Here is a 72,089-nt window from a genome sequence, read left to right as displayed (position 1 = left end):
GATGGTACCGCCCCCATACTGGTTAATTACAACAGCCTTAGGAACCAGAGTAGGCCAACAGGCCCAAACATTACAGAAATAGGCCAGCCTAACAGCAAGCAACCATTTTAATCACAAATGAAAGCATAAACCACAGCACATACTGTACTCCTTGAGGTGGCTACAGCAAGCATCAGGTGCATTATTCTTGCAGAGCAGGCCAGCCTGGAGGCGGGGCTTATACGAGCTTCCTGAGACCAGACTTCCCACTGCCTCATTGCAGGAAAGACTCAGGGCCTGGTTGGGAAGCAAGATGGGAAGCTTCCAGGCACCAATGCAGGCAGCAAGCAGGAACAGCAATTCCACACATTTTTGAGAAAACACTGCTTAGTCACTTAAATATTTACTTTTAAAAATGAAACTTTTGCAACTCCCCCAAAAACTAAGATTCCTAGGAAAGAGTCTGCTTTGGGAACCTCAAGCATTCCCAAGCTCTCACACTATCATTTCCAAAGCCTCTAGAAGATAACACCAAAATGAACAACAGTTCATACATACATGTGTATACACAAACACACACATACACACACCAGCAATAAGAACATATTCCCTGAACACTACATGTGACCAATACTTTTAGTTCCTTGAAGAACCAGCCAAACCTCCATGGGCATGAGCAGACCGTTTCTATCAGTTTTCATTTACAGGTTTATTCTAATGAACCAACCCCCTTCAGGTTGCCCAAAGTGAGCCAAGCCTGTCCTAGAAAAGTATAAGAGCCGCCCACCACTTCAAGTCCTAATGGTGAATCTCCCTTATTTTGGCTCCTTGACACTAGGAAGTCTAACTGGCTAAGATATATATAATACACGGCAGCTAAATCCAGTCCCCAAACAGCAAGAAAGCACTTTGCTGTCCAGCCAGGACAAGCCCAGTATGAGGCCGCCCAGAATCGCTGTTTGACTTGGGCCCTGCCTTTCTATCCTCTCTTCACGTTTCAGGTGGTTGACGACTGCAGCTCATTGTTTTTGCTGTTCTCAGAGTCAGCAAGTTCCTTGTCAATCAAAGCAGTTTTTAGATGTGGAGAACAGCGTTCCATCCCATAGAAAGTACACCTATTGGGTAGGGGTGAAGAGAGAGGCAAGTGACCCACGCCATAAAGACAGAAGGTCTTCAAGGCACTTAATTTCTTGCCATTCCAAAAGAACTGCTTTCAAAGTGTACAAGGGCTTGCTGCTGCCACCGACCCCATGTTGTTAAATAACACTTGTGTAATTAAATAAAAGACCCAGTGTGACCCCCAGCCTGTTCTGAGAGCCACTTTACATGTCTTCTGAAAGCCATACTGGAAATCAAATGCAGACAATCTCTTTTGTCCTGTGACTTAGGAAAGAAAAGGGGGGAAAGTTGCTTCTGGCTTTCAAGGCTGCACACTCTCCCTTTGGGAAGGAGACCTTCGGGAACCCCTCGAAACTAGATGAACACAAATACAGGTGTGCAAACATCCAGGTCTTCACCCCTCTCCAAAGACCCCCTTTTTGAAATCCTTAAATGACTTAGACTCTTGATCTCCAGACCCCTCACGGCCCACCTCTGTTCCCCCGTGCTCTATGTCTGCAATTTCGAATCTCCACCTCCCAGTCCTCTACTGCTGCCTGTTACTAGGAAGGTCTGTGCTTTCCTATGGAGTGCTGTCTGGGCCACAGCACTCCAGCCTACTGGAACTTGTGATTTTTAGGGTTTCCCTTGAAACCTATCCAGAAACCACAGCCATTAAAAGAACATGAAGGTTTGACACCTCCTGAATTTAGGAATGAGGGGACTCCAGGGGCCAACTCTACAAACTTGCACCTGCTGCTTGATGGTAAAGAAACAGTTACCCCCAGCTGGGGTGAGCTTCAAATTATATACTCTATTTACTTAGTGACTCGTCTCCAAGGATCTCAAAGCATGAAATGAAGTAAGAAGGTGACGTGTAACTTTCTCACTATCTCTCTCTGAGACTTAAGTCTGTTTGCCTTGCTGGGCCTTGATGCCTTCCGCCAAGCAGGCCCTGCTTGGCCAGAGCCTGAAAAAGAGGCCTTCCCTGAGTTCCAGATGGGAAAGCTATACTCTCTGTAGTTATATGTCAGTGGCTTCACGAGAGTTGTCCAAGGCTCATAAATGACATAAACGCAGAGTGGAGGCGCCCTCATGGATTCACCTGCTTGCCGGTTGCCTTTAAAACAGTTTAGCATAGAGGTACCACTATGTGAGGCTGTTGCAACTCCTTTTGAGTGGGCCATGTACGGGCTGCTGTGGGCTTTCCCCTGAGGGCAAGATTCCCTATCATCATGACATAGATCTGTACAAGACAGAAAGGGCTGTTTTCATAAAAGCTTGTTTTCTCTCTAAGCCTACAAAAATGACTTTTGGGTTGCCATTTTTTTTTCTTGTTGCTACCCTAACTTGGACATCTATCCTCTTTAACTGGATAAAAGTCTTACCTCTTCCTTCCTTCATACCCCACCACCACCACCACCAAATAAATGCTGCACGGGCTCTGGCAGAAGAACAAACCGAAATTAGAGGGCAGCCAAGATGATCCCCATAGGTCCCTCCAGCTCTATACTGATTCTCTCCTTAATTACTCCCCAAACGGGCGCATTCTTCACATTGCTGCAAACTGACCAGCGATTTCTAAGTCTCAGAGTCAGTCAGTCTCTCTCTCTCTCTCTCTCTCTCTCTCTCTCTCTCTCTCTCCCTCTCTCCCTCTCTCCCTCTCTCCCTCTCTCCCTCTCTCCCTGTCTCTGGCTGAAGAGGATGTGTTTTAGACGAAAGAACCCAAAGTTCTCAGTGGCACCAGTACCCCAAGTATTAGGAAGGTAGGAAGGAACTAACCCAAAAGCAGATTGAGGAGGAGGAGCAGGAGGTCGGAGAGGAAAGCGAGAGGGAATACAAGAAGGAACGCACTCCCGTGCCCAGCAGACTCTGGCCACTCTCTCCCCAGGTAGGTTCCCACTGGAGTCTAGGAGTTCAAGTGCATCCAGCCTGCCCTTCCCCCACATGCCCCAAGAGAATGGGAAGTTCAGCCAAGACTCGCAGCACCTGCCTCCAGCGCTAGGCCGGCTGCGAGCCGCGCGGCGGGGGAGGGAGGCTGCACTCACCTGGCACACAAAGCCTCCGTACACCTCGGGAGGAAGGAGGCACTCGGAGGTCCGGGGGCCACCACTCCGGCCTGCGCGACAACGGGAGATTCCAGCGGCAGCGGAGCCCCGAACTTACCCACCCCAGGCGGCATTCTCCCCACCTCCCGCTGCCCCCCGGGCTCGGCGGTGGCGCAGGCTAGGAGCGAGGGGCCTGGCGGCAGGGGCGGGGCGCGCATGGTGGCGGCCCGGGCTGGCGATCTTCTGGCTGCCTGGGGAGGGAGGTCCCCCAGGCGCGGCGGGGATTCACCCACGGGGCGCGGCGCTGCGTCCCCGGTCCCCGTCCCGGCCTGCCCGCCTCTCTCCTCCTCCTCCTCCTCCTGCGCCGCCCGCCCGCCCGGAATCGCTTTATGTAAATGAAGCTCAACTCGCAGTTTGCAGCGCGCACCGCCCGAGGAAGGGGGGCGGGCGGGGCGGGGGGCCTTCGGGGATCCACATTACACAGCAACAAAGCGGAAGGTTAATTTGAAACTCACAGCCCCGCAGCCTCTCGGCTCCCCGGGCAAAGCCTGACATCTACAGTCGCGCTGGGCGCAGGCCGGACTGCTCACGGTGGCCGCGCCCGCGTGCCTGCGGGGACCTGGGGACATAACACACGGGAGCAGGGCCGGGGCTGCTGGGCCCTGGCTCCCAGCACCGGCCTTGGAGGCAGGCTGGGCCGCACTCGCCTGGGGACAGGAGCCTTGGCTGCCCCGGCCTACACCAACCCAAGAACCGGCCCGGCAGGAACAAAGCCGCGTCCCCGCGAGGCACTGACCGCACCGCTCATCAAAAGTCAAAGGCCGGGCCTGGAAGAAACGGATGCTCCCTCAGCCACCAAAAAAAAAAAAGAAAAAAAGAAACGCAGCAGCAGAAGCAGTTGGGGCCTCCGAACCCTGATCCATCAGTTTCTGGGCCCTGTCCACGTCAGAACCAGGCCACTCTAACAGGGGACGTTAGCCAATGTGGACAAGAATTTATTTGAAACACACACCCATCCTATTAACTGCTTCACAGAGAACTTCTGTTTTTCAGCTGCAGAAACTTGTGAAAACATCCCCTACTCTCCACTGAGAGTTTAAGGACAGTTTTGGAGGAGAGGAGAAGGGAAAGGAGAAGGGGGGAGGGAGAAATGGCTAGAAAAAGGACAAGCAGTTTGCAGCCACCCGATTTTAAGCAAGGACACTACCCTTAAAAGCCACACCGCATTTCAGAGAGGGCAAGAAAGGTGCCGGTCTCAGGGAGGTTCTACTACCAAGATCAACACCAAACAGGGCCACCTCAGCTGGTCAAAGCAACTGCTGGGCACTTCTGGGTTCCCCTCAGTTCACCTTTTCCACGCTGTTATGTAAAGGCAGGCCCCCTTGAAATCTCACCGGAAGTCTCCAATCCTCCCAGACAGAATTCCACCCTCCTCCTAAATCTAGTCTTCATCCTCAGCACGGAAAGAAAGACACCTGCTTTTTCTCTTTCTGAAAACCAGCCACCCAGGCTGCCCCTGCAGCCGCGACTCTTCCTACTACACAATAATGAACCATGCGAGTGTTAGAAATATAATAAGCTCACCAGGAGGAAGAGCAGAATGTATGGAATCGTATTTGCATTAAGCACGCGTTAACAGGGAGGAAAGGGGGGTGCTTGGTTGGTGAAAACTACCATGTCCCTGTGTAGAAAGAATTTCTGGTACAATAGAATTTGGGTTCAAATCGATGTAAATACCTAACCTGTTGGGTGCAGACTAAGCCCGTCTATATTTTAGTACAAAAAAAAAAAAAAAAATTGCAATTTTCCCCCCAAGCTAGGGTCTTGGAAAAAAAGAACTACCTGTAGGGAATCAAGTCGATTAGGGACAAAGAAGGGCAGAGGCCAAATTTTGTCAAACTTGGGGGGGGGGGGGAGCAGTGGGGGGGGGAAAGCAGAAAGGAGGGGGGGGGATGGTTCTGTAAACCAGAGTACGGCCACTGTAGAGCTGTTCCAGACTGCCTGACCTCAGGCTCAAGAACAGGTGGTGTTTTCAAAACACACTGTTATTTATGTTAGCCACATGAGTCAGGAACACCTTAAAGAAAACCAATTAATAATTTAATTGAAAAAGTGACTATGAATAATACATGATGATGATGATGCCAGCAGTGAGGCAAGCAAGGGGGCCCTCCACTCAGAGATGCCCCCTTCCCTCCCACCCCGCCCCCGGAAATCTCTTTGGGAAAATGGAGATTCCAGACCCTCCCTCCTCACCTGGAAGCCACCCCACGGGCCTAGCTGACAGAGGTAAAGACAACAGGAAAATGTTTCTACTCCTGGACAATTGAATTTTGCAGCTTTCTCTTGAGCTTTATTCACGGGACAACCTAACAGAATCTCATACTATGGTGAGTATGGGTGGGGGGGGGGGGTGCGGAGGATACACATAAATACCTTCGACAAAATGAAAGCTGGAAAAACCACAAGACAAGAGCTAGAGTAACCGGAGAGGCTGAGGAGGGGCTGGCAGAGGGGCTCTGCCTTGATTCCGCCTGTGTCCCAGGCCCTGGTGACAGGCCCTCCACACCTCAGAAGCCTGACAAGCAGAAAAGAGACTGACCCTGATCCCTCCTTTTCTTTATCTTAATCCTGCAATAGCTACACGCATGGTGAGGCCTACTCAAGCCTGTCTTTGTTCCAGACAAAAATTTCACAGGTAGGCCATGGGCAGGTAGCCTACAGCCTGTAGACCCTAATGAATATGATGGACTGCATAAAAGCTGGGGCACTACCTCAGGGACAACTCATTTTCATCCTTAACCAAAACAAGACCTCTTCAGAGGGAATTTGCAAAGCACACGCTGACATATGGAACCATTAGTTTCTCTGAACTCCATGTTGCAGATCCTATCCCCAAGCTCAGGACAGGGCAGCTGCCTGATGTTAAACCCATGCCTGCCCAGCGCTGACAGCCTGATGCTCTCGGGCTGCATCCTGAACACAATGACAAATAAAGCCACCATTAGAAGAGGCATTCAGAACAGTTCTCCCAGTTGTCCATCCCCAGGCTTGTCTCATCTAAAAAGCCTGATTGGCAACAGCCAAAGGATAAATATTTAAAAATAAAGCAGGGCACGCTAGCCCCTTCTCTTCACCTCCCCTTCCCCATTCTCCAGGCCAGAGGTCTGCCCACTAATGCTTAGCTGGCTGATAACTTACAGTTCTCCAACCCAGGCAAACCTGCTCCCTGCCACCCCCACATCCACTCTCTAATGCTCCATCCTTCCACTTGGGCAAAGCTAAATATGATCCCTGACTGAAGAGACAGTGGATGTCAGCATTCCAGCCCCTCTTCCGAGCCCAACTAGGTTTACGTAGATGTGTGTGATTCTTCCAGATCATTCTATTTTTATTAAATTATATACCCACATTGATTTCGAAACTTGTGCTTAAATGATCTGGAGGCTTTAACCTGGGACAGAGGACAGAGACACACACACAGACCTGTCCCCCAAATAAATACAAATACATCTGGAGCTGCATTTTGCTCCGTGGTCTGAGCTCACCCCACCAATAAGAGGTAGTTTTATTTAGGTGCCAGGTACCTGCTGGGTGCCCCGGGCCTCCTGGGTATGATCCAGAATACAGGCCAACCTCCAGCAGCAGCAGGTGAAGGATGGCATGCAAGGAGGGCCTATGTACATGCTTTGTTTCACATTTCTCCGACAGGAACCTGGAGGCCTTCATGTATGATGGCAGTGCTAATTCCATAGATTAATTTTTACCACACCGTAAATGGAATGTTATCTGGTTTATTTACCTGCTCTTCCCAACCCACCTCCTAAACCTTTCAATCATATGCACGATACAGACACAAATGAGTCATCTGCCTTTAAATCTGTGATTCAAAAGAGTTTTCCCAAAATAATTTTAAGTGGCAAAGCCCAAGTCTCAAGGAAGCAAAAATACAGAAGTTGTCTTAAAACCACCTTAAATGTTGGGCAAATAGGTCACCACGGTCTCTTTTTTTCCTTTCTTTTTTGGAAACAAAAATATTTTTTCTGAAAGGGCAAAGAGAATTTGCCATGCAAGACTTTTATACCCAGGGGGATTTTTACATTTGCTTTTCTAAACCCTGAAATTGAGAATTTTAATGACAAGGCAGACAGATGCTTACAGTCAGCATCACAGCCAAGGGTCTACATGCTAAGGAGAGAGTGGCGCTTTGTTTGGGCCACGGGGGAAAATAGGAGGTGGACTTTCCACTTTGTTCCTATGCCATCCCCTGTCTGACACATCCCTTCACAGTGGCCAGCAAACCACCCAATTCTTGGAGGGGACGGAGGTCGGGGCAGAAGAAAGGAAACAGGAAACGAGAGAGGAAAAGAAAAAGGACAGGCAGGGGATGTCGTCTGTTTATATAAATCCTACTTTAAAAAAAAAAAATCTCCCCCAGTATCAGTTCCGTAGACCCCGACTAGTTTCCACTGAGTTTAAACAGTGCATTCTGTCAGACTCCCAGCCATCCATCTAGATTTTTTTTTCTTTTTAATGAGTAATTTCACGTAGGTTTCAATTCTTCCCTAGCCAATGATCACTTTTAAGTAGTGGACAGGATACCAGGAGATAAACAAAAGATGACCCTTTCACGCTTTACCCCGGGTAATGCTGAATCCCATTTTTTTCGATTCATCTTTTCACCGCAGTTCATTTTGGTTGGAAGTCTGTGCTAATCTGGCTTCACAGTCATCCCCCCCCACCCCAACCCCCAGCTGAAATTTCACATATCCCCCCAAGTCAGCCAGTGTTTTAGAATTTGGGTTTCTATTGAGGCTGCTCCAGTTGCCAGTGAGGCCTACGGTGAACCCTGCTTCCTGCTGCTCCGTTTGTCTCTCTGCGGACAAATAGAAACTGTGAAATTTAAAGAATGGATAAAAAAAAAAAAAAACTAAAACAAAGAGGTTAAAAAAATAGGACAAATGTTTTTGCTTTTGTGTGTCTCTGCAGCGATTGTTTGGGGAAGCCTGCACTGACAATAACCATGAGCAGGCCATCTAAAGGCGATGTGCTCACAAGGGGACTCCTCGCCTGCTCCCTTTGGTCTGGGAGAAAAAGTACCTTAGCTCCGTTCTCCAGGAACAAAAGGCCGGGGCCATGGGAGGGGGGAGAGGTTACTGGGCTTTCACAGGGAGCAAAGTGTCAAAGCTGGTTCATTTTCACCCTTCTTAGAAAGCTGCTCAGGGAACTTCCAAATGACTCCCTTTCCCTCTCTATTACTGCTCAACCTAAGAGGACAAGACAACAACATATTTTATATACACATGAGTATGTGTATGTGTATACGTATGTGTGTGTGTACACACACACCCTTTAAAAAAAAAAACAAACAAAAAAAAAAAACAAAACCACCATGCCAGTAAAGGAAGGCCTTTGGGGCCTACATGAGCCTACTTCTCACCTCCCTCTCGACACCCTACTTTTTTCTTTTTGGAGAGGGATCCAGTTGTAGATCAGATGAAAAGGGACAGGGACATGTTCAGTAACATCAAACTGGCCTTTATCGTTCCAAAAAGGCAGGGCATTATAGTGTAGTAAGGGACCAGGGCGGGAGGTTTTGGGGGAGAGGGTTGGGGGCAAGGCCTGCAAACAGTTCCTTTCTTCACAGCATGAATTCAGATAATGCCAATTTCACATTCACCACTGAATCTAAATCTCACATCATCACTGAATGGTGGGAGTGGTTTTTTTGTTTATTTATTTGGAGTTTAGATTTGTGTGTGTGTGTGTGTGTGTGTGTGTGTGTGTGTGTGTGTTCTTTTTGGGGGGGGATGTCCTAGAGAACTGGACAGTGAGGATGTATTAACCCAGACAAGGTGTGGCAGGGGCCAGGGGAGGTGGTGCCACCAGGAAAGGAAGCTGGGATGAATCACTGCATGCCATGGAAATACTGGGCCCAGTGGATGTAGGAGTGTTTAACCAGATTAACAGGCTGGAAGTGTCTTCCCAGGCAAGCAAAACCCTAGGTCAAAGCAAAGACATTCGACCCCCAAGTCAGACCTGACTGCTCAGGGAACACCACCCCCACTTTCCCAAAGCAAGCACAGGGCTCTGACCAAAGAGCAAGGTCACAGGCAGGGATGAGAGGGCCCTGCAAAGCACAATAAAAACTCGAATATGAACGGAAATGACATCAGCAAAGTGAAGGACCTGTTTACTGCAGATCAAAACAAAACAAACTTCCAAACCTTTTGTGTACACAAGAGAACTCTATAAAAAGCCTTGCTAATGTCACTAGGGTCTACACATCGGCAACCCAATAAGAAAACGTGACGGTTATTGGAGAGGGGCATTGGGGGCACGGGGGGGGGGGGGGGGGGGTGCTGGAAAGAAGATGGAGAGAGGGAGATCAATCCCAGCTAGGACCAAAAAGCCAGTTGTTGGTTACCCCCTCTGCTGAGTCTTAATATTTATTGGTGTTTATAATCTGAAAGCCATGCTCTATGTTTCACTTAATACAAGGCCAGACAGCGTTGTCTAATGAGGCAGCATTACAATCAGCTTGTAATGCTGAATTTTTAATGCTGCCAAGGATTCTGTTACATAATAATATGAAAAACAGAAGCTGAGAGTGGGGTCACAGTGACAAGACCTCCCTAATGCCACCAGCCTGGCTTCCCTTGCTTCCGCCCACTACGACTTTCTGATTTGAAATCAACTCTTCATCCCTACACAGGAGGTCGATATGGAAACCAAGAGGACTGCTTAGGAAATCCACACTTTTCATTATTTCTGTAGTCTCTTATCCAAAGTTCTATGTCAAGAGTTTGAATTCTAACTTATCTGGGGTGAGAGGTCTAAAATGATAATTATTTCTTCTTGAAGGTGGGGGCAGGGGCTGAAGAGACAAAGAACAGAGGGAAGAGGATGGCTTATTTTTAAGCAGATCGAGTCATTTTTAAAAATAAAAATAAAACCACAGAAGGAGAAAGAACTAGTGGGGGTGGAAAGGTGGAGCTGGCCGCCCATATCCATAGCTGCTGTTCTCAGCTTACACTGGTGTAATTTCAAAGCATACATGCAGGCGCGTTGCTTCTCTCTGTAATACCCCAAGACTGTAAATCTATAACCACTGCAATGATTTAGTGATTAAAAACATGATAACATATTGTGTAACTGCAAACCACAGAACCCTTGCCAACTCTCCTCCAAGATAAAGGAGGGGGGGGAGATACAGAAAATGTGTTGCTTGCAGGGATCTTCCTAAACTCCAAAGGTTTTAATGAAAGGACCCATATAGTAGACAATCTCAAAAGGGTGAGTGGATTTGTGTGAGACCAGAAAAGAGAGGGTAAAGGGGGGGGGGGTAGCTTTACGTGGGATTCTTTTCCTTGTACTAACAAATTACAACCTAAACATGCCTTTTCCTTTCTCTCCTCCTTCCCTTTTTTAATGGTTTGTTGTAACTGGAATGACTGGTCTTGTGCACTGTCGTGCATATTCAAAGCTGCTTTGTAATAGCATCTGGAGACCCCACCTTATTTGCCTGAACTCAATGGGTTATTGTTGGTTTTTTTTTTTTCCTCCCCCTCCTCCCTGGTTTTGTTTTGGATTCGGTATTGTAGGTTTTCTGGTGTCACTGGGAGCCCCTGTCTACGCAGTCAAAGGCAGGCCCTGATGCCTTTAAGCTACTGAGCTAACACCTGAGAGGGAAGTACAATTTGTAATGTGTCAGGAGGAGCCTAAGCTACACACACACACACACACACACACACACACACACACACACACACTAAAATCAAAGCAGCTGTAGGGGTTTTGGCCTCTGAGCAGCTGACCTGACCCCATTCTGTATATTCTTTTATTTCCCCATTGCAGGAATCCTGCACCTTGGGTCAGATTAGTACTCCGTGACCCTGAGGAGGAAGGCAAGCCCTAGAAAACTGTTCCATATTTAATGGGGGGGGGGGGATGAGTGCAAATACATTCAGAACCCCCCCACACACACATACACACACACACACAATCTGTCAGGGCTACCAGGACATAAGACCAGCTCGGCCCAGCTTTCTCAGTCCACACCACTAAGAGCCTAAAGTCTCCTTGTGCTACCACCACCAAACCTTCATGCCTACAGCTCTAACCACCAACATCCACATACACAAACACTCCTTCGGGGAGTTCATGTTTAAAAAGTCCACAGATCTAAATCGCCTCCTCTCTGGACCAGAGCAGGGCAGTTTATTCAGAGAAATCAATAGGAAAGAGCATTTGCAAATATTTATATAAGCCCAGTGTGTTTCAGCATTAAGTAATTAAAAACTAGAACCCAGGGAGGGGGGAAGGGAGGAGACAGGGACAAGAGGAAGGCTGAGGGCCTCCACTGCTTTCCTGCCCACACCTCATCTCCCCAAACCACGATCCTTTCAAAAATGATTTCGTGTACACTTTTTGCGAAATCCTGTTCCGAACCATTTTCAAAATAATCTCCAAATATGGATTCACCTACTACCATTCAGGACTCACTGTGAGATAACTGTCTTCTGTATTCTCTCTCTCTCTCTCTCTCTCTCTCTCTCTCTCTCTCTCTCTCTCTCTCTCACACACACACACACACACACACACACACTCGAGCGTGCCACTCTGGCTTTTGATATTGCTTCAATCTCTAAGACGTTACTGTTCTATCCCTACCTCTAACTTGTACTAGTTTAAAAAATCGAAGAGAACATCCAGAGGAGAGGCAGGCTGCAGCATTGATTCCATAACCCAATACCCACACGAGAAGTCCTAGGCTGGTGCCGACTTCCCTCCAACTCACGATACACTTTGGGGGTTCAGCATTTGAAATCTCATGTGTAAACACACACACACACACACACACACACACACACACACACACTTCAGTAAAATAAAGGGGTTATAACACGGGCCACTATGGAGTGAACTTCTATATTGTTCTGGAAAGCTGAGCAGTAAATTCTGGTTATTCTGCTTCTAAATCTGCTGAAAGAAACCGACCAAGGCACTGGAGCACCTACACTGCAGGTATTGTAGAAATTTACAGTAAATGTAGGTACAAGATTGCAGCACATTGCCCTATTGATTATTCAGATTGATCAATCTCTCCTCTACCATTTCCCAAGCTTCTTTCCCAGGACCTCTGAAAAAGTTAGCCAGTAACTAGCCATACACCCAAAGCAGGTAGAAAAAGAAATATATATATAAAGAAAAACATAATAAATCCTCAATGCCCCCCAAAGGGTTTGAGCCTTCCTTAAAATTCCAAAGTGAATTAATGTTCTGTAATTTGCATTGTCCACCTTATGTCAATCTTCAAAGGTACTTAACAAGCCCCTTTTAAAAGTCACCAACAGAAGGCCAGAAAATGGCAATCAGTTTCCTTCTTCCATATAGTCCTTAGATCAAGTTTCAATAATTGAAACAATAAAAATTGACATATTTCCCCTACTTCAAAGTAATAAGGGGAAAAAGTTAAGAGTGGGTGATTTTTGAAGTACTCATTACCAAAGAATTTGCCACAGTCGAAGGAATTGCACATTTCACAAAAGTCAGGTTCTGAGCAACAGATTCATTCACAAAGTAAAAAATATTATTTCAATAGCTCCAAATGCAATTCAAGTGCACTGTATAAAACACTTAGACCTACCCGGCAACTGACATGCAAAAGATTCTATACAATAAAATGTATATCGTAAAATTAGGAACGTGCTTTTTTACATCTAGTGGAGTGGGGCGAGGGGTGAGAGTGGGGAACCGAACGTAAACAATCCCAGTTTCGCAGGAGCAAAAGAGAGGAGGGAGAGAGAGAGAGAGAGAGAGAGAGAGAGAGAGAGAGAAGAGAAGAGGAGAAAGAGGAGAGAGAGGAGAGAGAGGAGAAGAAAAAAAAAAAAAAAAAAGTCCTCCGATGCGATGTTTGCCTCTCAACTCAGCTGGCCGAGGAGGCCGGCAAGGCTGGCTCCGGCCCTGGCCGGCAGCGCGGCCCCGACCCCCGAGAACCCCTAGTGTCCAGGGCGCAGCCCCCTTTGCGCGTTCCTGGCGCTGCTCACCCGGCCGGGCAGGGAGCGCCCAGGTAGAGCTCGGCGCAGCCGCCTCGCCCCCTCCCGGACCCGGGACTACCCCCGAGCTCCGCGGCCCCCGGAGCGGCCCCGCGAGGAAGGCAGGCGCCCGGCCGGCGGGGCAGCTCCAGGCCGGGCGAGCGCTCCGCCCAGGGCTCCGGCACCGCTCGGGGTGGGGCGCAGTCGGAGGGGGGGGCACGCTGCACCGGGACCCCCACCCCCGCCTGTCGCCGCCTTTGTCTGGCCGCGGGGACCCGGGGCCGCGCGCGCCTCCTCCTCCCGGGCCCCGCACCCCGGCCGGCCCTGCCCTGCCCTGCCCGGCGGCGCCTCCAAAGTCCCCGCGCGGGCCTCGCCCCGGGCGCCTCCACCCTCTCGGGGGTCGCCGGCGGCTGCGCGGGGGCTGCGGAGGAGGGGGCGGCCCGGGTTTGGCGGCGGCGGGAGGAGGAGGAGGAGGAGGAAGAAAAGAGAAAGAGAAAGTTTGGCGCAGGGGGCAGGCGAGCGGGACGCGGCGAGCGAGCAGGGCACGGGCGCGGGGAGCGCGGGCGGCGGCGGCCGGGCGCGGGAGCCGGGAGGGGGCAGGACGAGCCCCATGCAAAGCAGCCCGGGCGCCCCGAGGAGCCCCGCGTCCGGGCGACGGCGGGAGGAGGAGGAGCAGGCGGCGGCGGCGGCGGCGGCGGGAAGAGGAGGAAAAAAAAAAAAAAAAAGAGGGAAAAGTTGCCACTTACGCGGTTGCTCCTCCGGCGGCGGCGGCTGCAGCGGCGCTGCTGGCGGCGGCGGCGGCGGCGGGAGCTGGCGGCGCTTTTAATCCCGAAAAGAGGCGCTCGGGCCGCGGAGCCCATCAAGGCAGCAGCGGCGGCTGGCGGGGGGCGGCGGCGGAGGACGCGCTGCTGGCGGCGGCGGCGGCGGAGCTGGAGCGCGCTCGGCGGAGCCCGGGGCGGGAGGCGGCCGCAGCCGGGGAGCCGGAGCCGCCGCCGCCGCTGCCGCCGAGCAGCATGGTTGGCGGGGAGTTTACAGCCCCCGGAGCGGGCAGGGGCCACGGAGGAGAAGCGGCGGCGGCGGCGGCAGCGGCTCTAGGCTGTAATTGGGATGCAAAGCAGGCGGCGGCGGCGGCGGCGGCTGCGGCCGGGAGGAGGAGGAGGAGGAGGCGGCGGCGGCGGCGGCGGCTGCAGCGGTCGGAGGGGACGCGCTGGAAGTGGGAGCTGATGAGTGAAAAGAAAAAAAAGTCTTTGGATCTTTATTCTGCTAATTAGTTTCCTGCAAAAAATGGCTGTGATTAATTCAGTGCGCATGTGCTTCATTACCCAGGCACGACGGGAAGGGCTAATTAGCCACCTTCTGGATCAATAAGATTCAGCAAAAAAGAAAAGGGGGAGGTGGAGGGAGGCAGAGGGGAGGAAGGGAGGAAAAAAAAAAACCAGGGGAAAGTGATGAGCAGGGCAAGGAGAGCAGGAAGAGAGGATGGGAGAAAAGCCTAGGCAGAGGGAGAGAGGCACCAAAAGTTTATGCATGTATTAAAAACACATACACACACACACACACACACACACACACACAGTCGACACACACACACGCGCGCACACACACACACACACACACACACACTACCGTAAAGTGAAATGCGAAGCAACAATAGAGACCTAGCTAAGATTTTTTAAAGATTGTTTTCTTTCTTGTAATTTCTTTTTCTCATTCTTTTTCTTTTCTCTTTCTAGAAAATGCAACAATGCTTAAATTAAGTAGGAAAAGAGCATCTTCAAGTGGGGGTGTGGGGGGGCAATAGTGGCGTGGGACAGCTTAAAACAGAGGTTTAAGAGAAAGATCAGAGGCTTGGAATGGAGGCCACTTTAAATTGCAAATCCGCGATTTTTTTTTTTTTAAACGGAGGGAAATTAACTCTTCTTAAATCAGAGGATGAAGGAAGAAAATACGGGGAAAACTTTAAAACATACCATAGGCTAGACAAAAATCTGTATGTTCGTTTTATTTCCTGACATCGATGCAGTCAGCATCCTCTGCTTCCTCAGAAGGACAGAGAATGGGGGTGGGTAGGATTAGAAGAAATGAAAGGAGAAAAGTGAGTCAGGACTGGAAGGGGGTCGAGTTTAAGAAAAGGAAAAGTTGCCTTCGAAAAGAAGTCCAACTTTCCACCTTTCTAGACTTAGGAGAAAAGTAAAATCAATTTTCTCGTGTAAAAGCCTGGGAAGCAGATGTTTTTAAAACACAGGAAGCTATTTTGCCATCAAAAGCAGGGATGTAATAAAGGCAGCGAAAAATAATTTCAGACGAAATTCATAAAAAGAAAGAAAAAAAGAAAGCAAGCCTATGTGTTTAAGCATCGAGGAAAGGTCTAGAGTGTAGAAAGGGGAAATAACGCACCCCATCCCTAATGGGAAAAAAAAAAAAATCTTACAGCTACCTCCAAGAGTTTGGAGCAGTCTTGAAGCCAAAGGGCTTGAAATGAGAGGATGGATTTCAGATAAAGACTAGGCACAGCGCATCCCACCAGAGCCCCAAAGGAGATCCCTGGAATCAAAGACAGCAGCCAGGGACCCTGCTACTCTACAGAGTCCCAGTACATCAAAGCTATCACTTAGGCTGGGGTATGGTACCTCCAAAAAGCAAGCAAATAAATGCAGGAAGAACAAGTCTCTCTCTCTCTCTCTCTCTCTCTCTCTCTCTCTCTCTCTCTCTCTCTCCCCCCCCCCCCCCCAGTTTCAGCGCACTGCTGACTACTGAATATATTTTTTAATGACAAGCATGTTATTTATGTAAGTTCTACATGAGAACTAGTGCCATTGAAATTACACTGTGCTGAAATAAATGCAGTCTGCACTTGCAAACAAGCCTTATAATGGCAGGTAGGGAAAGAGCTCTATAAAACTTATTTTTCTTGGGGGTATTTTTTTTTTTTTTGCTCTAGCCCACCAAGATTATTCATCTAAGAAGGAATTTGGGAATTAATCGGAAAATCTGTTTGATTAGAAAGTAATTCTTCATTTTGAGAGATTTTCCAGTGCTCTTAAGACCATGCAGCTTTAGTCAAGACTAGGGGAGAAAACCGGTTTAGGATTTTGCAGTTACCTCATCTAATCCTGCTGAATTCACTCTGGGAATAATGCTGTTTTCTTTAGGCGGGGCATGGGGGGAGAAAAAGAAAATACATTTAGAAAAATCAGGGGTTTCCTCTCTCTGAGCCAAATCTGGGTTACCATTCAAAGTTTTCCTGGTTGCTTTTCCATGCCGGACAGCTGATCAATAAAGCCAAGTCCAGCCTGGCTTGCCACAGGTTTCACCAGTCAGTGCTTGCAAAACCTTTGTCATTTTCTAAAAATAAAAAAGCTAAAAGTTATTGTAGAAGAAGGGGCTTTTTTTGTCCCCTGCACAATGTGTCTTTTGTGAGGTTAATACCATTCTGGGCTCTCGATAGCCCTGGACAATGGGGACTCTCCAGGAGCGTGTGAAGACCCTGGCTTTTTTCTTCCTGGCCTTTTTTTCCCCCTTTTTTTGTGGGAGGGGGGGGAGGAAGGATGAAACATTCCTACAGTCCAAATACAACCTCTGCTTTGATTAAATAAATATTTATCTTTATTGTAGCCATTGTATATTTTTACCTTCAGTTTGTCCGGTTTCTGATTATTATTTTAAATTTTTCATTGGCAACGGTTAATCTTTTTTTTTTCTTTCAGTCCAAAATACAGGTCAGTGTAAAATGTACCAGACTGAAGGAAGACTGGTAAATTCTGAATTTTTCCATAATGCATCAGGTAAGGAAAACTGACCAGCCCTTGAGGAGTGTGTTTGCTTCATATTTCTCTGTCTTCAGGAATCTTCATAAATCTGTTAGTTTGTTTTTTTAGAGATGCAGCAGAATTAAATTTCTCCTTGTAGATGTTGAAAAACCACTTAAATACCTTGTGTTTATTTTCTTTTAAAATGTAAATAGCAGGAGTAGTGAACTTATAGCCTGTTGTTTCTTATATTAAAAAAATATATAAAACAAACGTGTGGAGGGAGTCCCTATTTGGGGAAAAATTCTGGATATAAATCTATTTCATGTTGCAATTATAGGGAAATGTCAGCTTAATCTTGTAAATACTTATGCTAATTTTACTGGGAGAATTCGTTCTAAGGAAAAGTACCAACCTTGTGTGATTCAATAATGCTTTAGATGATAATCCAGCATCTATATGGATTATTTTACATACAAAATGGGGAAAGGGAGCAGAAAATCCAGAATCTAAATCCTTTATTTACTGGAAAGCAGGAAGAAAATTTTAGAGCAGCCTGTTTTTGAAGGCATTTTCCAGTGGGGAGGGGAAGTGGAGTGTGGTCTAAACACTGCATTGCTATCTACGTCTCTTCTGCCTCTCTCAAATGAATGACTCTAGATAACAAAAGTATATGCATAAAAGGGTACATAAATATACATTTGCATGACTTCAGATGCCTTTCCATCTGTGTGTGACTATATGTGTGCACACAAATATACAGGGTGTGCGCGAATGCAGGTACAGAGCTATTCAAGGGCTTTCCCTTGCTAGGAGATTTATGTTTCCAGGTCTGTTTGAAGCCTTTTCTTTGCAAATATAACATAGCAGTGTTGCTTTAATGAAGAGGATGTAGGTGCTGAATTTGAGTATGAATCTGTTCCCCTACAGTTTGCAGAGTATGAGGTTGTAGTAGCTACTGTTTGGACCGATTGCTAAATCTGCAATGGGCCAATGTCAGAAGGACAGAGTGCACTGAGGGTGGGGTGGGGGGCATGCTAGTATATTTCTCTTAGAAAAAGCCTAGCTTTGGGCCCCAAGAATCCCCCACAACAGTCTGACTGGAGACACAGAAACAAAAAAAAAAAAAAGGAGGGGGATTGAAACTCAGTGTGGATTCAGGGGCGGTTGAAAGCGTGCATCTCTGAACATCTCTAGCTCAAGATGGAAGGGAAGGGTTGAAGAGGGAAAAATGTTTGGTCTCTTTTTAAATGTCTATTGTTATTCTACATCTATTGTATGTACATGTTGCTGTCTTTTCATTTGCCACGACAACATATGGATTCCATAAATACAGACATGCCGAAGTGCATCTGTCTGAGTAGTTAACACGATCCAAACATCCCTCCTCATTCCGCTAACTCCGATCTTCCTTGGGCTCCTTGGCAGCGCTGCTTGTGCCCAGGATCCTGGCGTCCCTTAATCTCACCCTTTTGTGAGACTTTCTTTTGTGGTCTCTGCACTGGATTCGAGGTGCAAAGCTGTGGGGGGCAGATTGCTAGCTACGGAGCAGTCAGAGACGCTGCCATCCGCCTAGGGCCTCCGAGCCATCGGGGAGGAAAGGGTTAAGCTGCCAGAGCCCTGGGAAGGGGCTGTGCTCATCCCTGAGCGAGGTGCAGCCACCGGCAGCTGTGACTTAGGGGTCAAGTCCGAGATCACCTTTCCCCTGCCTCTGGAAATGGCAGAAGATGGAAGGGGGGTGCTGGAAACACTGGAGAAAACAGCAAGCACGTGGTGCAGCGCTCCATCCACTCCCTCCCCTCTTCCCAGTCCACCCCTTGACCCCCAGTCAAACTGGACAGATCTCGTTCACTCCTAGGGCTGTGGGGCGTAGTTCTGAGTATCCCAAGTTACTCCTTCAACAGCTCTGCCCCTGCTGTGAAACCCCTGTGTACTAGAGTCTTAAGTACCAAATCTGAAAGTGTGTCCTCAGTGTGCCAGGGAATAAGAAGCCTGTGTAGGTCAAAACTTCCTCCTCCTTTGCAAAAGACTGGACTACCCCTAGCAAGAATAAGTTTGAATGTGGTCCTCACTGCCTCAGATGCAACAGTGCTCCTATAGCCCTGAGTGGGTGCACACGGTGGGGTTTGGAGTGTGTGACTTGCAGCTTCTTGCTTTGTGTCTACATTTTTAGTCATATGTTTTCTTTCTCCCATCTCACACAGCCCCCAGAACACTTTTAATCAAAAATGTTTTTCACACCTAAAAGATGACCAAAAGCCTAATTCACAATTTGTTCCAAAGGTATTTCACTAGAAAAGAACAAAATGGCAAAGTCTTCTGTCTTGGCATAACAGTAGTACTAAGTTGCGGAGTCTCTGCACCCAGGTCCTATGAATTATGTGGGGTGTGCAGGTGTCCACAGCGGGTACAAGGGGGACTTTTAAAAATGTGCTTCCCAAAGACGCCCCCCCACCCCCCGCGGGGCTGGGCATTTAGGAGAATAAGAGAAGGATAGTTCTTTTGGAAAGTTACAATAAGAAGAACAGCTCTGGGTACAGAAAGACCTGCCTCAGACTGACAGACAGCCCCCAATCCCTGGAGGAGAGCAGACAGGTGGGAGATAGAGAAGATAAGGAGATGAATAGGAGCTCCGAACTCAGGGTCTGGTGAAGGCGAATCACTCTGATCCAACTTGTGGTCCCAGGGCGAAGAGCAGCCCAGCCTGTCCAAAGGTAGCTGAGATCTGTCTGTTCCAACCTGCCTGCCCCTAGCCCTGCCAGAACCTCCAAACCTCAAAAATCAAACCGATTGGCCTCTGGAATCTAAAGAGGCTTCATCCCTGGGGCAAGGAGGAGGGGACAAGTTTTGTTTTGTTGTTGTTATTGTTGTTTTGGTTTGGTTTGTTGTTTTTTTCTTCCTTTTGAACTCCCAATTCCTACTCCCACAGCCTACTCTTGAGTGTCATCCCCAGTACATGGATCGTAGGTATGTTTCATTCATTCTTTTCTTTTCTTCCTATTTCTCAGAAGCAAAACCTTGAAAGAATTAGCTCCAAACTTAAGAGGGCCGGATCCTTGAACGAGTTCCTAGCGATAACTCCCAGGAACTGCCTTCATTCCCAGTCCCTAGGGTACTGTGAAAATGCAGGGCAATTGGTCAGCTGCCGGGCTCGAGTTGGATTCCCTAGTTGCCTCCATTCCTTTGCAATGGAAATCTGAAGTCCAATCTTGGTGGTGGGAGGGCAGGAGGAACAGAGTCCTCCCCTCTCTCCTGGGTGCAGCAGCACCACCACCGTGTGCTGGCTTCCCTTCTGGTGCTCTGGTACCAGAAGTCTGCACCACATCTAAAGCCCGAGGTGGGCGAGGAGGAGACAGAACTAACTCCTCACAACTCGACAAAGTGAACAACTGCAGTGCTGAGCCCCTTGGTCTGGCAACGCTCGCTTTAGGGATTCCCAAGAGCGTATAACTTGGGGAATGATGGACGCTTCTTGCTTGCCCGCTACAGGCAGAAGAAAAGGAAGCCCTGAAAAGAGCTGCGGGGGTGGGGGGTCTGGGGAGCAAAGCTGTGAGCGTGCTCCACCAGGGCTGGCCTGGGGAGAGGATGCCCATGGTGGCACGTGCATTGTTGACAGGCAGGCATGCGCTAATGGAGGGATGCGTGGCTGAGCAACCCCCCTATGCTTGCATTTCTTGCAGGCATGGCTTGTTTAATAGCGAGGGAATTGAATGCCTCACACACCCCTCTTTTTTTCCTTTTGCTGAGAAACGTAAAAAGGAACTTATATTGTATACATGTTCAGAAAACTGTGCATTTTTTTCCTTGAGAAATACCTAGTGCCATAATATTTCTGATTTAAGGGGCGAGGGAAATCTTTGAAGTGAGGGAAATCAGTAGGGGATGAACTAGCTTTTCCTGATTTTTTTTTCTTTTCTTTCTTTCTTTCTTTCTTTCTTTCTTTCTTTCTGTGTGTGTGTGTGTGTGTGTGTGTGTGTGTGTGTGTGTGTGTGCTTCTTCTCAAAGCCAGTAATGGGATTTACAATGAGAGTCCCAGTCTGCATCCTCCCTCCCATTCCATTTCGCTGTTTTCGCCCCAGAAAAACCTCTGCGGTAACAGGCTGCATGTCTTAGGGGATGGTTTAAAGAGAAACAAGGTTTAGGGAACACATCAACTTTTTTTTCAAATAAAGTTAAAAAAAAATTCTAAGGACAATTTAAGTAACAAAGGACATTGAACAGATATTTTTTTCCGAAGAGGGGAAAACCCCGATTCGTTTGTTTCTCGTTCTTAAGAACAGAGAAAAAGGTGAATCTGATCTTGGAGTGTGTGTAAGGCACGAAATCTGGGGCCCGAGTTTGGATGGGGATATTGGGCAGAGGTAAGGCACGGTACGGGGTCTCTCAAGAGGTCTAAGTCGCAACAGGCTCGGGGCACCTGGGATCTGGTTCCAGCTAGCCACGTTTTCCTCTGGGGGGTGTGGGGGGCTTCAGGTCCGGCACAGGGCAGGGCACTGGCCCCCTGGGTGCTTTGGACGCGCCCTTGCAACCAGAGCAGCCTGTCAGTTACATTCCAGAGCTCAGTGGGTAGTAGGAACATTCGACGCCAGTTTCCCCAGTTTCCCGTGCCCCGGATAGGACGCACCCTTTTTGTATCTGCGTCTCCATCCCCTACCCGGGGACTGGACGTTGTAAAGACCAGTCACCACTCCAAATCTCTCCACCTTGGTCCCCAAAACCATAACCGCCAGAATCCCGACATTTCCCTAAAATGCAGATCCCGATTCTCCGATCCAACGCACGCATCCCTAATGTCTGGCACGCCTAACCGGATATTTCGGGATCCTTTCCTTCTCTCTGGCTTGGGGTGCCAGGAAGAAGCCAGGGGGCTCTGGCCCCTGAAGACACCAATTGGAGCGCTTAGGCCAGGGAAGAGCCGCAGCCCTGGAACCCAGTCGCCCTTTGCAGGTGCGTGCCTGGCATGTCCCTGGGGCCCCTCAGCTGAGAGGGGAATGGGCTAGCCCGGGCGGAGCAACCCTGTCACCTTTCTTCTGCGGGAACCTAGAAAAACCATTACGCACAGTCCCGGCCCTAGCAGCCCAGCTGGAAATCAGAAGGCTTGGGCGCACCCCCTGGCCTGGATCCGCACCGCCCAAGCCCAGCCCTTCCTCCCTAACGCTGCGATTCCTGAGCTGGGGCTGCCTGTCCTGTAGATTTTCGCCTCCTTCGCAGCTTGTCGAGAGTCCCAGACTCTGCTGGACCACCAACGTCCCACCCCGGCCCCGCTGAGAGCAGAGGTGGGGCTGTTCAGGAAGAGGTCCCTGAATGCAGCTGCAGGACACTGGGCGGGAGAGTCGTCCCAGGCGGCCCCTCCCAGCCTAGGTGTTAGGGAAAGAAGTCAGTTTCTGTAGCCGTCGGCCTCAGGGCGGAGCGGAGAGTGGAGGACCCACTGGGCCGGACCGCAGACCCTACTAGCCAAGGAGGTGGGAGTGGGTGTTTGGTTAAGCAGAAGGCCAACTTCGGAGGTGCCTGTGTCTTGCGTGCCTGGTTCTGAGCATCTCCCTCCCTCGCGCGTTTTGTCTGGGAGAAAAAAAAAAAAACGGAAATCGGGGAGATTTGCGCCGACCCTCCTCCCGAAGTCTGGGAACGCTGCAGCAGGAAGAACTACTCATAACGACACTTTAGCCCCCGACACTTGAATGCTAAAGGTTACACTTACAGTCTTCAGGGAAGGGTTTCCTGCCAACTAGGCTAGCGGTGCGCGCTGCCACAGGCCGTGGGTTCCCTCATCCCGGCCCCCTCCAGGTGCGGTCAATGTGATAGGCTCCGGGTGTTTGTTTACTCCAGCGACTAGACCGGGAGGTGCTGGCTCTTCCCTGCCCCGAGCTCCAGGGAGCCTCTTCCACCACCCCCACCCCCCCCCCTCCGCGGTTATTTGCCTGTAGCTGTTTGTGCCTACCTCCTTTTGCTCTTGATTTCCTCTGCCCTGTGGGTTCCCAACCAGAAGGCTGAGATTCACACCAGGTCTCACCTTTGGGAGAGACCTTGTCCAGCCCTTGTCTTTTTTTTTTGCTCCGGGTAGTTGATGAACCCTACAGCTTGGCACAGGTGAAAGAAACGTAAGCTAAATTAGATTTAGTGCTTAGCCTTACAGGGGTCTACTGGAAGACAGGGCCAGAGAGAGGGTGCTGGGTGGGGCAGTTTTTAGGTGGGAAACTTATGAGTCATGGAGGGCTATCCCAGCGATCCTAGGACCAGGGGCATCTCTTTTTGCCTCCCCACCCAATAATGCTGGAATTTAAAATGACATTATGAGTGGCGAGTAATAGGGATGGGGGTTCGTTCTCAGGAGCCAAGCAAGTGTCTGTTTCCTTTTCTGCCCCAAATCCTCTACATTTGCTGGGCACCTACGTGAGACTCCCTTTCATCTGCTGTTCTGTAACTGCATTCATTCCTCCTAGAGGCCCTGGGAAAATGCTCTGGATTCCATCTTTAGACAAGAGAATTATCACACACAGAGAGGCTCACGTAAAGGCCACACCGCCTTACCGGGTTGCCCAACTTGAACTGTAAACCAGGTTCTGTGGGGCTTTATACCAGCTGCCTCTTGTCAAAGCAAGAGAAGCAAGGTAGAGGACAGCGACACATAGGAAAGGTATAGGCAAGTGGGGCCAGCCGAGGAAAGGCAAATAGTCATAGTTTTGTATGGTCTCAGGGCTGACATTCAAGGATAGGAGACAGCCGTCCCTGGGCAGCAAGAAGGATGCTCTCTGCAACAGAGGCCGGGCGGCGGGCAACCTGGGATGTCAGCAAGGGTATAGCCCCCTGAAGTGATACCCCTGTGTGCTCCAGACTTGCCAGCCTGACCTGCTCCTGCCGGGGGAGGGGCGGGGAGTTCCTACTGGGCCTTCTTGTTTTCCTTTGCAAACTGTCTTCGTCTGTCTGAAGCTGGGACAAGTTCCTTACTTCTGTGAGTCATCAGGGCCAACAGGAAGGGATAATCAGATGACCAGCCACTCATGAAAAAATATTAGGAAATCCAGTAAGCTGGGAATCGGAGAGACAGCAGCAACATTGAAAAAGGCAAGCAGTCTTCTTGGGCACATGAGAGCCTGGGGTTTGCAGACCCTAGGGTAGAGTGTGTGGTAGCTGTCAGCTCCTGCCCCATAGGTACCAACCAGGTCTTAATCACCCTTCTGGATGGTTCTACAGTGTTTTGACCACACAGGCTGGTCTCCCTTCACTGGGATTAGCTGGTTGACTCTGACTAACACCATACAAGTGTGGGTGTATGCCACTGGGCAGGACTGGCCTGGCCCATGTGGGGAGCTGCCGAACGGCTTGTTAAGGGGAGCGCTTCTGACTAGGCAATCCAATTACATAATGCTGCCAAAAGAACTCAGGGCTAGGAGTTGTGTCTGAGTGACATATGTTGTTACCAGAGGAAGGATCAAATGTCTATCCTTTAACCCCAAGGCTAAAAGAACATGGGTGTGCATCAGTTCATCACCACTCACTCATAAGAGGGGCTGACGGGGTGGGTAGGAAAGTGGTATCCACAGACATCTTCTACCCTGTTCCCCTGGTGCAACGAAAGCCCACTTTTGATTCCCCTCCTAAGTAACTACAGACACACCGGATGCCCCAAGTCATCTTTAAAGCAGTGCTTCCTGCTTTAAACTCCTCAGAGATGGTCGAGGAAAACAAATGAGGAGAGAGGAGGAGAGGAAAGCGGAGTTAAGAGGTCTTGTGTCCTGGGAAGTGGTGGTGGTGGTGGTGGTGGGGGGGGGTGTTCCCTTCTTGTACCTATCTGGATAAACCCTGCTGGTCTTTCAGGACTACCAAGTCATCCCCATTTGACTAGCACTGTCCCAGCCTACAGTTGCACCCCAGGAACCCTCTCTATCCCACCAGACAGACACGATGGTCTTACTTCGCACAGGCCTTGGCCAAATTTCCACAAGGAGAGAAAACAAGGTGTACTGTTCTGATCCAAAATTAGGCAAATTAGGATGACCTAAAAGGTTCTTTCATCAAACATGTAGAGGCCTTCCTTCTGGGAATCTGAACCCACAGCCACCATGTTGAGTCCTGAAGCTTTCTAGACAGAACAACTACCTGCTCTCTTCCCTTAGCTTTTCAGATTGTTTTCTTCCTTCTTTCTTTCTTTCTTTCTTTCTTTTTTTCTTTCTTTCTTCCTTCCTTCCTTCCTTCCTTCCTTCCTTCCTTCTTTCCTTCCTTTCTTGTTTATTTGCTTTTTTTTTTTAAGGTCTCTTTACATAGCCCTGGCTGTCCTGGAACTTGATATATAGACCAGGCTGGCCTTGAACTCACAGAGATCCACCTGCCTCTGTGTCCTAAGTGCTGGGTTCAAAGACATGCATCACCACTCCTGTCAAGTTTTCAGATGTGTCCTTAGAATCTGAAGGTGCCCTAAATTCTTACCATGCCTTGCTGGGGAATCCACTTATGTGTGTTAAAGATCCGAGCATGCCGAGTCATGTTTTGTTTTCAGAAAGCCCTTTTAACTAAGCAGCTCGGGTTGGTTCAACACCCCATCTTCCTGCCTCAGTCTCCTCTGTGCTGGAATTACAGGTGTGTGCCACCAGGCCCAGCTGTAACTTGCCTTTTCACCCCATCTGTTTGCATGGTTTCCTTCCCTCCAGCTGTGACTCCGAAGACACACTCTGAGCTGCATTACATTCCTGAACATTTTGAGGACATCTGACTTTGATTCTGAACCGCCCCTCCCAATCCATCCTTAATGTAGACCTCTCCGACCCGCCTAAGCAATCTCTGGCAGGAGACACAGCACCAAGCTTAGGCTGCAGTTCATCCCACCGCTATTGTTTGTTTGTTGTTTGTTTTTCCAAACATCAAACTGTCTGTAAATTCCTTGGGCTAATTGCAAAGAAGCGATTCCTTTCGGTGCTTTGGTCATGTTCCTCCGGCTCTCAGAATACAATTTCATCTCTGCTCGGAAAGGAAAACCCGCTTGTTGAGGATGGAGCAGGGAGGAAAGGGTGAAGCCATCGCCTCTGCCTCTGCCTCCCCCCCCCCCCCCCCCCCCCCCCGCGCCCCCGCAGGCTGCCTTTATGGAGTCTATTTCCAGTCTGTTTACCTGGCAAGGACCACGTGACCACCCCAGAAGGAAATGCTGACATCATTGTCTCTCTCCCTCACACGTGTGCGGCCTGCCTCTCAGCCAGCTTTCCCGCATCCATCCTCCTAGCCCGTGCCTGTTCGCCCCTCCCCCAACGCTCATATAGCTCTCCCACTTATTTCTGCCTTTCTCATGCCACGCTTGCCTTTGTTTTCCCTTTTCCTAGGCTGTCTCAGAGAATATCCTGCACACACACACACACACACACACACACACACACACACACACACACACACGGGCTTTTTCCTTTTCCTTCTCCATCCAACCTTTCTTCCTCTTTCCGTATCACTCAGATCTCTGGCCATTGAGTGTTCAGTGTATTTTTAAAATGCACTTCCTCTTTTTCTCTATCTTTGAAATTTCTAAAATAAAGGGGGGAACAAATAAACCCCCTTAGACAGCCCAGAAAACCTTTCAAGCCAGGGCAGGGCGTGGAGGCGGAGCTGGGAGAGCAAAGCTGCTCCATCCAGCCACTCAATTTCCTGCTCCAGTGGCCTTCAAGATTTAGGGGTTGGGGGTTTGGCCCAACATGCCCTTTTTGTTTATGTATGATTGGCCTTTTCTCTCCCTGGCTGCAGTCCTACGTTTTCACCCTAGCTGCTGGCCACCGGTGTCCTTCCTTCCCCACAACCAGGCTGTGCACCCACCCCAGCAGCTCCTGGCCTTGTGTGGAAGCCCCACGGGCACCTGGACCCCGGACCTTTCTTCTCGTCCTTGGTCAGTGAGGGTGTTTCTTAGCAGCCTTCCAGCCAGGAACTCCAGGAGCTGGGAGACCCTGATGGCAGAGAAGAGAGGCCTGCAGTGGTCGATGCTGGTGCCTTCTGCCTGCTCAGAGGCAGAGCTGCAGGGGTCCAGCTGCTCTGGAGAGCCTTCTTGGTGCTTATGGGCGCCATGCCAAAGCATGCAGCGTGGAAGAAATGTTTAATGAAGATGTGGGAACCTCGCTCTGTTTATTTATTCTCACAAAAAGGTGGGCATAGGGTGTCCCTGGAAATCGCTTTGAAAGCAGACAGCAAGGTAGTGAGGCCCAGCCAGGGAGTCAAAGGAAACTTCCTGGCCAAGGCCGCACAACACAGACCTTCCCCCTTTGCTCCCTCCCACCCTTAGTCCCAGAAGGTCATCTGGGCTGGTCTACCTTTTACTATAGGGCAGGGGAGAGAGGTTGAAAGAGGCATGGAAAGGTCACACAGAGAGGGACTATTAAGACATCATTAGTTAGGTGTGAACTCATCATCCCTAACACTTGTAAAGGTGGGACTCCGCTGGGAGCACCCTAGTGCACAGAATGGTGTTTTACTGCTGGGTTATAGAGAAAGTCTCACATCCAGCATCCTTTAGGACGATCCCAGATGAGACCTTGAATGGTGGAATAGTGGTCCTGGATATTTGACTGTGACTCTGATTCCTAAAAGATATTTGCAGTACTATACCATTTTAAAGGTCCTGGTAGCCAATCAGGAGAGAGTTCAGGTACTGTGAGGTCACCTTTGAGAAACCTGTTTACTCAGACACAAAGCTGTGAGTGAAGTTTGGTGGAAGAGGTTGAGTCACAGATAAATCTCCTACAGGCTCATCAGCAATCTAGAACTTTCTATAGGCATTACATATTTGGTGTAAGGTCTAATTTTAAATTTCTGAAGGTTATAGGCCACACACTTGTCTTTGGGCGTTGTCTAGCAGACGGAGTGATTTGAGGGCTTCTGAGCCCAAATAAAAATGGTGTTAGAAGGTCTCAATGTCATCCTCATTCTTCCAGTTTCCTACTCTGTGGACCCTCCATTGTGGGTCTGAGACATGCACGTCAGTGGACCCCACAATATCCAAGTCACATCCGCCTTTTCAAGCTGAAGCAGAAGAAGGCGGTAGCTACCCATAGTGGTGGTGAGGATGAAGAGGGAAAGGATGAAGAGCAGAAGGAGGAAAGGGGGGGCAGATTTTTTTTTAACTATGGCACCTCTCAACTTGGGAATGATCTGGGGAGCACTGCACTCAGGCTCACTTCCTCTTGGAAACGCCATTCCCAGCCTCACCCTGCTTCTCATATTCAGCTCATGAGGCAGGGATGGACTCATTTATGTAGCTAGACGTAGCCGTTGATTTCCCTGCCCTGCACTATCCCAACATGGAAATGTGATTGCATTTGTGAATAGATTGGCATTCGTGTTATGGGCTACTCCACCTGCTTCCCCGAAGACAGACACCATATGGAGTATACATTGTACATGTCTCTGCAAATGCCCACGCTGCTAATTGGTACTCAGGGATGTGGCCATGGTGAAGAGGAGGATAATGATAATGATGATGGCAATGATGACAATGATGATGACCACACTGATTGCAAATAATGATTCCAGTTCTCAGCATAAAGAGATGCTCAGCACAGATGGAAAGAGTAGGTGAGTGAATATAGCGTAGGAATTCCATGGGCTGCTTCACTCCGATCTGGTTCTTCCTTATTTCACAAGTGTAGTCATGTTATTGTGATTTACTTAAAAAGATAAATAAAAATGAAAACACATGCTCTTGGAGGTGAACAGATGGTTCAGGGGGTAAAGGGTTTGCTGTGTGGATAGGAGGACATGAGTTTAGCTTCCCAACACTTACATAAAAAGCCATACATGGTGGGTGTGCCTGTAACTCCATCACTGGGGATAAAAGAGAGATCAAGTCAATCAGTCTAGCCAAAATGGTGATCTCCAGGGTCAGTGATAAGAGGAACTCAACAGAGGTAGAGCTCTGGCTTCCACGTGCACATGCATACTTGCACACACCTGAGCACACACATACATACACTACACACACACACACACACACACACACACACACACACACAATTACCATGTTAAAAAAACAAAAACATAATCTCAACTTTTAGGAATGTGGCCTGGATAGGAACAGCTTGACAGTGACCAAGGCCGACTGGTAATTCCTTTTCATCATAAGTAAAAAATTTTAAACTATGGTTTGTTTACCTACCTCATGATCTTGCTCTTTCTCCCCTCTTTTCTCTCTACCACTCTTCTCTCTCCTCTACTTTTTCCCGTTTTCTCTCAAGGTAAATGGCCAGGGTAGAGAGGCAATGTTAGCAACTCAGGCCAAATGCAGGTTGCAGTTAAAAGCACTTAAAAAGGTCTGCAAGCCAGAGATGGGTGTGTCATCAGTGATCTACAAAATGCAAGCAAATAAACCAGCTACAAAACATATAGGAAAGTAGGTCATTGCAAGAAAGAGCTACCTGAAAAATGTCTTGAATCAATCCTTCCTTCCTTCCTTCCTTCCTTCCTTCCTTCCTTCCTTCCTTCCTTCCTTCCTTCCTTTTTTTTGTGTGTGTGTGTGGGGGGGGTGTTGCAGGGGGTGGTACACATGCCATAGCTCTGGTCTTGAGGATTGGTAGCAAGCATCTTGACCCACTGAGCCATCTCAAAGTCCTCATTACCCTTTTTTTAAAAAAAAATATATATATAAATGAAAAATAAAATGATACAAAACTGAGAGAGGAAAAATTATCCCAGTGCGACCCTGAGATGTGCATGCCCTCCAGCACACAGTGACTTAATCTTCAGAGTGTGTTTTCTCCATAACAGTACACCGTACCCCACTGGGTTGTTTTAGGATTAAATGAGATGGCAAATATAAAGTGTTTAACACAATGCCAGGCACATGGCAGGTGTTTGATAACGATTAATAATATCCTGGTTGTCCTGGCCTGTTGGCACCGCAGGGTTGGAGCGTGATGATCAAATGATTGTGCTAGGGCTGATGACAGAGAGGGACAAAAATAAATACAAGATGTTTTGTGAAGTATTATTTGGCTCTGGGCTGACTCTGATACGTTTGGGGAAATGTGGCAATGAGATAAAGATATATTATCAAGGACAAACTTTCTCTCTGTATAGGCACCTGGTAGGGCTAATTGTTGCTGTAGAGTTTCTGAAACATGAGGCACACAAATATCTGTCTAGCAGACATCCTCAGGAAAGACAGTGAGAAAATGAGATAGCTTAAAGTGACGTGATTGTTCTTAAAATATTAGGGTTTGCAAGAAGAAAGGACATGAAAACCCAAGGGATGAACATAGAAATGGTATCGCCACTGTTGCTACTAGCAGATGCCCTCCAGGGACAGAACATTTTATTTTATTTTATTATTATTTTTAAGTCCTTTTACTCAAGACTTTCATGTAGCCCAGGCTGAACCTGAATTTGTTATATTCAGCCAATAATGGCCTTGAACTCCGGATCTTCTGTCTGCCTCTGGAGCACTGAGATTACAGATGTGCACCATCACACCTGGCTTATTCCTGGGGATGGAACGCAGGGCTTCCTGCATGGTAGGCCAGAAGTCTGTTCACTGGACCAAATCCCCACCTCTTCCATCCTGAGCCAGAATAGAATTTCTATCAATGTCTTTCCCTTTTAGAATGACACAGGATGACTGATTCATTTTTTACACAGCTCACTTGCATTATTTGCTCCTTTTCTTTTTCTTTTTCTGTCTTTGGGTAATAGAGAAATCTGGGAACTCATCCTGTTGGCGAGTTCTAGTGGGGAGTTTTCAACAGGATGCAGAAGCATGAATGACTTTGTCAATATTCACCCAATTTCATATTAAAAACACATTCATAACCAATATTTCTGAGCATATCTGAATGATAATGATCAAACCTACAAATGACAAACATGTCAAATCCATTTGTCAGAATCCATAGGCTCCTTTGCAGGAAGCAACCAATATTTCTTTCTCTTAAAACAGGAGATCAGTGTCTTCTCCAGGCTCTTAGGACTCTCAAAAAAAGGGGAAAAAAATAGCATGCTATTGAGTCCCCAATCTCTGCATTGGAGTGCAAATACCTCCTGGACATCTAATGCCCATCTCCAAATTTTCAGGATTTATTGACAAAGATGTTGGATGGATGGGGCAGGTTAGAGCACCTTGCTAAATAAAATACAGAATACATCTATCATTCCCCCTCAATCTACTAGAATCTTGTTACTCTTTCATGGAAGGAAATGAATCAGTTTGACAGGACCTTGCTCTGTCTGTCAAGCAATCTAAGTTCCCAACACTGTATTCACTACGGATTATTCTAGAAATGATGGTTTAGGGGTATCTCTTTCCCCCCAGGTAACATTGCAGATTTAGGACATTACAAAGCTCCCTTTTTCTTTTAAAAATCGAGGTATGAATCCTGCTCTCTTTGTCGTTCCAAATTTCTTTACAATGAAGTGCCTTCCCATGACTTTAACAGATTCTCTCATAATCAATGTTGCCCTGCAAAAACCTACCTAAAAACAAGCAAACAAAACAGATGACAAGCAAGCACACAAACAAAGAAAAAATGGAGTGCTTTTAGTGTTGAGTTGGTCCTGCAAAAACTGAGGAAGCAAATGGCCATGGCACCTGACCTCCACCCTGACAAGCCCATTTCCAGAGATTGTCCTGTACTTAGCATCTCTGAAGAGGTTTTGGAAATGAGTGGGTTCAAGGCCAGAGACAGGTACAGTGACTCTTCAGATTGTGTCAGTTTTGTGAATATCACGGTCAAAGCCACAGTTTCCCAGAAACATTGCAAACCTACTAGGAAGCAAATGAGAAAAATATATGATCAACCTCAGCACTTCTAGCTCTTATCACAAATTATAGTGGCCCTGGGGGCTACAAACTTCCTGAAATCTCTGGGCTTAATAAAAATTCAACATTTCCGGAATACACACTTCGTGGACACAGCTTCAGAATCATAAAAGCCAAAACTCTGTGGACGGCAATGTGAGCCCAAAGGTGGTACCATCAAAATTAATTTTCAGGTGTATTGGGCTCTTCTGGTTATCTTTAGGGTTTGGGGACGTTCACTTGAAGGAAGACAGATACTTGTTTAAGGGCTCTGGAATAAGTAAGCATGGTAGTATATGCCTGTAGTCTCCCTGCTGCTTTGGAGGCTGAAACAGGATGATTGGGAGTTTGAGGTCAGTCTGGGCTAAGAGCTAGGCTGGCCTATGTGATGAACCCCTATCCTAAAAAAAAGGAGGAGGGGGAGAAAAAAATAAAGAGGTGGGAAGTAAATTAGTCTGTAAAGTGTGTGCTTGGTGGCATGCATTTGCAATTCCAGCACAAGGAGTTCAAGTAGGTGGATCCCTGGGGATTCCTAGCTAGCCTTCTCTACTTGGCAAGGTCTAGGGCAGTGAGAAACTGTCACACTCCTCTTTAAACTTCTGATGCTCCTGCTTCCAATTCACTAGTGCTGAGATTTCAGGGTGTTAGCATGCTTGGTTTACACAGTGCCAGGGCTTTGTGCATACTAGGTAAACATTCTAACAACTGAGCTACACACCTCACCCCTCTCCTGTCTGTCTTTATTTCTGCTTTGGCATGCGTCCTAGTTGGGGTTATTATGATTGGGATGAAACACATGATCAAAAGCAACTTGGGAAGGAAAGGGTTCATTTCATTCACAGTTCCACATAACAGGTCTTCACTAAAAGCTGTTAGGGCAGGAACCTGGAGCCAGCTGCTGATCACACGTGGATTGCAGAAGTGCTGCTTACTGGCTTGCTTCTCATAGTTTACCCAGCCTGCTTTCTTATAGAACCCAGGACTACTAGTCCTAGGTAGTACCACCCACAATAGGATGGGTCCTCCTGCTTCCATCAGGAGTTCAGAAAATGCTCTCCAGCCCGACCTCTGGAGGTATTTTCTCAATCGAGGTACCTTCCTCTCAGATGAGTATAGCTTGTGCGAAGGTGACATGAGGCTAGCCAGCACTGAACACGCGCTCTGTTCTCTCTTACTAAACGATAGATTGAGGGTGTTGCTCAGCGGTAGAGCATCTGCCTTGCTTGCACTAAGCCCTGAGTGTGACCCTCGACAGCACGAACAGTTACTTCGACTCTCCTGCCTACTCAGTGTGCTAGCCTTTTATTCATTACCCAACTCTGAAAGACTTTTTTTTTATTATTATTGTTCAATTTTTGGTACTGTCAGGACATGTTGGTTACATGTTCTCCAGCCAGGCCACATCTCCAGTCTAATGTTCCGCATGTTCCCCAGCCATCTTGAAGCCCTCCAGTGTGGGTAGCAGTTCTGACCATTTAAGAAGGATGGCTACTCTTCTGAGCCTAAATTGATTCTCTCGGTCATCTTGTGAGGCCACCCAGAACAAGTTTAATTTCCTGACTCGGATGACTTTTCTCCTATCTTGCCTTCCTTTCTCTGATATTTCTCAGGGAGTAACTGTCACTTCCTTCAACTGTTGGTCACATGATCGGGCTCTGGGGTCCTTTGCCTTCTTGTTTCCTCTTTGACTCTCAGAGAGTTCAAAGATAAAGTATAAACCCTGAGCTGGGTATGATGGCGCGTGCCTTTAATCCCAGCATTTGGGAGGCAGAGACAGGCAGATCCATGAGTTTGAGGCCAGCCTGATCTACAGCGTGAGTTCCAGGACAGCCAGGACTACACAGAGAAACCCTGTTTCAAAGAACAAAGAAACGAACAAAGATTGAGCATGAATCTTAAGGTTCTCCATGACTACCTTGGGAGAGCTGGATTCTCACGTCTCCTGCTGTCCCCTTACGCCCTGTTCAATGCAACTGTGCCCCACACCCCCATTTTACTAACCTAACCCTCTCAGGGAGCTGCCTGTAAGGTGTAAGTCAGGGAGCTTCTCCCACACAGACTAAGAAACTTTAGTTTGGGCCTATTTGAAGAGAGGTCTCTCACCAGGAAATGACACTGAAGACACTTTGAACTTGGACTTGCTGAGAAAGAAATACCTGTCGCTTAAGCCACACCACCTATGATGTTTGCAGCAGTTTGTGCTGAGATATTTAAACACACCCAGAGTCTTCAGCCTTGCTTCATTCATACTGGTTGAATCTGAAGCTCTGGAGAAGCACTGTAAATCTACAGATTAGGAAAATACAACAATGGATTCTTTATTCTACATTTATCTATTTATTTAGAGACAGGGCCTCACGATGTAACTCTAGCTGTCCTGGAACTCACCATGTAGAATAGACTAGCTTCTTACAGAGATCCTCCTGCCTCTGCCTCCTAAGTACTGGGATTTAAGGTGTGTGTCACCATGCCTTTCTTGACTCTTTTATTTTCATGGTTCTGTGTGTATAGTGTGTGTGTGTGTGCATGTGGAGGCCAGAGATCAATGTGAGGTATCCTTTATAATTATTCTCCACCTTATTTTTTGAGGCCAGGTCTCTCTGAACATGGAACTCACCAATTCCAATAGGTTCAACTGGCTGCACCCACCCCTAGGATCCTCTTTTTGTTGACTCCCTTGCTGTGATCACAGGGATGTGCCCCTGGGCCTGGCTTTTTACATAGGTCCTGGGGGTCCCAACTCGGGTCCTCACACTTGTATGACAAGGACTTTATCAACCGAGCCATTTCCCCAGCCTCACCAACTGGTTCTTCAGCGCACCAAGGGTTTGAAAATAGGAATGGTCTGAGACTTTCCCCATGCTTGTTGCCAACACTTGCCTTCTCTGCTTGTGTTTATGGAAATAAATTTGTATTAAGTAACCGTTTATTTGTTTTGTTGTGCTAGAGATACCACTCAGGGTCTTATACTGACAGGCTAGTGCTCCGTTTCACATGGTAGGATTTAGTGCCCTGCCCTGGTCTGCCAATCAAAATCTCTTGAGATCTTAATTCCATAACATGATTTCATGACTATTACACATGGTTTAAAAAAAAACCAAAAACCAAAAAAAAAAAAAAAAAAAAAAAAAAAAAAAAAAACCAAGAATGTCACAATGCCAGAAGTCTCTTCTAGGTTGGTACCGCTTATAGTTAATGTGACACATAAGCTCACTTTTTCATCTTCTTTCCCCTCTGATAACAGACATGTTGACATCTACCACATTAATGGACCCTTTGTCTTCTACACATCTCCATCTACTGGTCTGAACTAATGTCAAAGAAACCCATTTGCATATGCACTCCAGAACATGGGGTCAGGCAATGAGCTGGGCCCTTGAGTTCCTATAGGCACATAGGTGGTAGGACTCTGTCTTATCATTATCCATGTTCTTATCTACCTGTTGACTCTCTAGACTAGCTCTCAAAGTTCCCAGGTATTCTTAAATATGGCATGCTAAGCTAACATAGCAACATTCCTTTAAATGGATGAAAGAAGCATCAAGTGAATGATTATATATTTTTTTTAATTCCTCTTAACTTTCATTTCTTTTCATACCAGATTTGAGCAGATTCTGCACTGACTCCCAGGACTCTGAGCTTCTTAGGCATGGGGAAGTGGTGTGCCTGGACAGATCACCATATTCTCAGAGACTTCTCTTAGTTACTGCTCATACAAACGAACTCATTAAAATAAAGATAATCCACTGGGTGGTGGAAGCACATGCCTTTAATCCCAGCAGGCAGAGGCAGGCAGATATCTGTGAGTTCAAGGAAGGCACCAAAACTACAAAGAGAAACCCTGCCCAATAAATAAATAAATAAATAAATAAATAAATAAATAAATAAATAAATAAAATAAAAAAAGAAAGGAAATCCTTGAAATGAAGGATGAAAACCCTAAGAAATGACGGCACACTACCAGAAACAGAACAGTTTTACTGGTGATTTGTGGTCATAGCCAAATCAAAAATAATAGGGGTTTTTATGGGCTTAGTTCTATGAGAACCCTTGAGATGACACTGACATGATATAACAATAAGAAATGTGATCACTGGATAAGGTAAGCTAGTTCTTTATACATAATAACCCCTCCATTGGCAGCACACTTGAATGATGCCCTGATGGAGAAGACAAAATGGGTCAGCAACTAGGAAGGAATGCCAGAAAGTTCTGTGGCTCATGGGCCAAGCAATTTTTTTTCCTCACAGGTCAACCAGAGACGTTGGGCAGAATTTTCTTTAATTTTTTAATAGCCTCATAAAATGGGGAAAAGACACACTAGGACCCAGGCCAGGGGGAAGGGCGCATTCTGACCAGGGATTCTGAAGGTAACAGGCCTTTTGCTCTCTACAGATGAGCCATCCCCTGCCCGCCGGGAAGGGGTGAAAAGAAGGCTGCTGAGTGTCTGAGGCAGGCAGGGACCCTCCATGTGCACTTGCCTTGAGGGGTGGACCCTTCCCAGGATGTCAGCTCCTGCACTGCCAGCCTCTTCCACTCCTTTCCTTGGGACCTGGCCCTGTTTCCTGCTCTTGTAGCCCCAGGGGCCATATCTCTATTAACTGGATCAAGGATGAGAAAAGCAAAGACTCATCAGCTCTGACCTCTCTATTGTATGTGTATATGGCCACTAATCTCTCAGTTCACCCATCTAGAGCCAGGGTCTGCAGCCTGTACTCTGTGGCCAGACCTGGCCCACTGCCTTTTTTTGTAAAAGCCAAGCAATTTTTAAAAGATATTTATTTTGATTTTCCCAGGCATTGTGGTTCACACCTTTCGTCCTAGCACTTGGGAGGCAGAGGCAGGAGGATCTCTGTGAGTTTGAGGTCAGCTTGGTTACAGAGTGAGTTCCAGGATAGCCAGGGCTACACAGAGAAACCCTGTCTCCAAAAACCAAAAGATAAAAATATATATTTAGTTTATTTTTAACATTGTATATGTGTGTGTGTGTGTGTCTGTGCACATGAGTGCAGGTACCTGTGGAGGCCAGAGATGTCAGATCCCCACAGAGTTGTAGTTATAGGTGTTTGTGAGCCACTTGATGTGGGTGCTGGGACCTGAACTCTGGTCTTCTGGAAGATCAGTATACTTGCTTAACCACTGAACTGTCTGTACAGTCCCAAGTTGATTTTCTTCCTGGTCATTCTTTTTATTGCTGTTTGCTTTGTTTATGCTTTATCTTTTCACATTTATTTATTTATTTATTTGTGTGTGTGTGTGTGTGTGTGTGTGTGTGTGTGTGTACATGTGCATGTACCACAGCACATATGTGGAGATCAGAGGATAATTTGCATGAGTCATTTCTTTGATTCCACCAGGAATCAAACTCAGGTTATCAGGCTTGGCCGCAAGCGCCTTTACCCACAAACCATCTGGATGTGCATTTTTGTTTATTTGCTTTGAAACAGCTATCACTCTGTATCCCATGCTAGACCGGAACCCATGATGTAGTCCAGGCTGGCTTTCAATTCTGCTTCAGACTCCTGAGGATTGGGATTTCAGCCCTGGGCCATCAGGCCTGTCTCTTTCTTCTTTCTTATAAGTGGGAGAAAACACCACAGATACTCTACATTTTTTTTCCAGTAAGAAAGCCTGACCTCTAGGGATTACACATCTGCTATACACAATGTCTAGGGCAGTGACTTTGCAGGTAAATTTGTCTTTCTCCCCACCCCAGGATGACGGAGGCTGAAGTGGATGCTAATGAATATCCTATCAAACACATAAGATAGTCCTGCTTCCATTAGAGAAGTATCTGGTTTAAAATGTCAATAGTAAGTTATGCATGGTGGTTTACAACTTTATTTCTAGCATCAAGGAAGCTGAGGCAGGAGGATTGCAATTTCAAGGCTAGCCTGGATTATATGATGATATCCTGTTTGAAAAAAAAAAAAGAGACCCCAAACAAACCAACCAAAACCAAAAACAAAACCAAAAACAAAAACCCAATACTAAAATTGCCAATAGTTATTTCTCAATAAAGATTTTCGACTAAAAATTTTCCAAAATGCTGCTCTTGAGAATTCCAGATATGGAAGTATGTGTGGTTCTGGTCTCAATCTAGATATTCTGGCTGTCTTCAGGCATCACAAAACTACCCACTGTGAGTCTGTGAGGTAACTCACAGGGGAAACTCTGATTCTTAGTAGTTCTATGATGAAGTACCAGTTGGAAGGTTGAAAGTCTAAGCCAGTGACTGGTTTGGATGTCAATGTAGAAAGGCAGGAGAAAGGTCTGGAACACATGTGATAGCTGAAGGTAAACTCAGAGTGGTAGCCTGGAAAGGTATCTGGTGACCTCCACTCAGAAGGCGGACTGCTGGGGAGGGACTCCAAGAGGATCTTGTAAGACCCGGTCACAAAATGGGTTCTCAATGACAGATTCTAAAGCTGTAACTTGATACTGTGAGAACCTAGGAATGTCAGACGGATGTGAATCAAAGGTACCAAAGAAAAGAGGGCTGCTTTTCACATGGACCCATGGGAAGTCTTCATCCTATAGTAGTGAAACACTTTGCTGGAAGCCCCCGGACCACACACACATGTCCCTTCCAACTGTTATCGTTTTGATGTGGTCAAGATTTTAAACAGTTTTAAATATCATGTGGAAGCTGGTAGATTTAATGAAGCCTCCAGATACCCCCTGAGATACAATGATAACTCTAATTAAAAATGGAGGGTGACAGATGAGACTGTCGTAAGACTATAAGCAAGTGGCATTCCTACATCCTCTTTCATGGAGATTACCTTCTTCATGCCCCTTTGAGCTCTTTTCAGTAGTAAAGAATAGGATCTCCAAATTCTACATCCTGAGTTTTCATATGATTCAAAGATCAGGAAATATTTGTGTGTGGGGGTGGGTGGGTGCACCCGTGCATGTATGTGGACACCAGGGAAGGACACTGAGTGCCCTGCTCTATCACTTTCCTGCTTTATTGTCTTGAGACAAGGTCTCAGACAGAGCCTGGAGCCCAGTGGTCCCTTTGTCTCTTTGTCCCCACAGCCCTGTGGTTACAGGTATGCATGCATCCATGTCCAACTTTTTACACAGGTGCCAGGGATTTGAACTCAGGTCATTGTGTTTACACAGCAAATGCTCTTACTCTCTGATTCATCTTTGTAGCCCAAGGAAATAGTTTCAATTATAAGGGATTAACAACCTTTTAAAATCAAGTCAGATTTTCATTTCATTTCATAACTTGTTTTCACCATTATATATAGCCTGGAATATAAGAAAGATTATCTACATGTCAAATCAAGGTATGGAGAAGAACATCTGAAGAGTTACTCAAACAAAGCTTTGGGGACCAGGTAGGCATAGCAGATTAAAATACTATTGGGGTGTGAACTCATATAACCAATGAGGTTCAAACCATTACCAGGTAGGTCTTGGAAGTTCAAGGCAATCAAATGCATAGACTCAGAAAATCAGGGAGGTTGAGACAGAGGCAGAATTATTCATAGGAGTTCCTTGTAGCAAATGAAGGCTAGCCTTCTTCCTTCTATAGTAGTATCCAGGCATACAGTCACTGGAGAGCCTTGACCCAACTGAGCTGCTGAAAGGGAGGTCATAGTTCTCTGGATCCATGATCCATGATCAGAAGGAGCCAGAAGCAGAAAGACATGATTCATTATAAGGCCTGAAGGTTGGAAGGGCCTCTGTATTTGGACACAACATAACCCTGAGCACAGATTTTAACAGGCTGCACAGACATAGGTTAGATTTCAAAGTCAGAAATTGTGTCACACTTTAAATGATAGACTTTATCTCTTAATTCATGCAGATCTTTTGTCTGTTTCTTTTCTTTTTTTTTTTTTTTTGAGACAATGTCTCATGTATTTCTGGTTGGCCTCAAACTTGCAACATAGTCAAGGACAACTTTGTTTGGTTTTGGTTTTGGTTTTTTGGTTTTTTTGTTTTGGTTTTGTTTTGTTTTGTTTTGTTTTTGAGACAGGGTTTCTCTGTGTAGCCCTGACTGTCCTGGAATTCACTCTGTAGACCAGGCTGGCCTTGGACTCACAGAGATACTCCTGCCTCTGCCTCCTGTGTACTGGGATTAAAGGCGTGTGCCACCATGCCTGCCTCCCAGGACACTTTTAAATCCCTGATCTTCCTGTCTCCACCTCCTGAGAACTAGAATTCTAGGTATGCACTTACCACCTCTTGCTTATGTGATGGTGGGATCAAACCCAGGGCTCCATGTAGTCTAGGTAAGTACTCTACCAACCAAGCTACATCCCAAGACCCCTACACTTGTCTTCTGCCAAGGAAAAACCAAATAGAAGACATACTGCAAACCACGTCAGGGACCACTTTGTAGTCAAATTGTGAGTTCAGGAGCTTCACTAACCACTGAACATTCAGTGCCTAGCATGAATCAGCATGGTATTTGACAACAGAAGTCCTTTATCCAAGATTCATCTCTAGACAGGGTAAATACACCATCCGGGCTCTCATTTTTCAGACAGAGCCCAAGACACCCTATTGCTCTGGGAAATGGACATGCAGTGATACTGAGTGTTTTCTTAATGACTGCAAGATATGGAGAGCATCATCAGGGTCCAAGTCTGGGGAAAGTGTCTCCAGGGTGAAGAAATAATCCTTAACACAAGCTGTACTTGCTTTGAGCCTGGTGATCCCAACCTCATCTCCATTCTTCATTCCTTCCCAGAACTTACATGCAATGCACAAAGATGTGCTGTACCCCTTCTGCTGGGAATCCTAGCCTCCTTCCCTTCCACAGGATCCTGAAACGTCTCCAAAACCCACCTCCTCAGGCTGCTTACTTTATTTTTGCTCTGCACTCTCCAAGTTCATTGTGATTACTCTAAGTGATGTTTGCATCTGGTCAAGGGAAGTGGCTCAGTGAGTAAGTGCACTTTCTGTGCAAGCATGGGGACCTGAGTTAGGATCCCTACAACCCATATAAAAAGCTGAATGTGGCCCTGCATGCCTGTCATCACAGTGGTGCAGAGGCAAGGATAGTAGGATTGATGGAGTCCACTGGCCAGCCAGCAGCAGCCTGAGGAGTCTAGACACTGGGCCTTGCTGGGCTCCATCATCTTAACTGGTTACCTTGGAGGCCCTGAATCATGATTTTATTAGTATTAATGGTAATCCAGAGTAGTCAGCCTTAGTTTTGGTGACTTAGTTCCATCTAGTTGCTGATCCCCATTGCTCTGAGGAGTTTGCAGATCTGGGTCCTCATCCCGAAATGATGGTGAGTAGCTTTGGAAAGAGTTGCTTAAGTTTCACAATATTGTCCGACGGCCACAGAGATGACTGTAGCTGAAAACTCTGTGAATATCTATGACGACCTCTCAAGATGCTAGGAGACATTGTTCTCTTCTCTTTCTACTGTGCAGATCGCCTCCACTTCCTACTCACTACAGCAAACCTATGAGTACATCCAGTCTTTTAGGACATTCAGTAGGATGTTCAAAACATACCCTTAACCACTCACAGAACTGATTCTGCCCATATGAAATCTATTCAAACAAAACATGTTGAAGTTCATTGGTGAACATAGGAGTGTAGTATATTTTAATCAGAGTCAAAGAAATATATTATGAAGAAGGTATTTTTTTAATTATTTTATTTTTATTTCACGTGCATTGGTGTTTTGTCTGCATGTATATCTGTATGAAGTTATCAGATCCCCTGAAACCGGAGTCACAGGCAACAATGAGTTGCCCTGTGGGTGCTGGGAATTGAACCCGGGTCCTCTGGAAGAATAGCCAGTGCTTTTAACTACTGAGCCATCTCTCCAGCCCCAGAAGGTATCTTTTTTAAGACAGAGTCTCATGTGATCCAGTGTGATCCAGACTTGTCTTAAGCTCTCTGTTCAGCTAAGGATGACTTTGATCTTCTGCTTCCTGTTTCCACTTCCTGGGTAAAAGGATTACACGCATGGGCAAACATGTCTGGTTTAGGTGGTGGTGGGGATTGAACCCAGCCTTTCTGACATGCTAGGTAAGTACAACTAGAGCTATACCTCAGTCCCAGAAAGTATTATACAGATAGGTAAGTCTGAATTAAGAAGGGTGAGTCACTTTAGCAATGTGTCAGAGGACACAGATTAAGTGAATGATACAACCTAGCTTAAAACCAAACAGTGTTTGGACCTATCCTTTCTGATATTCTGTATTGATTGAAAAAGCACCACACACACACACACACACACACACACACACACACACACACACAATGAAGTTTCATATCACATAGCTCCAACTGTCTGAAGAAACCATCAGTCCTACTAAAACAATAGCCCATTTAAATTTAGAGCAGGCTAGTCTGGCCCAGAATCATCCCAGCCCCCCCAGAAAACAGAGTATTGTTTCCATCCAACCTTGCACTGAAAGGAAGCCTCTCATCTGGCAATGACCTCGTGAGACAACTTTGGGGAGAGCGAAGAGCTGAGAAGAGAAAGGCCCTGTTCTCACTGCAAACAGGAAAAGGAAAGAGAAAAAGCAAGCTGTCTCCCCACAGGGTTTTGCTGGGCCGACTGTGAGCTGTTCCGGTACATTCCATCAAATGGATGCCTTCATAGAGTCAAGCCAAGCGCGAACATGGTGTCTGGGACCCACACTCCTGGGACACACACGTGGGCCAATGGCACACACACGCTCCTGCACTTGTGCACCCTGGGAGAGCACTTATATGGGCTTCATAAGGCTAAGTCATAAACACTTGTCTTCACCTGCTATTTATGGGTTGCTTGGGGCATCCTGTTCTCTCCACTGCCTTCACCTGCACAGACGGCTGCTGCAGACTGGGGTCTAATAGGGACAACAGTAAATCTGCGAGGCTTTCTGTACCTCTCACTCTTGCTTCCCTGACCACCCTGCTTTTTGCAGCCAAAGGCTGATGCACAACATTCACTTAGTCTCAGGCTCCCTTCCTGCATGCCCTTCTCCTTTGTCCTGGGGCCCGAGTCTCCTTCCTTTCTTTCAGACATCTCTCTAGGACATCTCTCTAAGAGATGATGCCTTTCTATTGCTTCCAGGCATCTCCTTTCAGTAGGCAGTGAGGGAACACACAGCTCTGCCAACAAGACCAGCTCAGCTCGCAGCCGGCTGCGCTCACCCCAGAGGCTCTCAGGGAAATGGCACACATGCACATAAGTCAAGGAGATGGTCTGGCCTACCTGGCATGCACTTCCAAGTTCACTCAAAGGCCTTGCCCACTGTGACTGCTTTACCAGGATTTGGAAGCCAGAGGTGTACCCTGGCCCCGCAGACGTCAGACAGTTGCAGAAGAAGATGCTGGAAGAGCCCAGTGGATGCAGAGCCACAGCTGAGCTGCTTGGATGGTTTGGGGGTAGGCCCTTTGCACTCAGCTTCTTCTGGGGATTCTCAGGTCCCGTGTGAGGAGACGGAGTCACAGTTGCACCCTGTCCACCTGCAGGCCACCATGCCAGCCTGGAGCCCTGTCATCTCCCTCATCTCTCAGACTCATCTTCATCTTGGGCCAAGTGGTTGGTTGTCCCTTGAAAACAGACAAGATAGAAAGGATGCGTTAACTCAGCCTCTCCCCACCGAACGCAGTCCGCCATTGCAGTTCCGATTAAATACAGGACATTATCTCACTGTAATGCCCTCCTGGCGGCCTTCCCAGGAAAATTCTAACTAATCATAAAAATAGAAAGAAAAATGCAACCTAAATTCCATTCCTCGTCTTAAATGAGTGATGTGTTCACTTTTATTTATTTTTCTGGAAGCAAGGCGGGAAAAGAAAATGAATTTCAGGGCTTAGAAAAACAAGCTACTAATAGTACTAAGTATAGCCGAGCAGTGGCACACACAGCACCCTTCTAGCAGATGGAGCTGGCATGGCATGGGCGCATCCTGGTTGCAAACTTGAAGTATGATCCTGGAGCCCCTGGCAGAATAATGGGGCAGAGAACAGAGAGAGGTGTGGGGTTCATTGTAGATACCCATGTGCACATGGGAGGACACACAAACACAGGTACACATTGCACATGCTAGGCACTTGCTAGCTCTCTTATGGCCCTAGCAGGTAAGTGTCTGTCGACTCCTCTAAGCAGTATCTGACCTTTCTCTTGGAGCATTCTTTCTGGCTGCATGGAACGATTTCTATGTCACCTCCTTAGGAGCTCCCTTTAAAGACAAAACAAGGGGTTTGGGATATCTCTCAGTTGGTAGAGTCCTTGCCTGGCATACACAAAGCCCCAGGTTCGATCCCAAGCATGGCATAAACAGGTGTGGTAACATGTGCCTATAATTCCAGCACTAGGGAGGTAGAGACAGGAGGATCTGAAGTTCCAGGTCATCTTTGGCTACACAGCAATGGCAAGTCTGGTGCTTGCTTGGGGTACATAAGGCTTCATCTCAAAAACAGAAGATAGAACAAATAGAAGCCTGCTCTAAAGAATCCATACACCAACTCCAGGCCAGGTATGGACATTCTAAACCCATCCTTCATTGGAGCCATGAGACTGTAATTGATGCAAAATCTCATAGTTGGTTAACTTGGTGGTTGCTCATTCTGTTACCTCATTTGTCTCATAGTAACTGTCCCAATAAATACCTGTATGAAGGGAGGGTTGATGGTCTGCCCACCTATACATGGTACGTTATATGATTTTGGCAGGATCCAGGCTTAGAGCAACCAAGAACCGTGGAATGAAATCACAGCTGGTGGACACCAGACTGAGCACCAACCTCCTCCCCAACAATGTGTCCTCTTTCCCTCTAAGAAGTGTTTGCAAGATACATGACAGGAAAGTTCAAAATCCCCAAAGCCAGCTTCTGTGTTCAGAGATGAAAAGAAAGTAAAAGACACACCTCCATGCCGCCTCCCTCTCTCTGAACCATTAGCAGCCCAACCATCCCCCATCATATAGCTCCAGCCCTGGAAATGGGCACTGCTACTTGATAGCCAAGTTCTAGCTGGGCTAATTAAGCATACTGAGCTAATAACCTTCCATTTTGGGACCAGTATTATTCATAATTTAATGTATTGTTGCTGAAACATCAACCTTTCGACAACTGGCATGTTGCCCGCAGCAGCCCAAGTGCTGACCATCTTTCAGTAAAATGAGTATTATTGTTAAAACAGGTATAAATCATTCATGGCTGCAGCTTTTGGGGCAGACCCTACTTGAAAATAAGCAGTAAGCCGGGTAATTTATTTACCTTTTGGTGATTATTTTTTATGATTTTATGATCATATTCAACGATTCATAAATATTGGCCAGGTGCCATTTTGTAATCATTTTACATTTTAACTATTAGTGAAGCGGTTCTGCTTTTCATCTTTAAAATTTTCAGGATTGATATTAGGCCACTTAATCCAGACACCAAGGCAAATTTATTGGGCTGAGGGGGGCGGGGAATAACTAAGTGTTCAGGGCCCCTTCATTTGAACAAACCACTTCCAACAGAGCCATTTGGAGTGTCCAACTTGTTATACAACACTGCACTTGGGGCGACAAAGTGTCTTTGAAGTTTAACACACGGAGAGGGCCTTGAAATTGGAATAAGAGGCCAGGAAAACAGTTAACAAGCTTCTGGTTGGGAAGATGACGAGGAGCGGTGGCGTGGAAGGAGGCCTGGAAATGTTGGCTCTCTGCCGAGAAGCTTGGCTTGACTCTAACCCTGCTCCCAGCACCTGGTTGGGGAATGTGATTACAGTCCCCTGCGGATCTGGAAACTTCTTTATTGCCCTCGTGCCTGCTTCTGCTGCCTGTATCAGCTTTGGGCTCCCCAAAATGGTTCCAGAAAAGTAGACTCTCCCCCTCCCCATGACAGCAAGCAGGAGCTGGGAGGCTGAGAATTGGTTGGGTCTTAGAGGACTGGCATCCTTTCACGGGATCTTCCACTGACCCTTCACTTTCCTAAAACAAGGAAAACAGAGTCCCTAGTAAGTAAGTAGCAGAAGCCAAGGGTAGCCTGGTGGGAGGGGACAGGCTGGAAAAGGCAGAAAATGTGACATCCTGTTAAATATCTTCCTCTAGGCTGGGGTGCTGTCCAGTGAACTTGCTTCAGGGAGCTCATCACCTGTCAGGCATGTTGGCCCAGAGAGGCCTCAGCCAAACAAGGCTGGAACCTTTGCCCTGGACATAGATGATGAGATCTTGAAACCTAGCCATGGTTATGTTATAAACAAACCCCCACATCCACCCAGGAGCCCAAGCAGGAAAGAAGAATGGGTTATAGCGCTTTCTGGAAAGCTTGGGACAGAGAAGCCCAGCCCCAGGCTGACTCTGGTGTTTTTTTAAATTATGTTGTTATTGTTTATCTGTTTGTTGTTTGTTTTTTTCTACCTCCTGTTTATTTCATGCCTTGCAGCCTTCATGATCCTTTTCAATTGCATTTTGGTTCTAGGCTTTATCTAGACAACTTTCAGGAACCAGCTCTCTCCTTTGACTTTGAGGCAGGGCCTCTCTTGGTTCTGCTTCCAGGTCACATAGTCCAGGCTAGCTGGCCAGTCTCTGCCCTCCTCACCTAGGAGTGCCGGGACTACAGATGCACACCACTGCATCTGGCTTTGTACCTGGGTTCCAGGGATCAAATACAGGCCACCAGGCTTGTTCTAGTACTTTTACCTGCTACGCTATCTCCTTGGCCTCCCATTTTAATGAATTTTAAGTGTGTACTTCGAGGTCATTAATCACATTCATGATGTTAGGCAACTATCACTATATTCTACTTCTAAGATTTTTTTCATCACCATAAACAGAAACTCTGTTTTCATTAAGCAATATGTCCTTCCCACCTCCTCCTCCACCTCAGCCCCTGTCCCTGGAAATCTCTAATCCACTTTTTTTCTTTACAATTTTTTTTTCTTCTTGACAGCTCATGTAAACAATACTGTGCAATATATTTTCTATTGTGCCTGGCATACTTCCCTGAGTATAACACTTTTAAGAGTTTATCCTTGGGGTTGGGGATTTAGCTCAGTGGTAGAGTGCCAAGGCCCTGGGGTTCAACCCTCAGCTCCCCAAAAAAAAGAGTTTATCCTTGTTAGAGCATGTAAGTGAACCTAATTCTTTTGTAGGGTAACTAATATTCCATTGTATATATACATTTTGTTCATCCATTCATTAATTTTTAGGCACTTGGGCTGTTATTATCTTTCGGCTAATGTAATAATGCTGGACATAAATGTGCAAGTATCTCAAATCCTATTTATATATGCATATGTCTGTATCTGTGGTATGCATGTGTGTATGTTTGAGTTCATGTGTGTGTATGCCTGAATGAGGAGTGAATGTATACACATGTGTGGAGGCCTGCTGTTGATCCTGGGTGTCTTTCTTGATGGCTCTTCACTTCATATATGGTGGCAGGGCCTCCTGCTGAGCCTAGAGCTCTGAGGATCCCCTGTCTCCAGCTCCTGTCTTCTGAGATTATAGTTGGGCTGCCATACTCTCCTGGATTTTACATGGGTTCTCAGTATCTGAACTCCAGTCCTACTGAGCTATCTCCTCAGCCATATATATGAAGATAGGTAGGTAGGTAGATAGGTAGACAGACAGACAGATAAACATGGCCTCACTATGTAATCCTGGCTGGCCTGGAACTTTCTGGTAGAACAGTCTGGCTTCAAACTAACAGAGATACTCTGCCTCCTGAGTGGTAGGATTGAAGGCATGTGCTATAAAACTTAGTCTCTAAATATATTTTGACCATCACTTTTTTTTTCATTAAAAGGTCACTTACTGTACATTATGTACTCTGAGCCACCTTGATCTTGGATGCTCTGCCTGTTTACTTAGCAGATCTGGCCTAGACATACATTACGAAGCCATGCTCGCCTGGGATTCCTCTCCAGCTATCCTGTTGTACCATGGCTTCCGGGGATCCTTTACAGGCACCGCTCAGCTTTGCTAAGGCCAGTGCTGGTTGTGACTTCTGCATCAGGAACTTACTCTTTCAACACAAGGCTTGATAAAACAAGCTGTTTCTCCGGTAAGCCAAAGAGCAAATTAAGAGACAGCATAACCTGGGATGAGTGAAATTCCCTTTCAAATCATGTCAGCCGGAGCAGATGTTGTCATGAAATTTGATGTTATGGATTTATTTCCTAATACAAAGTCTGAAAGGGAAAACAGTGTAAGAGATGAAATATGAATTGGACATGTCTATAGAGTGTGAATTGGATTCAAGACAAAATATTGTGAATGGTTAATAGGGTCAGTCTAAGTATACTTGTTGAAATAATCTCTTGGATATGCAAATGTTCTGAGAACTACACTGTCAAATATCTATTGTGCCCTCTTATCTGTGTGTTCACAGAACTCCTACATGTAATAACAAATGAAAACTGTGAATCTCAAAAATAATGTCAACCTAAAATAATACTTCTCTTTGAATAGTAATTTTTGTTGTCAGGGTTTTATTTTATTTTATGTTTGACACACACTAGCCTGCCGGGTCTGTAACTTAGCAGTCTTTAAAATGAGGTGAACTTAGATGTGCAGGAGGGTAGGAAGGGGTAAGGGCAGGCTGCATGTTCCACTTATCCTGGGTTGTACAGCCTGCTGCTAGCCTCTGGCAGGCCTTGGTACTTTCCTGGAGGAACGTCTCCTGACCACGGACCCCTCTGGGTAGAATTCCCTTTCCCGGAACACTGTCTTGATGGCTTGAGACGCATGATACAGTCACCATCTCACCACGGTAATCAGCCCGTTGCACAGGAGGAGAGTTCAGATGGAGGACGCTGGCACGGAGGCCAAAGGATTCACTGTGGACAATTTCTAGGGTGCCACTACCCAACAGATGGATTGGGCTTTCTTCCGTTGCTTTCCCTCATTTCTGAGAACTGGGAAGAGAATGAATAGATGAAGCAGAGACCGAAGGGACAGCAGATAGATGACCCCAACATAGTACTCACATTCTAGAACAATCTGTAATCCATGGTAGCTACTAAAAATGTATTTCAGATGAAATGAATCAATATCAGAGTTGACACGAACTGACTGATGGGTGTGACCCCCTCTGCTTTGGTCTAGATTAACTGTGCAGGAGACTAGCAGAATTCGGCACACAGAAATAGCAGGAAGTGGGAGAGTGTAAAATAATCCTATTATCCCACATAAATAAGAATATCTCTCACTTTTTCCCAGTTACAAGTTGGAATTCAATGCCCAGAATCCTCTAAAACAAAGGATTCTGAAGGCCAAACATCTGGAAACAGCTGGCCCTCAGCACCTACCTATTGCTCTGTATCTATTCTTTGGGTGCATCATGTCATCCCGTGGTACTTGTCATGTTTCTCATTTCTGCATTCATTTCCTGCCCACCACAGCCCATCTATCCTGAATCCTAGCAACTTTGAACCCTACTTGCCTTCTTCTTGGCCAATGTGACACACACTTCAGTGTTTCCTTTCCTGTCCCTCTGTCCGTGTGCACAGTTCAAGCAAGTCTCTCAGTGTGCTCCTCTAACCCCATCATCAGAAGTTCTCATGACATATCTAAATATGCCAATGAATGGGATCATTCACAAATATACTCTATCAGAACTCCTCAGGGGGCTTTGGACTCTTAGACTCTCCTCCCCACTCTGAACTGACAACATTGCCTTCTATCATGATGATCCTGTTAATAAGATACCACATGACTCTGCTGAGCAGCATTCTGTGAGGCTTTTTCTTTCCTGCAGGTACATGGAACAACGAATGGGGAGCATTAGAAGGTGGCAATTCTCTCCACCATGTGTTAACAGGAAAGAGAAAGAATCCGGGAAAAGCAGATTGATACTTTGGAAGCCTAGAATATAGGCATGGTAGGTGGACACTCTGGAATATTCTAACAAAGCTCTAATACCTTTCCTACGAATTTCTTTTTTTAAAGCCACCAGAAATGTATATATTGAAAAGTAATACATTTTCTCACAGCATGAAGGCTCTCATTTCTCCACTTTCTTTGTGTGTGTATGTGTGGGTACATATTTACATGCATGTGTAAGCAATGTGTGTGTGAGTGCGGGTGCATATTCATGTGTGTACATGCATGCACGCATATCTCACAGATAGAGGTCAAGGACAACTTGGCATGGTGGTCCTCAGACCACCTTCCACCTTTTGTTTGAGATGCTGTCTCTCATTGGCCTGGAACTTCAGCAGGTAGACCAGGCTAGATGGCCAGAGAGCTCTAGGGATCCACCCCTAAGATGACAAGCACACACTACTGCAGTGGGCTCTTCTTTGAGTTTTGGGAACTGAACTCAGGCTGTCAGACTTCCTGTAGGTATTGTTGCCAAATAGTCTCTGGGGGCCAAAACTCTCCCCTGGCCGAGAATCACTCCTGTGTGGAAAAAATCCATATCTGTGCCATGTAGATGACCAGCATTTCTTCCCATTCCAGTTTCAGAAGTTCTTTTTTTAGGTAGCGACACCGCTGCACGGTATCCTCTGGATGCTAATCATCCAGCTTCAGGTTGTCCTCACCCCCCATCATGAGGAGACTGCTCCTGCATGGCTAATCTCCCATCTTCACTTCTCTATCTCTAGATTAAGGACTTGACTCACCTCAGGCTTTTCCTAGCTTCTTCCCCCAGGGTTCCTGACATGCCTTTCTGTCTAGTCTTCAGGTTATTCCTTTGCACAGTTACCCATTTCTTCTCTTAGGAATTATGAGGAGTTCCTTCATTTCAAGTCACTTTCGCTTTTCTTTAGCAGGCCTGGCCTAACACTGGCAGAAAAAAAAAAGTCTGTTGACTTGAACAAGTGAATGTCTTGACCACAGGAGGCCTAACTGCAGACAAGTAGTGATGTTTCTACAGATCTCTCCACCGTTGAAACACTTTTCCAATCCCAAGCTCAATTATTAATTCTCTCTTTGTCATTTATACCTTTTATTTGATCTCATTTGCCAAGACTTTAATCCACAAAGCAAACCAATGCAAAAACACCCTGGGCTAGCCTGGGGTAAGAGCCCTAGCTTTGACAGTTATTGGAAAGTTTGTAGCCTCTCTAAGCCTTACTTTCATCTTCCCTAAGGGGGAGCATGAAAAGCCCCTCCCTCAGAGATTGCTATCAAAGTCAAGGGAAAAATAACCTGGAAGTACTTAAATACCTACAAAGTACTTGAGGTAGTTCATAGCCCATGGTACAGGATCCAGAACTAGTAGCCTCCGGGTCCTGGTGTTCCTCCGTGTGTGTTTTTGTTGAGGTCCTCACTGGATCCTGTTCTAGGATGGAGGTTCATAGTCCTAATCAAGAATATCCTGGGTCCCCTGCTGTATTTCAGCACCACTGTTTGCAGCTGAGCACCCCAAACTAGATTTGCCTCACTTCTCTCCATCAACAAGACCTGTAACCTCAGACTCCAGACTCCAGGGCTGTCCTAACCCTCCCTAGTTGGAAGTGTCTCCTCCCATTGGCAGCCCACACTATGATACTTGCTGAGAATTAATTGCCTCCTCATTCATGTTTCCACAGCTCTTTGAACCTTCCTCTCTTATGTACTTTTCATATTGTATTACAGTTTGCTTGTTTTTGTATCTGAACTCCTCTGGGAGTCCATGAACTCTCAGGGTGGAGACTATGTCTCAGGCCTTTTTCTGTTCCACTCACAAGGTCTACAAAATTCCAAGGGCTCAATGAGTGTTTCCAGGGTTTTTAAAGCAGTAGTGCCTTTTACGTGTGCTCCCCTCTACAAAGCCCTTTATAGGGATGGTATTTTTGGAGCTTCTGCTAGGGTTGTTCTGAAAGATACTAAGAGAAATATGTAGACGGCAAGGCCAGGAGTTGAACAATTGAGTCCAAATCTCAAGTTAACAGAAAGTACTGACTCCTCAATCCCCTTGTTCACAGCTCATTGTTTCTCAGGGACTATGGGTGTTGGACGCCATGGAAGAAGAAATGGCCATGCCCACTGAGACAAGGGAAATCTTTATGTCAGGTTGTTAAGTGAACGTGTCTCCACCTGGAGTATTAAGAGGTCTTTGGAAGGGTTGCCATGATAATTGGGAAATGTGGTATGTTTGGCCCCCACACTTGGAATTAGATGCCATCTATGGCTTCAAATACAGTCAGTCATTTGACCCAATTAGTCAGGAAAAGAATATGTTTTCTTTTTGAGCTATCTATAGGAATACTTGCCAATGAAGGCAGGCTAGCTCATGGTTTATAGGCTCAATGATCTAATAGCATGGAGACAGGGGCTGAAGAGATGGCTCAGTGGTTAGGTGCACTTACTGTTCTTACAGATGACCTGGGTTCAGTTCTCAGCACCCACATAGTGGCTCGCAACAGTCTGTAACTCCAGTTCCAGGAGACTGATGCCTACTTCTGACCTATGCAGACATAGCACATACATATATACAGGAAAAACACTGTATCTAAATCTATGTCTCTATGTCTCTATCTATGTCTCTATCTATCTATCCATCTATCTACCTATCTAAATGAATCTAAAACATTAAAAATAAGTAAAAGCATGGAGACAGAAAGGATCTCTAGAGAAAATACTTGTGGGCCTCTGTTGACGTTAAGTATAGACTCGACTCTGCTTTCCCTTCGTGGACGAACCGTTAACACGCAGCTCAAACGTCACTTGCTTTAGGAAGCTTTCCTTGGCCCTTCTTTCCTCACCCCACTTCTGTGCTTGTACACACCCTGCTGGAGTTCTGAATTATTCTATCATTCACGTGGCTGAGTGACCAAGGACGAATGTTTCCTTCCCTTGACAGTGAACTCTCTGAAGGCAGGCACTGCTAAAACATCACTGGACTGTTGTTAGAGCGCAAGAGTCCTCAGAACGAAGAGAATTGTGAGCTGTCTGGTCACTCACTTTCCCCAGCCATTTCTTGTGCCCCATGACATGAACGCTTACTCCAATACATCCTGGCATACTTTATTTGTAAACAGTTTTTGTTCTTTTTTTGGTTAACTAAAAATACTACACATTGGGGCTAGAGAGGTGACTCAGTGGTTAAGAGCTTCGGCTGCTCTTCCAGAGGACCAGGGTTGTATTTCCTGCATCCACATGGCAACTTACAACTGTAACTCTGGTTCCAAGGGATCCTACATTATCTCCTGGCCTCTGAGGGCACCAGGGACCCACATGGTACACATATACACATACATGTAGGCAAAATAACCATACATATAAACAACAACAAAAGTAGACACTTCATGACTTTCTATGCCACTTTTCTCATGGCTTATACCTCATGGCTTATCCTATACGATCTTTATGCCCCACTCCAACCCCCCCTTTTTTTAAGACAGGGTTTCTCTGTGTAGCCCTGGCTGTCCTGGAATTCACTATGCAGTCCAGGTAGGCCTCAAACCCAGAGATTTGCCTGCCTCTGCTTCCCAAGTGTGCCAAAGGGATCAAAGGCATGCACCACCACTGCCAGGCTAAAATCTTTATGATGTTGATTTCCCTGGATCCAGACTTCTCTCTGCTTCCTCCCTCTCTTTGCCCTTATGCACACTGATTTACCATCCCCCACCTCTGTGCTTCTCTCCTCTCCTTGGAACACCAGTCTGAGCCATAACACTTTTTTCTGTCACAGACAATCCCTTTTTACATTGCTCTGAAGCCTTTGCAGAATCCTTGTCCCCATGGTATGTTAAGAGCCTCTCCAATCTTAACTCTCCAAGCCTCAGCAACCACCTGACTCCTTGTGGTGTTCATGTGATTTCTGCTTCTTTTCAGTTATAACACAAACTCTGTAAGGGCAAGGATCTTGTCTGCTTCTTTTTTTTCCACCTTGGTGCCAAGGGTACAAGGCTGGTTAAATTGTGAAATAAAGACCCATGGAATCGAACATTCTTCTTCTTTATAAATAAATAAATAAATAATAAATAAACAAACAAACAATAAATAAATAAACAAATAAATCTAATGACATTCAAAGTCTTCACCAACTCTGAGAAGACTTCAAATGCACTTTGGGTTTTGGAGGGCCTCAGATTTTGGTCTCCAGGACTTTTGTTCCAGAAAGATGTGATACCAGGGTTAAGCAAGATGCAAATGCACAAGTTCTCCCCCTCTTTTGGCAAATGATCTTCAAAGGACTTGAAAGGTTGAGCCGTGAGATGGCTGCAATGTCCCCATCCAATTTCACTCTCTTTATTGTACTCTTGGGTCTGGTTAAATCAGTTGACCCGGCTAAAGTGACATTTGCAGTTAGTTTTCTTGCAAACTGCAAAATCTTGCACAACACCAAGAAGAGGGCTGTTGCAATTCTGCACAACTTGGAAACCGTGGGGGCTGGTTTGGCCTATGTAATACTGACATTATCTCCTAGTCCTCGTCACTTGACATAGGAGCCCTTCCTTGGAAAGTTTAAGCAATCAAAACACTAATCAACTGTTCTTGGACAATAATGCTGGTATGCTTCTGTACATTCTCTGGGTCTGGGCCCAAGGGTATTATCAGTTGACAACTATGTAGCAATGTTTGTTTACTATATGGCTGATGAGAAATGGCCCGGGACACTGTTATCTTCTCAGACATCACTAAGTTTTGTTAATGGTGGGACTAACTTTCCAACTATCTGTTGGCAGGTGAGTAAATCACTGATAATAGCAAAAAAAAAAAAAAAGCAGATATTGAAGCATTTTTTAAAAAATGACTAATTGCTTTTATATAGTCATACCCAACTTGATTGACAAGGAGAAAGGAGCTTCAGAGGTGACCCAGAGTAGGAATGGACATTGCAATGTAGCCTGTAACCCTGGACAGCAGGTACTGTCACAGACACACAGCAGAAGCTGTCCTGTACTAGCATGCCTTCCTAGCTCACCCCAAAATGTTGCTTGTCCCATCTCTGTACAGCCCCGTGTGCTTATCAAATCTGTTTGCACGTTACTTCTGTTGTGCTGATGTCTTTATTTCCATTTGGAGAAGATCTTGAAGGCAGGACCATGCACTATGTACTTACTTGTTTATTTGAGACAAGGCCTCATTAGATAGCTGAAAATAGCTAAAACTTTGCAATATCGCCCAGGCTGGCCTGGAACTACTAATGATGCCCAGGCTGGCTTTGAATTTGCTGTCCTCCTGCCTCAGCCTCTTGATGCCGGGATTATGGGTATATATCACCTTGCCTGCTTGGACTATGCTTCTTTCTGTTTGAACTCCATGTGCCTGGTACAGGGGACACTTAAGCATGAAGTTAATGAAGGGGAAGGATGAAGAGGGGGGGGGGGGAGGAGGGGGAGGAGGTGCATATTACTGGAGAAACCGAAGTTTAGACACGCACACACCCCTCCTCCCTCTAGCTTCCCTTTTCAGAATACCCATGAGCACACCCTATAGGGCCTCCCTGGCTGTCCTGGTCACACCAGTTCCTGCAGAGTGTGGCCACAGTACTGCAATGCCTGCTGTCTTCTTTGCTGCGGTTAGAAGAGAGTTAAAGCTGAGGTTTCTAATTGCTCCCAGGAGGTCTTACTACCTGTTGATTAGGTCCTTTTGGGATCAGCATCAAACCCGACAACAATAATAAACACTCCCTTCATTGGAATTTAGTAACGACCCTGTCTGCCCTGCAGGCCTGGTGGCCATGGGGAGGGGGGACCGGCTATTATGGGGACCAGCGCTACAGGCCATGGAAAGGGATGCTTCCTAGAGCTGGTGTTGGCTCAGAGGTGCAGCTAACAAGTTGGCAAGCACTGGTTTGGAGATATTTTTGGCTGCCCAGCCGCTTTCCTGTTCCTACAGCATGAGGCACCTTAGGGAGGATCTTCCACAGCCAGCTGGGTGACTCAAGAGATGGAGCTGGGTGGTCTTTCCACAGGCATCTAGGAGTTTTCGAGAATGGCCTGGTAACTGTTTTGTGTATGTTTTTCCAGAAGATTCTTTTTTTAAATACAATTTTGTGTGGATGAATGTGTGAAGGGGTATGTGAGTGTGTGTGTGTGTGTGTGTGTGTGTGTGTGTGTGTGTGTGTGTGTGAAAAAGTGTGTATATGTGTGTGTGTGTGGTGTGTGGTTTCAGTGTTTCTACTGAAAAATGCAGTCATGCTTTTGATGCATCTCCATCTACAATGGGACTACATCCTAATAAATCCATTGTACAGCATCTGTTAGTGTTTCCTCCCTCCCCCTCTGGCTTCCTTCTTTCCTTCCTCTCATTCCAAAGCCAAATCTGGATTCACCGTCATGGTCCTGTTGCCTCAGCTTCCCCGGGGTCTAGAATCACACACAGGTACTACTAAGCCTGGCTTCTTCATCTTCCTAAACATGTTCAGAACACTTACATCGGCCCACTCTCAAGAGCATCCAACACAAAGCCTATTTGATAGCACTTAAGTGTTGCCTCTCCCGTGTGAAGTACTGAATGCTGTACTGGAGGTGAGAAGGAAGTCTAGAATGGCCCCATGGTCCACATTTGTACCACCAGCAAGTAAAAAGAAGAAATGCCTCAAGTTCAATCATTCTGAAGTCTGGGAACATGGGTAAACATTTTGTTAGGCCAACTGCTCTTTTTCCTTCTCCGCCAATCTACTGTGGGCATCTTTCCATGCCATTATGTACTTGCCCCAATCTGTTGGGAAGATTTAGAGTAATCCAGAATAAGAACAAAGCAAAATACATTGAACCATTGTCTTCATGTTGAACATTTTGAACACTGCCAATTTCTTGCTACTGCAAATAAAGCTGCAGAGAATATCCTTGTGTGTGTGTGTGTTTTCTTCATGTACTTGCACAAGTAGTTTCGTAGTTAAGTTACATTTTAAAAGGCTAGGCTTTTCACAGCCTGGCGTAGCACCTGAATATGTCCTTTTCTTGGTCCATGGATAGTATAAATTTTAAAAACTGTACGTGTGTGAGCCTGAATGAGTTTATGCACGTCATGTGTGTACAGGTCAGGTCCCATTGAAGCCAAGAGAAGATGTTGGATCTCTTGGAACTGGAGTTTCAGGTGGTTGTAAGCCATGATGAGGGCACTGGAAACCAAACTCAGGTCCACTGCAAGAGCAATAAGTGCTCTTAAACACTGAGCCATCTCTCTAGTTCCCTAGTATACATTTTTAGCTAGTTAATTAATTGTGATAAACCCAAGGCCTAGTGCATACTGGGCAAGCACTCTGCCACTGTGCTGTCCCTCTAGCCAAGGATAATCTCACTTAGTTGTGATAATTTAATTGTAACAAAAGATATCTCAATAATACTTTCATTTCAATTTTTTCTTATGGCATCACTTTTATTATGCAATTTAAAACCAATATGCAAATGTTGAGGGAAAGTACAAGAATAATCCAGACTTTCCACACAGCCTTCAAATAAGTTCATCAGTTATATTTTGTGCCGTTTGTTTATTATTTTTTCCTCTCTTCATGTTTACATCTATACTGTCCAACATGGCAGCCACTAGCTAGGTTACAGTGAAGTAGAATAAAATAAATAATTCGATCCTGTGGTCACATCTGTCATTATGTAGCCCAGGGGCTTGAGAGTCATACATGGTGACTGGCTACCACATCATCAGAGAAGACACAGACCATTCTCAGGACAGAAAGTGCCACTGGCCAGCTTTGAGTTAGAGGAATCCATACTCTTTTAACCTTTTAGGATTTAGGGAGAGAAAGTGTGTGCATTTCCCCCTAAATACTTTAATGTGTACTTCCTAAGAACAAGAGCATTGTGCCACTCTAAGTCAGTATAGGTAATGTCAATATATCAGCTAATGCACTCATCACAATGGAGTCTTATCAAGCCCCCTAAAGTTGAGGCTGGGGATGTAGTTCAGTTGGTAGAGTGTTTGCCCAGCATACACAAGGCCCTGGGTTCCATCCCCAGGTCTCACATGATTAAGGAGAGGTCGGAGTCCACAAGTTGTTCTCCTACCTCCGTGTGTGTGTGTGTGTGTGTGTGTGTGTGTGTGTGTGTGTGTGTGTGTAAAATGAATGAACTAAAATAACGTTTTCATTAAAAACTTCAAAAAATCTTATAGCTCATTTTTTCCTGCCCCGATTAAGTTAGGATTATGTTTTTCATTACTTGTAATGAGTCTTTTTGCTGCAGCACCTGAAGAAGTAAGAATCTGAGATGTCTATCTAATCTACGAGCCCCTCCTGGGTGAGTCGTTTGCCTTATGTGTTTAGCATTTAGAACCAGGCCTAGACGGAAACCAATGACTGGAAAAGTGCCCGAATGAATGGATGGATGAGTGAATGGATGGATGAGTGAATGAATGAAGAATTAATGAATTTCTGCACCCCCTTTACTCCTCCTTAATTATCACTCTTCCTCTTCTTTCTCCAAAATCAAAACAGAAAAAAAAAAAAAGCCACATGCGATTATTTTGGAAACACGTTGTCGAAAAGCCACTCAGGAAAAGGTATTATTAATAGGCCTGTAGACTGGCGCCACAGCCTTTGGAAGCCTTTTTGGCAATGTTGATTATTTAGAAAAAGCAGCCTTCCTTGTCCCAGCAATCCGCCTCTCAGGACTTTCACTGGAGTAGCATGCACAGAGGACAGGGCAGGTGGAAGGTGCTGACTGCAGTTTGCATGGGGGTAGGGGTGCATGTGTGTCCACAGGGAATGGTTAAAGATACATAGGGAACACCCACGGATTCAACATCTAATATTTGTCATATTTTTTCAGTACCAGGGACTGAACTTGGCCTTCAACATGCTAGACTCTGACTGAACTATACCTCTAGTCCTTGTTTACTTCTTATTTCAAGACAGGGTTTCATCTTGTTAAATTTTGCTGGGCTGGGCTTGAATTTACACTGTTAGCCAGAGGCTACTTCCATCCTCGTGCCTCAGCTTTCCAGATATCTGGGATGTTCAGACTGCATCATTGGTCCAGCTCTAGGCCTTAACTTTGTAAGAAAATACCCACCACGTGATACATAATATTAGAGATTTAAGTCATAAGGGAAGGGCTACGGAATACGCTGAGGTACCGGATTAAGACAGGATGGAGCTGTAGATACTGATGAAGATGAACCCTTCCAAGCATCTTAAACTACTAAGGAAACTGGCAGCATTACAGCACACAACAGCAGGGAGGTGTGCTTTGATGCTCAGAATCCCAAACTTAATCTATAATCACATGCATGTGAATTAAAATGTGAGGGACATCTACCAAACTGTTGTCACCTTGGGGACAGGCCAGGGCTTCTGCGTGTGTTCAGGGGCATTTTCATTTTAGCCTATTTTGTCCCCCCCCTCCCCCCCCCCGAGGATGCTGTATGCATGGCCAGTGAAATTAAAAATAAATAAATAAGCACACTAATGGGAGCTCTAACAAGCATGCCAGCTAAAAGAAAGCAGGCCCTGTTTAAACATTAAAGACCTAAAGGCAGCAGCTGCAGCACTCTGAGAATGAAAACCGACCTGGAGGCCCTTGCTATCCATGACGCTAACCTATATATAATCCAATACACGAAATACTGTGTTCTCACCAGCCTCACCTGCCAACCTTGTTTATTTATCTTCATAAGACTTCACAGGTTGCATGGGTGGCAAAAAAAGGAAAATAATAGTTGTTGTAAGTCTAACATATCTGAAGCATTGTTGTATTTGCTATTTCATTCAGCTGTAGAATCTCCAAGAAGCATTACTTTTTTAGTCTATTTGTATTGCTATTGCAAAGTATCAGAGGCTGGGTATAGGGGAAAGGCTTAGTTAGCTTAGAGTTCTGAAGGTTTAAAGGCAAGGTGCTGGCATTTGCTTGGCTCTGGTGAAGGCCTTAGCAAGGATGGCATCATTTTGGCAGAAACAGTTATGAAATAGGTGCTGGGATGAGAAAGAAGTTTTGTTTTGTAACAACCAATTCTCAGGAGAACCAGTCCAGCATTAATGCCTTCCAAGGATGGCATTCTCGTGATCTAACCACCTTCCACTAGGTCTGCCTCTTTCAGATTCCGTCACCTCAACATAGCTACTGTCGCTACCAATCCTTTAACGCATGAACTTCCGGTGGGACAGCTACAGTGGGTACCAATCCTTTAACCATGGACTCCGGTGGGACAGCTACAGTGGGTACCAATTCCTTTGACCATGAACTTCCGGTGGGACAGCTACAGTGGATACCAATCCTTTAACCATGGACTTCCGGTGGGACAGCTACAGTGGGTACCAATCCTTTAACCGTGGACTTACGGTGGGACAGCTACAGTGGGTACCAATCCTTTAACCGTGGACTTCCGGTGGGACAGCTACAGTGGGTACCAATCCTTTAACCATGGACTTCCAGTGGGACATACTATGGCTTTCTTTCTTTAGAGATGTGCCCCACAGGCTCAGTGTTGAATGCTTGGATGCTAGGCGGTGGTGGAAACCTTATGATCTGTGTCCTCGCTGAAGGAAGCACACTGGGCATGTGTTCTGAACTGCATACCTGAACTGCATACCTGGCCTTTGTTCCTCCTGAACACATTCTTACTGTTGTGGCCCTCAGCCTCACCCAAGGCTCAAAGTAATGGATCTAGATGCCTGTGACCATTGAGACCATGAGCTATAAGAACACTCCCCGTCTACCCCACCTTGTCTAGGCATGGTGGCCCACATCTGCAGTCCCAGTACTGGTGAGGCAGTGACAGAGGTCAAGGCTGTCCTCAGCTTCATAGGAAGTTTGAAGCCAGCCTCGGCTACAGGAGACCCTGTCTCGACAAACAAAGCTAAAGCTAGAACTCCCCTCTTCCTAAGCTCTGGGGTACCTCATCACAGCAACAAGCTTGAGGCACACTTGAACCATAGCACGTAGCAGCCTCCATTCTGAGGATGGGAAAACAGGCATAGGAGAGTTTTAAAAATCATTTTTATTTACTTAGTGTGTGTGTGTGTGTGTGTGTGTGTGTGTGTGCAAGCGTGCGCTTGTGTGCACATGTGTATAGAGGTACCCCCAGAAGAGGATGTTAGATGCCCTGGAGGTGGAGTCACAGATGGTTGAGAGCGACCCAGTGTGGGTTTTGGGAACTAAACTCAGGTCCTCTGGAAGAGCAGGAAGTACTCTCAACTGCTCAGCCATCTCTCCAGCCTCTCTCTTTAGTTTTAGGGATACTTTGTTTAAAATCTGGGGAAACTGATTTTAAAGGATGGCTGTGGACAGAGGTGCTTGCCACTAAGCCTGATGCCCTCGGTTCCAACCCCAGAACCCACACAGTGGAGACTGAACTCTCACAGATTGCCCTCTGACTTCAAATACATGCCATGACATGTGGATGCCCCATGCATGAGAGTGTGTGGGCATGGACACACACACACAATAAATAATTAGGTAAATAGATAAATAGATAAATAAAGAAATGAATTCCCTCAGAATTCTGAGCTGCTTGACAAACTTCCTCAGGATGTGCCCTCTTCCTTTGCTGCCCACAGCAGCCCATCTCAAGAGAGACACGAGGGAGGAAAATAAGGAAGTCAGTGGGAGACAGAGAAGTGAGGTGGGGAGTGGAGAAAAGTGGGCCCAGAGCAGGCAATAAAATAAGAAGAAAGGGAGATGGGCAGCAGAGAAAGAAGGGCCTGGCCAGGAGGGGCTGTGGGCACCTGGTCTCATTAACTAAAAAGATGACAATAGACTACAGGAGATGGATTACTGATTGTTGTTGTTGTTATTATTATTTTGTGGTGCTGGGGATAGAAGCTGTGGCTTCATGCATACTAAGTAGGCACTCTACCACTGAGCTGTCTCCAACCCTGAATGTTCTTGTTTTTCTTCCTTTCTTTCTTTTTCTTTTTCTTTTCTTTTTTCTTGATACGGAGACCATGTAGATGAGGCTGGCCTTGAACTCACAGAGATCCATCTGCCTCTGCCTCCTGAGTTCTGGGGATTAAAGGTTGCACCACCACTACCCAGCAGAATGTATTTTTTTAAAGGTAGGTCTCATGCTCCAGATTCAAACTCACTATGGAGCTGAGGGTAACCTTGGATTTTTGATCTTACTGCTTCTATCTATTGAGTGTAGGGGTTATAGGTGTGTGCCACCATGCTTGGTTTTAGAATTGAAAAGAAAAAAACAAACTTTTTCTCCTTGATGTCGGCAAGGAATGGGGAAGTTGAGTGCAGAGGGAACGTGAGCTCACCCCCTACCATCTTTGTTCTGTTCTGGGAATGCTGGTACTAGCTCCCCAGCGCTGCCACAAGGGCCTGACGGAGCAGGTGATTTGCTGCAGATCTTGAGCTAGAACACCCTGGAGTCATGCTGCATACAGCAGAACCAAGACCCAAGTTTGTCCATCCTTTTGAAGTTGTGACATGGTGTCATCTACAAAGTACACAGTCAAGAACTATGCAACCGAGTTATTTATTTATTTTTTAAAAAACCACCAAAGCCTCTCATAATATTGCAAGTCGATGCTGCAGCGGGCCTCATTCATGGTTATCCTGGGGTGCATGCATTTGGTGGGCAGAAGCTGCAGCCTTGTCTATCACTGTCTTACAGATCTTCCAAATTTGCCCTTTGCCCTAGACACAGGTTCCAAATGATGGGGAAACCCGCCCAGCAGCAGTAAAGCAGGGGAAGCAGGGGAGCAAGCTGGGGTGATGGAAGAAAGAGAGGGAGCGAGAAGGAGGAAAGAGTAGAGAGAGAGAGTGACAGGAGGAGGGTGGCAAGAGGGACAGGAGCGGTCACAGTAAAGCAGGTGGGGCGGGGAGGCGGGGAGGCGGGGAGGCGGGGAGGCTGGCGGAGATGGGAAGGGAAGAAGAAAGGCATTTTAGACTCCCAGGGAGGAACTCGGTGAGATCTTTCACCATATCCTGGAGGCTAATAAACTGGGCTGGGAAATTAAGAATGAGTTCTAATTGAGGGTTAGCAAAAAGCCTGAGGAAGGGCAAAAGCTTCTGCTAGCGTCCATCTAGCTGCCTCCCAGAAATTAAAAATCCCAGCCCGTGAGATATATGAGCCATGTCTCTCCACACCCATGTCCATGTTAGAGCCTGGGGAATGAGGTATCTTCTAAAGTGTTGCTTTAATGTGAGTAATTATAATTAAGCAAGAACATCATAGGCTATAATCACACACACCCACTCTGGGAACTTCTGGGAAGAGGCAAGTGCTGCCACAAATGCACAGGAAGGAATGTTCTAGAAGAGACAACAGGATGTAAAAACAAACATGGATGCCTTAGTTCCCACTGCTACAATAAAACACGGGTCTGTTTTGATATTTCAAAAGCACCAGGCTTAAATCAAGTGATTTTCTCTACTATTGAGCTGCTTTTAAAAATATTCCCAGGGGACTAGATTCTGTATATAGATTGCTTTTTGTGGTTTTTTTTTTGGGGGGGAGGGGCAAGTAGTGTCTCATATAGCCTAGGATAGCTCTGAACCTACAATGTAGCCAAAAATGACCTTAAACACCTGTGTCCTCTTCCCAAGGGATAGGTTATAGATGGCTCCACCACACATGGCACCCCCCAACATTTATTTATTTAAAAGTATTTTTACATTTATTTATTCTGTGTGTGTACATGTGCATATGTGTGGGAGTGGTTATGCCACAGCATACATGTGCAGGCCAAAGAACAGCTTGCAGTTTTGGGGATTGAACTTAGGTCTTTAGGCTTGGTAGCAAGCACCTTTACCCACTGAGCCATCTCACTGGCCTTGTCTTTTTGTTTGTTTGTTTGTTTGTTTTTTGTTGTTCATGTGACTCATTTTCTGAGTACATTTTGTAATGGTTTCACATGGTGGTTGATGGAAAGTTGGAATTTTATTAACTGAATTTGAATTTTTAATATTCTTCATTAATCATCCCTTGAGTTATAAAAATTGGGTAGTCTCATTTTGGGGCTTTTCTCTAAGAAGCCCAGCTCCACCTCCCGCAGTAGAGAGCTGGCCTGTTTTGATCCTGGAGCAGTTCATAGACCAAAGGTGGCCACTCTCTCCACTCTGACATCTGGGACCTACTGTGACAATCCAGAAGAGTCCAGAGGATCTGTGTTCAGCTTCTCTCTCTAGGCCATCTTTGTTGACTATCAATTCAGAAGCCAATCCCTGAAGCATCGGCCCCAACTGCTGTGGAAACCTGACCCTGACCCTGGCTGCCCATCATCTTCAGTAGCAGCTCTGGCTGAATTTGTGCCTGGAAGGAGCTCGTTGGGTCTGACCCACTGACCCAAGGTCCACTCTTCCCCAGGGTTCCATGGTGGTAAAGCTGTTATCCATGCTTGACTTCTGTGCTCTGTAGCTTAGACTGAGAGACAACTTCCGGGAAGAAAGATTTATTTTAGTTCATGGTTTCAGAGGATCTGGTCTACAGTTACGTGGTCCCTGTGCTCAGGCACAATGTCATGATGGTGGGAGTGTGGATTGCAGAAGAAGCCCTTACTCTGAGGTGGACAGGAAGCAGAGAGAGAGAGAGAGGAGCAGACATGGGGTCCTTATATATATAACTTTCAAGGACACAAACTCTTTACCACCTCCCCAAATGATGCCACCAGCTGTGCCCCAAGTATTCCAAATGTGAACCTGTGGGGAACCTTCCATATTGAAGCTTCATTCGGTGCCCCACACGTCCTACCCTCTCTTAGTATTTAGAATGATGTTACAAACATTTTGGGGTACCTGTTCTAGGGAAGGTGCAGTGCTAGATAGCTTGCATCTTCCATTTGATCCTCACAATTTTAAGAAGCATTATTCCAGTTTTAAAGAAGAGGAAATGAGGTTTGAGAATGATCAGGTTAGTGTTAACTGTCAACCTGAATTACCCATGACACAAGCCTCCAGGCACACCAGTGAGACAATCAATGTCTTGATTATGTTAATTGAGGTTGGAAGAGGGTGGGCAGCCAGTGTAAGGGTCCAGTTTCCATTGTGAGTGGCACCATTCACTGGGACGGGGTCTTGATCTGTGGATTCGATGTGACCAGCTGCCTCCAGTTCCTGCCTTCTCCACCATGATGTTCTCTAACCTCTAACTGTGAATCACAACAAAAACCTTTCTCCCTTGAGTTGCTTTTGCCTGGGTACTTTATCACAGTGAAGGGAAAAATAAAGACAGAGAGCTCATTAAGTTCACATCATTGGTGATGAAGCCAAGACTCAAACCCAGGGCCATCTCCCTCTTAAAGATTTGTCCTCACCCCTAACCCGTCATCATCACTTGGGGGATTGCTTCTACCTTAGGAAATGCAGATACTCTAGAGAAAAGGAGTCCCTTGAAAATTCCCCTGAGCTCCTTAGCAGGGATTGGCTGGAAGCTATTCTCTTCAAGGTATTCTCCTAAAGATAAAGAGGGCTTACAGAGCGAGGCTAATCCTCAGAATGAGGAAGGAAGTATTGTGAGAAACATGCTCTCGGATGAGGCACAGCAAGTGGAGAAGACCAGCCATGGCCGATGAGGGTGAAAGATTCTGTTACTAGTCACAAAGAAAGGCGGAGGGTGATTTTTTTTTTTTTTTTTTTCTAAATCTAGGAATGCTGCCTGGGTACCTATCACATCTTAATCTGGGGGAAAAGCATTCAGGATGTTGGCATGAGATGGCCATTGCTGATTGGTTTCAATAAAGTGCTATGACAAGCTGAAGGTGGCCTGTTTTTCCAGCAGAAAGGGAAGTGGCCAAGGCTTTGCTAAGAGAGGCCCCTTTCAGTCTATGTCGACCGCGCAGGATGGCTGACAGTCTGACCATGCAGGCCTTGAAAGCTGCATTTTCTATCTTAAATACAAGTTAGCATCCAGAAATTGCTCATTGCGCTCCCCTGCCCCCATCTCATCTCATTGTGTATTTCAAGATGGCCTCGAACAAACCGTCCTGTATCTCCCTTGGGCGAAGACTACAGGGCAGCAGAAGGTTCTCCATGAGATCAGAATGCAGCAAAAGATTGACCCACCTTCTCCTCAGTCTCCTGCCCTGTAAATATTTTCTGACAGAGACAGGGAAAATCCATCCATGTGTTTCACAAAGTTCTGATGGCGAGCAGCATAAAGGTGAATTACAAAAACCTTTCTATAAAAAAAAAAAAAAAAAAAAAAAAAAAAAAAAAAAAAAAAAAAAAAATCAAACCCCTCTACCGAAGCATCACTTCAATTTCCTTTGGAGCAGATTCGATGCAGCAAGGAACCTAAACTAAGTGGTGCTTCCCCATCCTGGGCGTGGCCCATTAAGTGGGTCGTAGTTCAACCTGCTGGGCCACGACCCGTCACCAGCTTCGCCTTTACTTTCCCTCCTTCCTATTTGAGAAACAGAGCTGTGGGTACACGGATAAATGTTTAGAATGTAGTTAGGGACTGCACCCGTTTAGTGAAGGAACGTATATGTAACAACAAGTACAGAAAAAGAGGCCATGAATTTGAGTGAGGGGGGAGGTGCACACTGGAGGGATTGGAGGGAAGAAAGCAGGGAGAATTACATTGTCCCTCAAAATTACAGAAAAAAGTAAATTAGATAACCACTGAAAAATAAAGTGAACAAGACATCACTGAAGAGAAATACTGTAGCATGGAACTTGTGATTGGGTTATGTTTGTTATACACAATACGGGCATAATGGTATACTGGATCATGAAGTAAAAAATTTTCACATTATTGGTAGAGTCCTTAAAGTCTGAAAACAGATAGTCCTGAAAGATTGACAAAGCATAGGATTTTTTTTTTTTTTTGCTAGAGAACAGATGTTCCTACCTTTAAAGTGTATGACCAAACAAAATCTATAGTTTTGACCACTGCTGGGTAGAGTTGTCTAGGAGCAAAAATATGAAAAGAACCAAACAAAAAAAGTCTATTAAGTTTTTTTTTGTTTTTGTTTTTGTTTTTTTTTGAAACAGGGTTTCTCTGTGTAGCTTTGGAGCCTTTCCTGGAACTCACTCTGTAGCCCAGGCTGGCCTCGAACCTACAGAGGTCTGCCTGCCTCTGCCTCCTGAGTGCTGGGATTAAAGGCGTGCGCCAACACCGCCTGGCTTTTTTTTTTTTTTTTTTTTTAATTAAGTTTTTGAGAGATGTGCATTGCCAAAGAAACTCCAAGAAAGGTGGAGAAGATTCTAAAATTACTAACATCTCAGGGTCACCTTTGGGGCAAGTCTAGTTCCTCTTTCTAGATTGGGCATGTTTGTACATAGGTTAAAATCCTCACCCCAGGCCTGAGAGATTTCCATTTCCTCTACCACCAAAGGGTAGTTTGTCCCTACTACCAAGTGAGGACAGAGCAAAAGACGGTCGTTTATGAATCAGGAAGCAGGTCCTTGACAGGTACAGAATTTCTTGTCGTCTTGGTCTTGCACTTCCCAGCTTCCAGAACCATTAAACAAATCCCTAGCCTTTACAACACTCAGTCTTTCATAAACCACTTGAAGAGCTTAAATGAATGGAGGCACCCTCAAACTTGCTCCAAAGGAGCAGCTCAAGTGACACTATTCCCAGGCAGTACACCTCTCTCAAGTATGTTCATGGAGGACAAACCAACAGAGATGATATTTCCTGGTCTAGAGTGTGTGCCAAGAATTCTATCTACTGCCAGGAGCTTCATTGACCCCTGTTGTCTGAGATGTGGTACATGCCATTTCCTATTTCCCCCACAGTTTACTATTGTTGTTGTGACTGTCTGCAGTTGGTTTTTCTTTCCTATACTGGGTGTATCAGTGCTAGACAACCTGATTTAACTGCAGGTCACTGGACCATAAGAAATCAAGTCTGAATTTCACGAATTGGGATCACAGAGGATGCCTGTGTGTAAGCTTCTTGGTTCTTTTTGTGTGAGTGGCATGAATTTTTATGTGGTCACAGGCATTTGGGAAAGTTTCTATTGCAGTTAAGCATGAATGGATGCCGAGGTGGTAAAGGGGTGAGCTGCAGGTGATGTGTTGATGGCTGCCCAGCACACAGGTCCCCTAACTCTATCTTTCGCAGATCCACTTTTTTAAGTGGTGACAACACTGTTCAGCCCATGCCCTGTGTGGTCCACTCCAACTGGGAGCCCCAAATGATTGGAGCTGGGCCACACATTTCGTGTCAGCAGTAACACTCATTCCTGCAGGGATGGGTGTTGTGTCTGGGGATGGTCATGCTGGCTAATCTTCAGGAATCTGACTTAGAGGGACAGTACAGAGGTAGTCCTGAACATTTCACAGAAAGGAAGAAGCCCAGGGCTCAGACGTCACATTGAGATGCTCAGTGATTCCTAGAGTAGTGAGGCTTAGGATGAAGTCTACCTCACAGATGACAGGCTTGGTGGGCGGGAGGGATGGAGGAAGAAAGGCGGGTGGGCAGGGCTTGCCCATTCATTATACTTGAGCACCTGCCTTGAGTAACACATGGACCGTTTTAATGTTAGGATAGTCTTTGTAAACTAGTCAGTATCCTTCCGAACCTCTTAGAGTTCCTTTCTAATAGTGACACGTTGAAAATACATATTTCATCTGTTTTATGCCTTGTTTTGCTTAAAGCAAGGTTCCTTACCCCAGATGTTGACTTACAGAGCCTTCATCCTAGGATATCAAGAGGGTGGAGGTGTTGCTATGGGTTTCAGTAGCTGTAGTAGGGACTATTCTAGAAGATTCCTTTTTGTGCCTAATTGATCCCATACTAAGTATATACTTACAAAATATGTGGCTTTTAGTTCTTTTGGAGACTCAAAGACTTTTAAGGCAATTTTTGTTTATCCTGCCTGATATGGTTCGGATATAAAATGTCCTTTACAGATTCATGTCTTTGAGCACTTGGTCCCTAGCTTGTAGCTATTTGGGGAGGGTGTGGAGCCTTCTGGAACTGGAGGCTAGCTGGGGAACATGTGTCAGTGGAAGGTGGGTTTGGAGAGTCATAGCCCACTCCTGTTTCTGGTCCGAATCAGTATGTGTTTCCTGATCCACACACATGTGAACAAGCAGCCACAGGCTCCCACAGCCATGAATTCTGCCACACCTTCCTGCCATGGTGGACTGAATCCTCTTAAACCACATGCCAAAACAGACCCTTCCCCCTTCAAGCTGTTCCTCGCCAGGCCTTTGATCACAGCAATGAGAAAAGTTACTAACATGTTAGCCCTGAGTCCTTGGCCATCGTTGGTCTTCTCTACTGTGTCTTGTTATTTTTATTAAACTGTTTAGAATTCCAAACTCCACACTGACGAGAACAGGAAATAGTAGGGCAGGGACCTCAAAGCAATAGTTCCAAGAATGTCCTGGAGGCCAGGAATGCCAGAAGAGAGAGAGGTCTGTTCTCCTTGCTTGTTGTCTCCTAAGCAGCACCCCTGCCTAGAGGCTGCACGTGACTGGACACCTTGTGGTTGGGCCAGCTGGACTGACCAGCCTCTCCCCCCCCCACACACTCTCTGTGCTTCACCCCAGTTTCTGTGATAAAATCTTTAAAAAGCTGCAGAACCTCAAGGATGCCCTATTTCCTGGGACCCTTACTGCTATACAGAACCTCTGTGAGTCCCTCACGTCTGTCTTTCTCTTTTCTCACCCCTACCTACGGATTTATAATGAACTTCCTTCTAGAATTTATCCTCTGTAGTTAGTGAACTTGATTATTTCAATCCACAAGACAAAGAATCAGAAAGCCACCAATTCAGGATGGCTTTGTGGCCACTGAGTTTCCAGCCCCCGCCCCTCCCCAGCTCCTTGTTCTTGAGACACACTAGTGCTTCTGAGTCAATATAATGCCATGGGTTTTTATCCAAACTGGTTCTTGTCCCCTTTTCCTATCTCCTTCCTTTGGTTTACATCTACCTATTCTTTTGGACTCCTGATCTCCAGTTTGGTACCCACTAGCCACACCTGGATGCTGAGGCACTTGATCGGTGAGTAATGCTGGTAAGTAACTGAATTTTCTACTTTATTTTATTTCAATTAGAAATTTTAAACCAAAGCAATATAAAATATGTTTCCGTTAAACACAACTTAATTGCTTCAATAGGGACTACATTTTACTTTCATTGCTGAAAACTTGGCGTTAAAATGGAGATGGGCTATGAGGATAAAATACAAGCTGGATTTCAAAGATGGTACAATAAAAAGAATGTAAGTCATCTCATTAATAATTTTATATTAATTGCTCAGTGAAATGGCAATGTCTTGGACATGTTGAGTTGAATGAAATGAACTATTAGGATTTTTTTTTTTTTTTTTATTTTCAAGACAGGGTTTCTCTGTGTAGCTTTGGAGCCTGTCCTAGAACTCACTCTGTAGCCCAGGCTGGCCTTGAACTCACAGAGATCTGCCTGCCTCTGCCTCCTGAGTGCTGGGATTAAAGGAGTGCTGCGCCACCACCAAGCTTATTAGGATGGTTTTTACCTGTTTGATTTTTATTTTTGTAATATGCTGAAAAATCTAGCGGGTTATATCTATGTCTGTACTCTATTTCCACTGGGCAGCACTGGGCTAGGCCACATGAGATAAAATTGTCATGAAAAGTCTCAATCACCTAGGCTGGGCACAGTGGCCACCAACTAGTTTCACAAGACATCCCCTTGCACAATTAACTGACATGCATTAATTAAAATTCTTTTCAAGGATCTCTCTCTCTCCTATTAGGCTATAAGGGACCTGGAACATAGTGAATATTCCATAAATGTGAAGTGAATCCATGCACTGAACTAGCTATGTCAAGTTCTCAAGTGTCTTTAAATGCGGTTTCGCACACATTGTCTGTAAGATGAATTTTCTATCTCACATTTTAAAATGTTCTGGCTAGGTCTCTGAGTCATTGTGAGCAGTGTGCAACCTGCAGGGCTGAAAAGACAGTCCCAGAGCAAATGGGTTTTTCTAGCTCCTGCCCCTTGGAGGACTGCCAGAGCCATGAGGAGCAGGGGTGAGCAAAGGGTGAGCTCCAGGGGTGGAGAAAGGAGGGGGGTGGAGAGCAGGAAGCAGGACTTATTTCTCCTCAGCAATGTGAGCTGAGCATGGGTTGCCAAGCCAGCAGTGCAGTGGAAGGGTGGGAAGGAGAGACGGGCTGGCTGTGGTGTGCCACTGGGTGGAGTTATAATTTATAACAAGGGAGAGGCAGCTCAAGAAAAGAAAGATCCTTTAAAAAATTCTGCCGAAGCCTAATTAAAAAAAAATTCCACTTCCTCATGCTACATTTGAAGAATTATTTTCAGTCAAATGTTCACCGAACTATTAAAAAGACACTCCCTAACCAACCCCCCCCCAAAAAAAAAAAACCCCAAAGGTGGACAAGATTGCTTCTCTAGGTTATGAGATAGAGAATGTGAAGTTGTGAGGCCATAGATCCTTCCAGAAAAATGTGTACTATGTAGTGGAATTAAAAGAGAGAGAGAAAAAAAAGTCAGTCTTCTGCAGTTCCTTCCGTCAAGAGGTGGGTCAGTTTTGGCAGCTCTTGATTCTGGATTCAGTCACTGGGACATTAGAGAAGTCTCATACAAGCTAAGGCTAGAAAAGTACTGGAACACTGGGGCTGGTTCTCTTCCACTGACTTTGGAATCTGGCCACCATGAAGAAGTCTATGCTAGTTTGCTAGATACCAGAGACATGTGGCCCATCGGGGTCAGCCCCTATCAGCAGCTAGATGCTCAGTGACAGCAGCAGGTTCATGTAAGGGCATTGCCTGCAGAAGAACCTTCCGGCTGAGCCCAGCCCCAATCACTAAGCCGCAAAATGATGGGCTAATAAGTGACTGTTGTTTTAAGGCCCTCAACCTAGGCGTGTTTTTAATTTTAATTGTAGTACTGTGTTCTATGGAACGTTTATTTTTCTCCCAAAATTCATCTACCAAAACCCACTCTCCAGTCTGGGGCCTTGGGGAGGTGGTGAGATCATTGAGGGCTTTGCACTCCTACATGGGAAGCATGGGAGGAGAGCTCTTACCAAAAAGGAGGATGTTCACTGTGGCCTCCAAGGGAGGAGGCAGAAGATGCTAAGTATAAAAAATGGTCCCTCAGCAGACACCAGACTGGGTGGTTCTTTGATCTGGAAATTCCTGATTCCAGAATTTTGAGAAATAAATTCCCTGCTTTTTAGTTACCTAGTTTTTGTTTGTGTGTTGGATTGTTATTTGCAGGCTTGAGATTGAATCCAGGGTCACATGTGCAGTTTCGGGTATTTTTGTTACTGTTGCTTGGCAAGTGTAGTTTATGGTATTTTTGTTATTGTTGATTGGAATAAATTGGTGTAGTAAAACAATAACCTCTCAAAAACTACATTCTAACTAACTGGCGTGGATGTTCACATAGAACCTTGAAACTTACTAAAGAAGAATTCTTTTTCTGTCTCTGTCTCTGTGGGGTATATGTATATATTTATGTATGTATGTACACACACAAACAATTTCTTCTAACACTTTTTGAAAATGACATTCATTTATTTAGGATGCATACATGAGCATGCACCAGAGTGTGTGTATGGAGGTTAGGGAAAAACTGTGGAGAGCTTTTCTACCATGTGAGTTCAGGGAGCAAACTGAGGCTTGGGGGACAAATACCTTTACCAACTGTCTTAGTTAGTGATCTATTGCTTCTGTGCACTGGTGTTTTGCTTATATGTATGTCTATGTGAGGGCATAGGGTCCCCAGAACTGAAATAACAGACAGCCATGAGCTGTCATGTG

At 46.1% G+C, this 72,089-nt stretch overlaps 1 protein-coding gene and 1 long non-coding RNA gene across 2 annotated transcripts in view; one reads left to right on the top strand and one right to left on the bottom strand.

The window, feature by feature from the left end:
• The window catches only part of Zfhx3 (zinc finger homeobox 3), a 239,973-nt gene extending 236,532 nt beyond the window's left edge, over positions 1-3,441 (bottom strand). Inside the window, exon 1 of the mRNA XM_036187532.1 lies at positions 3,126-3,441. The gene's annotated coding sequence lies outside the window, so the exon portion shown is untranslated. The remainder of the gene's footprint in view (positions 1-3,125) is intronic.
• Positions 3,442-21,511: 18,070 nt separating this feature from the next.
• LOC118584720 lies at positions 21,512-49,585 on the top strand. The gene is made up of 3 exons (XR_004945046.1): positions 21,512-21,858; positions 47,383-47,640; positions 49,336-49,585. It is a non-coding gene; the product is annotated as an uncharacterized LOC118584720 (long non-coding RNA).
• The last annotated feature ends 22,504 nt before the right edge of the window (positions 49,586-72,089 follow it).

Source organism: Onychomys torridus, chromosome 5 (genome assembly GCF_903995425.1).
Source record: "Onychomys torridus chromosome 5, mOncTor1.1, whole genome shotgun sequence".
NCBI classification, from domain to species: Eukaryota; Metazoa; Chordata; class Mammalia; order Rodentia; family Cricetidae; genus Onychomys; species Onychomys torridus.
The sequence above is the reverse complement of the archived record's forward strand: the minus strand, read 5'-3'. Positions and strand labels throughout refer to the sequence as shown.